A 72,089-nucleotide genomic window follows, 5' to 3' on the forward strand; every position below is an offset into this window, starting at 1 on the left:
CCACAGATCAATTTCAAATGTAAGTTTTCGTATTTTCCCTTTTTGAATGATGCCAATCCATGTGAATTCAAAATATTGAAAGAAATCACCGAGCAATTCATTCCTCGTCGATTGTGCTCATGTAATCATGTATCTCGTAAATGTGTTGTGTACCTCGCCAGGAGGAAGAAAAGCTAGGGCATGCAAATGCTTGATAATCAAATGAGTGTCTTCATTCTTATACCATTCCTGAAGACCAAAACTTTGAATTTTTTGTCATAAACAATGACCAAAATGGAAAACAACACCAAAAAGTTTTAGTTTCAGGGAAAAATCTTTTAATCTGGTTAATCACAGCTCTTTAAAAATTGACCGTTATTAAAAAAGGACTAAGGGGGGATTGGGAAGGGCCCTTACTGGTAGTTTATAAAGGAATTGTGCTGCTTGGTTATGTTTCAGGCGGGAAACGTCTGAATGGGATATATGGCAACACTATTTGGAGTAGCCCTTTATTTTACCTTCTGTCAGTCGACGTTTTGTCTCTATTAGACGTTTTGTCCTTTCCATGTTTTGTCGGTCGACGTTTTGCCCACGCACCAAAGTTCAGGATTATTTGATCTAATGTGGGCCGAACCAGTAAAATGATAGAAAATAGCCCTTTGTAAGTGGACCAAGTAGTTTTTTTTTATATTAGTAGTGATGGAGTTGAAATTAGATCAGAAGCCAAGGAGCGAGGAGGTTGGCTATAAATATCTAACAAAATTCCGTAATTTGAGCCAACCAGAAATTAATTGACTCCGGAGTACGGAGCACATTATTTTTTTAAATTTAAATTTATTAACAACTAATAATGATCGATAAATTTTTGTATTTTTTCCTATCCGTAATTAATAAAAAGTTGAACATTAAAAAGAGTAAAGAATTTTTCTATTTGTTTATATAATTCCTATATACATAATAAGGAATCGGTATCGTCTTTAAAGATAGTATTGGAACCAAAATCGGCTGAAAATTATGTATCGGTACATCCCCTATAGAAATGTAGAATTAATTTGTATAAAATTACACGCAATAAGTTAAAAAAAAAGAATGGCGTTTTCTCAAATTATTAAAATCGTGCAAACGATTTTTAATAAGGGATTTATGTGTCGTTAAGAGATGGGGAAAAGTGGCCGATATTTATATATATTAATATGAAATGTAATATATGTAGTTTAAAAATCAATCAAGTCCGTCTATATCACTCTTGTTTTGTTCGATCAACAACCTTTATTTGATTTTAGTGACTAATATCCCCTATATGACCCCATTAAAATAAAAACGATAAACTTCTTCTATTATGACAGTCAATTTTGGCTAAATTGAGTGCATTTTATGGTACTTCCAAGAGGTTAATAATAATATTTTGTTGATAGAAATTGACAACAATTGTAGAAGAATACAAATGTATCCCAAACTCCGTTTTGAGAAAAGGCATTGTGCTTTTGTATTGACAGACCACTGGCTATGAATAAGATAAGTGTCCTTGTGAGGTCAATATAAGTCATAGTAATCAATTCAAGGCTCTAAATTATAGCTGATATTCTTGAGAATTTCACAAATTTTAATATATATTCTATAGTTGAGCAAGGTATAGGTATGTATCTATAAGTAGTATGGCTGTTTATATTTATGAAATGAGAATTTCTCGACAATATGATTTTTTTAAATATTACATTTTAGTTGAAGCACTAGAACTTTATTTTCTAATAAAGAATAAGCTAATCAAGATTTAAAAAAAAAAAAAAAAAAAACTGTACCCAAATAAACTGGACTAAACTTAACTGCCCCTCGCCTCCTAAAAAGAGTACACCTATGGGTTTCAAATCGATGAAGAGGTTGGTAATTACGTGTGTCAAGTTTTTCTATCATTTCATTTATAGAGTTGGAAATAATATGATTAGGCAAAGTGCTAAAAAAAGAAATCGATAATGAATATGATCATCCTGCCAATTTGAAGAATGTTTGAGAGGAGAGGAGCCTAGCTGTCATTATGTTTTATTAGAAGCATCATTGAGAGGAAGGAAATAAACACAAATCCCACTCTTTATATTGCAAGGGCATATAGACTGGAATTTCTCGGATATCGATCTTGTACTTTAAGCCCAACAAAGACCCACACTTATAACTCCCAAGGAACAAACACTAATTGTTAGTCTACGTCATTCATGAACAGGAGCACTAGCAGGGGCGTCCGGAAGGGGTGGGCTGGAAGGACTATAGCTCCCCCCCCCCTAATGAAGGAATTTTTGATTTTAACAAGAAAACTTATATTTGAAATTTAATATAATTTTTAAAATGTTTTTCCAAGAAATTTAATTTTCTATGAATAGCTTTGGATTTTTGATTTTTTTTCCAATAAAATTAATATTGGAATTTTTTTTTTTAAACAAACTAATTTTTTGTGAAGAGTGTAGATTTTTGAAATTTTTTGTAAACAATTGTAGATTTTTGAACTTTTTTTCTCAATTTTTTTTTTGTGAACAACTGTGGGCTTTAGAAAAATAAATTTAAAAAATTAAATATTTGAAATTGAATTTTTCAAATTTTTTGTAAATAGCTGTGGATTTTTGAAACTTTTTGTGAATAGCTGTGAATTTTTGAAACTTTATGTGAAAAGCTGTGAATTTTTGAAACTTTTTGTCAAAAAGCTATGAATTTTTGAATTTTTTTTTAATAGTGTTAACTTTTTTTTTTTTGATTTTTGACATTTAATTTCCAAAAAAATTAATTTTTGAGAATAACTATGGAATTTAGATTTTTTTATGAAAAGCTATAGATTTTTGAACATTTTTCGAAAAAAATTAATGTTTTAATCTTCTTTTTTTTTTAAATTCAAAAAATTTAATGTTTTAATCTTTTTTTTTTTTAAATTCAAAAAATTTAATGTTTTAATCTTCTTTTTTTTTTTAATTCAAAAAGTTTAATGTTTTAATCTTCTTCTTTTTTTAAATTCAAAAAATATAATATTTGAAAGTGGATTTTCGATATTTTTATTGAACAATTGTAGATTTTTGAAAATTTTTATTAATGGTAGCAGATTTTAGAAATTTTTGAAAATAACTATGGATTTTGATTTTTTTTGTAAATGGCTATGAATTTTTGAAACTATTTTTGAAAAAAACGTAATATTTGATTTTTTTTTCCAAAAAAAAAACCTAATTTCTTGCGAAAAGTGTAGAATTTTGAAATTTTTTTATAAAAATGTTGATTTTTGATTTTTTTTTCAGAAAAAATTAATTTTTTGCAAACAGCTGTGGTTTTTTTTAAAAACAGGTTACAAAAATCCATGGTTTTAAAAAAAAAAATTCAAAATCCATAGTAATTCTCAAGGATTAAATTTTTTAATCTACTACTCTTAGTATACTGTGAATAGCTGTGTATTTTGAAATTTTTTGTGAATATCTTTCGATTTTTCAGATTTTTTTTTTTCAAGAAATTTAATTTTTGAGAATAATTATGGATTTTAGATTTTTTTTGTGAATATCAATGGATTTTCTAAGCTTTTTTCCAAAAAATTTAATATTTTAAATTTTTTTCCTACAAAACTAATTTTTTGTCAACAGCTATGGATTTTTGAAAAAAAAATTACATGTTTGAAAAACATTATTGATAGTACCAACTAGAAAGAATATCAGTCGCATTAAGGGGATATGTTCCCAACTCTATTCCCCAAACTTTCTTAGTCACTCAAAAATGAATTTATGTAAAAGTAAAAAAATGCCTAAAAAAACGTCATTCAGAAGAGGAACTAAAAAATACAATCAAAGTTTAAGAGGAAAATATATATTTGTATATATTTTTGTATAGCATATATATGACATTAAAAAACTTATGAGTATTTGTATATATTTAAATAGATATATGTATGTATAGAGTAGATATATTAGAAGTAGTTGTAGTTAGTTATATCAAACCTAAGGTAGCAATTTCACTTCAATTTGTGACTAGAATAATATTAAACATATTTATCTGCCAGACATCTGTTTCGTAGTTTGTTAGTGTGTTTTTTTTCTTTCTTTCTTTTCAAAAATATATCTTTTTGACTGACATAATTAGTGTATGTAATACAAAGTATTTTGGTGGAGAAAAAAAAATGATGGTTTTTCTTTTGTTTTTGTTTTGAAGAACAATCAACATAAAAATGTACTTGAAGGAAAAAAAGGAGATCTTAGAAATATAATGATAATAATAATTAATCTAAAAAGAACTAACTCAACCTCGACTCCTCCTCTCTTCACAAACCTTTCTCCCTCCATTTGTTTATTTTCTTTTTAAATGCAACAATAGTAATAACAACCACAACATTGTAAAAGGTACTCTGGAGAGTGAAAGGACTTGAAGAGACAAAGTCATTGGGCCTCAATAATGAAATATAATAATCATAATAATAATTAATGAAAAAGGTGTGGGAACCTATCAAAGAATTAATTCAAAAACATATATCAATTAATAATCATAATGCTGACTAGAGAAAAATGGAAAAATGGAAATAAATGTGTGTAAAAATGAATGGTAATTAATTAATTAATCATATTGATGATGTTGTAATGGTGAATATGAAGCCACAAGAGTGGGCAAAAAATGTATGTGAAGAAAAATAGGAAAAAAGTAAATTATAAAATGATGTAGCAAATAGCTGTTGCCGCTGCTTGGAGAGTGAGAGATCCATCGTTTACATTTTTCGACTATTTGTTTTGAATGATACTTGAAGAACCCGATTCCCTAGCGTATAGCCATTAAGGGATTGAATGGCAACCAAGCACTCGTCGTAGTTTGTCATGGTAACAAAACCAAAGCCCTTGCATTTGTTTGTCTGTAAATCCCGAATAACTTTGACGTTTTGTACTGCTCCAAAGGGTCCAAATAGCTGCCATAGAACATTTTCCTCTGTTTCAGGTGCTAGGTTGTAGACAAAAATACACCAGCCAGAGCCGTTCATTGTGTTGTTGTTGGGCATGATGGGGTTGCCGGTGAGGAGCTCTCCAGCCAGAGGGGAATATCTATGATTAATATAAAAGATTTACTTAGTTTTACAGAATATGTATTTTAATTCAAAGGATGACTTCATCTCTTGAATTGATGGCTTTACTTAATTAAATATATATGTATGTATTATTAAATATCATCGTAATTAGTTAGAAGTAACAAAAAATATAAGTTATTATTAATGTATATACAGATATAAATATTTTGTGCAAGTCCAAAATAAAAGGATGTCAATAATAGAAAAGAAATAAGAATGTGGGAGAAAGCAAATGAAAAAAAGAAATAAGAATGTTTATATAATTTGAGATGAAACATCACTATTACCAAAAATAAAAGGAATGAACAAAAATAAATGTGGGAATGTTTTGAATGCTTCATTTTGGCTCAAGTGTCCAATCTTATTTTTTTCTCCTAATTATTTAAAAATAAAGGATTTTTATAAAAACATGAAAAAAATAAGCAAGAGCGAACCAAATGAAATTTTTAATTTGTTATGCTTTGTTCATATTATGTACAAAAGGCAAAGTTGTTACGTTGGATTCTACAGAGATTTAGATGTGAAGTGAGTAAATGTTTTGAGCAGCTTTGTTAATATAACTAAATAATATAATAATTAAGAATAGATAAATAAAATTTTATATTTAAAAAAATATAATTAGAAATCGTACTATTTTAAATTTCCTATTGGCTTATGATGGTAAACATATAACTTTTTAAAGAACAAGAAGCCAAAAAGAGCTTTAAAATATGGCCTGAAAAATAACCACAACTTCTAGAAAAAAGCAACCTAAAAATAATTTAGTATGTACAAATAATAAAAAAATAATAACGTAAAAAATAAATTTTTTTAAAATGAGACACTGTCGTACACGGCTTCAAAAAAAAAAAATTAAAATACTTGCCTTGATGCCCCAACTCCCTTTGCTGAAGAAGCCAACACAGCTTTGCCAGTACTATAAATATATAAAGAAAATAACAAAAAAAAAAAAAATTCAGGTTACAAAAGGGAATTTGAGTATAAGCAGAAAAAAAATTTTAATGCAAAAAAAAGTTGAAAGGGCTTCTTCAGAGTTATCCATGTTTGCATATCTGTAGGTAAGACCTACTACCTACTTATGTTTCTGTGTCGTGGGGGAGTGAGAGGGAGGTTAAAAAATTGTTTGGTTTCTTTAAATCATGAATAGTAACGTATGATGATTTTTCATCTCAAAAAATAAATAAATGAAAGAGCTTTTAGATGTTTTTGTAAAATGAAATAAAACATTTTAGAAAATGAGTATAAAATATATAAAAAACTATGTATAAATAAGTATAATAAAAAAAGAGAAAAGTATAGAAAAAAATTGAAAAATGATCTATTAGGCTCTTTGGTGATCCAAATAGTTTTGAATATTGAACTATACACAAATTTATGATAATTATAGGAATAATTAGAAAATTAAATAACTAAAACATAAAAAAATTCAAACATAAATTATGTGTATAAATATATATGTATATAAATATGTGAGGGACAAACATAAAAGAAGATATTTATTGATTTTTTTCATCTCAAAATAGAATTCCTACAATAGATCCTTACTCTAGGTACAACGAATCCTATTTAATTTCCATTAAAGACATTATAGTCAATGAATAATGAGAGTAACTCTATAAATAAAATAATTAAAAATGTATTCCTTGTCGCATTTTAAGCCACCATTAAAGCAATATTATTTATTAGGATTTATATCCCAACATCTACGAGGATTTAACCCTTTGATAAATTCCGAGTAAATACAAATTTTATAGTATAAGCTTCTAATAAGTTACATATTCAACAAAAAGTTGATATGTATTGAAGATTCCCTCGAGATACATTTTTTAATTAATAATTAGCACCTATTAACAGACATCAGACCAAGTCACAAGTATTTGTTTTTTTTTTAGGAAGCATCCCATTTTGAGGACATTTATTTTATTTATAAAAAAGATATATTTTAATTATCAAGTCAAGTACGACTATAAAAATCCTAGGTCCCTAGATTTGTCTACATATTAGAAACAAACGAACAAATGAATATTTAATGATAACTACATCTTTTATAGTAGGAAGCATGAATACATTTTTGATCTCTGCTTTAAAATAATATGTGTATATAGTGTTTTAATGTGACGTCAGGATTTTTGATGTGGGCTATTTTGGGGTCTAAAAAACAAGTTTTCTAAGAATGAACGCCCTTTTTATCATTAATATTAAGGAAAGTGATCAACTATTGATGTCAAAATTTGACCAACTAATAGAAGGCCTTAAACTTTAGTATCTATAAAATTTTTTATTATATATATGTATATGACCCTCAAATGTATTGAAAATATCTTATTAAATCGTTATACAATCTTTCATGTTGTACCTAGATACAAAATTTACTATTATAATAGACAGAATAAGTTAATTTTCTCCACCTACTCTGCCTTTATTGTCCCTAATTGATCAAATCTTTCAAAAAAGTGTACAAATCTAACCATTTTGAGGGATTTTTAGCAAATATTATTTTGATCTAATTTTAATATCATTGTCATTAAATAGTATTCAATGATACTAGTGTCAAGTTTTTCTGTATCATAAAGCCAATTGTTGGAGTTTCATCAAGTTTTATTGGAAATTTATTCATTTTATTTTGTAAGAATGTCATCTTTGAGCCCCTAAAATGGCGTCTCCTTCAATGGCGATACAATGTATGACGTCAGTGAAATACTTCATTCTTAACCCTTTGTTAGTGAATTGGGATTTTCTGCATCTAAATTTGATACAATTACTTCAAATTTCTTTTAATTTTTTTTTGATGCTGGAGACAACATTAATATGCTCCGAAGACATCTTTCAGAATAAATGATACTTTTTATGTTGAAAAAGAGTATTTTCTTGGAACTTTGTAATTTTTAATCAATGTTGGGTGAATTTGATTAATTTGTGCATTATAAAGTCGTTCTTTTGCTTTGCCTATTTCCTCTTTTTCAATTAAAGGTATACGCATTGCCTCAAATGGAATGTCAGCTATTATCCCATATTGTCAAAGTTAATGAGGCCATATTCAGTACCAAATGTGGCCAAGTAAATAATATTTCTCCAAAATTTCTTAGAAAAATGAAATTATCATATTTTAACTATAATAATCACAAATAATAGCTTGTTCATACCAAATCTAAAGTTGTTATGATAAATTAGAGTAATTTCGAGTCTATGTCGACTGTGTGTCAAGAAAAAAAAATCTGAGTAATATTTGGGTTAACGTTTAACATCATTTTGATTAACTACGTCAAAAAAAGGATGATCACTAGATAGAGTTAAGAAATAATAAAATTAGCTAACAAAACGATAGGTATTTAATATTTACTATTTTATCTCGGAACTTCCCAGGAAATGAGAAAACAATTTATCGAGCTTTGAATATTTTTGGAAATTTGTATTTTATTTTATTGTTTTTGTGGATTTTTGTCTACATACACTAAAATAAAGGATTCTATGTTTCTCCCCAATAATTTAGTGTAAGATTGTTCCTCACATGTATTATATAATTATATATTTAGATATGTATATAAGTTAGGTATATGTATAGGCTGACTTACCCATCTTTGATGTTTAAATCCAATGGTAAGCCTGTAGGAAGACCATATGGGCTATTGATTTGAATTGTCGAAGTGGAATCGGTGAATGTAGTAGGTAGTAGTTAAAAAATTTAAAAAAATCGGGAAAAGAACATAAATAAAAAAATGAACAAATCAAAAAACGAATATATTGTTGTTGTTTGATATGATTCAAAATTTGAATGATCAAATTTTGATTTTTTTGAAAAGTTGTTGTTCATTTTAGTGCAGCAACAGAAATAAAAATGCTTAAATGAATCAGAAATGATAAAAGATACGTAAAATAACTCAAAAATACAAATTATATAATATAATAATTAATTAATTAATTTCAAAATGAGATAACTAATAAATAAGGCGAAAAAAAAAATTAATCAAGAAAAGTAAAATGAATGCCGTAAAAAACTACTCATCTTCTTCATTTATTTTTTGTATATGTAATATTGTATTTAACTTAGCCACAAATTTGAATTTTGAGTACAAAATACTACTAGTACATATGTGGCCTGTCAACACAAAAGCAAGCTAGAATGGTTTTTTTTTCTCAAAAATCAAAATTTGTTTTTGCATTCTTTCATCGAATATTCATCAATTTCTATGAACAAATTCTTCTTTTTAACCATTTGGGTGTGCCGCAAATTGCACTACTCAAATCTTTGATCGTCACAATAAAAGAATTATTAATTAATTCTATGGTTGAAAGGGGGCATATTGAGGCCAATATTTGTCACTTAAATCAAATAAAGATTAAAACTATAGCTAAAATTCTTGGTTATCTTAACTCATCCATCAAATTTGAATGATATGTCTGTAATTGAAGCAAATATGTCTCGTAAATATTGGGCTCTACGTATATATGAAGAAAATATAGAAATTGGAGTTTTTCTTGTTTTTTGTTCAAGTTGATTTTTTTATTGTTGACACACCACAGATATTAAAAAAGCAACAAAAAAATGGTTTACCTAAATCGTCCAGCAGGATGCAGGGCTCCACCAAAGGCTCTTCGTGCTGCTTGTGGAGCTAAGTAGGCAGCTAAAGGCGGTATAGCTTTTGAACTACTACTTGGATTATTAGCAAATTTGACTGTGATGGGTTCCGTGGCTCCCTCCGGAATGGTTCCGTTGAGTTTTTGTATGGCTCGCTCTGCCTCAATGCGTTGATCAAATCGAATAAATCCAACCCCTTTAGAGAGACCTAAACAAAGTAAGGATCAACGTAGGCGATGCATATGTGATTCATCACATAATGGGATTGCATAATAATATTATTAAACTCCATGTACATACATACTCGTACGTACGTACGTACGTACATAGACGACCAATAAAGTATCGAATTACCTGTGATATTATCACTCAGTATTCTGGATGTAATGATGGATCCTGAATTAGAGAATAGTCTCTCGAGATCGGGTTGAGCCATGTGCTTTGGAAGACCAGAGACGTAGAGATTTGCTCCCTTTATGGCTTCACTGCTTGGTCTTGCGTAAGAAACCTGGAGGGAAGGAAGAAAATAATCAGACATATACTTTAGTAAATAAGCCTATTTGAAATTATTGAAGTTATTTTGTCTGTTTTTTGTCAAAGAAAATTAAATAATAGAACTACATGAATAGGGTGAACTGTACCTTAATGGTTTTGTTCTGTAATCTCAACCCATTAAGGGTTTGAATAGCTTTTCTTGCGTCATCACTAGAATGGTAATTAACAAAACCGTAACCCAAACTTTGACCTAAAAAAAACGAAAAACGAAAAAGAAAAAAGAAACTCAAATAAATGAATAATAATAATAAACGTAAAGGCGTAAGCAATGAAACAAACGGAAACTAATAAACAAATAAAACAATAAATACCACGAATGTGTCATATAATAAGGAATAAGTGAGTGATTTGACTTTAACAAATGTAGGTATTTAGAATCGAAATATGTACTACTACCTGTGATTTTATCACGTATCAGCTTGCAGGACTCAACCTCACCAATGGATGAGAAAAGAGATCGTATCTCTTCCTGCGTCATGTTTTGAGGCAGATAATTTACAATCAGATTTGTTTTGGGATCCTCATCCTCTCCAGGACTAATGTTGTTATTTACAATATTTGCATTATTCGTATTGTTATTATTGACGCTATTGGAATTGGTAATATGGTTTACAACGCTGTTGGGTGGGGGGGGTTGCTGTTGTTGAGTCACTGCTTGTTGCTGTTGGGCTTGTGCGGCCTGCTGTTGAGAGCTCACAACAACCCCAACACCTCCACCTTGCAATATCGGCTGGGTCAGTACTTCCATACCGTTTTGCATCATCGTATAATAGATTAGAGGTTCAATCTTTGATTCTTATAGCGTCACAACCTCAAATCAAAAAATGTATGTAGGTATGTCTTCAATGCAGCCTGGATTCTTCCTCCGCCTTGCTTTCAAGTTTTGAGTCTTACTCGGGCCTTATTGCTATTACTAATTTGTAACACGGCTCTTTGCCTTTGTTTTTTCCTTTTGATTTTTTTGTTTTTGTGCAATCTGTAAAAAGAAGTCATAAAAACATATTTAGTATTTGTACATATCCTATGTCGATGGAATGAAATAATTTTTTTATATCATACGCATTATGATAGTAAAAAAGAACAATTTAAAACAAAAAGAGGATATAATATGTATTTTCTATAAAAGTGCTTTCTCCTCTGTTTTTATTATTCTTCCTTCCACTATAACAATACTGTACAAAAACCAGGAATAGAAAGTCCCTTCTATATTGACTCTACGAAAGAGCTCCTTTTGTAACCGGTCTAACTGGGTGTGCCTTCATTGATTACGAAGAAGGGGAAAAATAAAAGAATCTAAAAGGAAACCATGATAAATCATCTTGACCAGAGCCTTACCCCTTCAATTCTACATACGACAGCTATAAAAAAACTATTTAGAGGAACATGTATGAACAGAAACAGAGCTTTCTATTATAAATGTTATGAATGTATGTACATATTCAAAAACAGTTACTTACCAACTCGTTATATATATCCCAGAAACGTTTCCTTTGACTTTTTTGTTGATCGTTTTTTATTCTCTTTTTTTGAGTAAGTTTTTCTGTGGTTTTTTATGTGACTAAATAATATTCACTAGGTATAAAAATAATGGTATATGGTAAATATTATTAATAAAAATTTTCTTGAATATGAGGAGTATTATAATTGAAGGGGATTTTCTTCTTTTTTTTTTAAATCGCACTGACTAAAAAACTGAAAGGAATAACAACAACTTCACTGGTCTTGAGTACGTGTCTCTGTGCAAAAACTGTACTCAAATCGAAAACTTTTCTTGGTGAGACTCTGTAGAGATTGATTTTTCCATCAATTTTTTGTTTTTTCTTCTTCTTTTTAGTCAAACCAAATATAAAAACAATGACAACAACAAATCAGGATGAACGAATTGTGTAATGATCTTGTGACTCAGCCCAAATAATAATAACAAACCGAAAATAAACAGAAAAAATAAAAAAGTTTTCCGGTAAAAAAAGGAAACAAAAACTTTGTTATTATTTGCTAGGGAGATGTTCTCGTCATCGAGGATATAGTTGAAATAAATGCAAAGAGACAATTTATGTAAGGGAAGAAAAAAAAAGGAGAGGGGGGGGGGATTTCTCCTTTTTGTTTTTTTCTGATGCAGAAAGCCAGTGAGGGTATATAAAATAAAAAAGCGTTTATATAAAGAGCGCCTGTCTTGCCTCTCTTACCATGGAGAAGGAAGAAGAGAGGCGGAAAGAGAAGCAGGTGCTCTCCAATTATATATCAGAGATAGTATACAACATTTTATGATGAGGATGTTGATGATTCCTTAGGGCACTGAACGGATAATTCTCTTTCCCTTCCTTCATGGTCCTATGTACATACATTAAACATAACTGTAAACTATGTATGGAACCTTCATGGATCTCTTACTTGTATGATCTTAATTGTGCTATATAAGTTTTCACATTTCCATACATTGTCTTGACAAAAAATATAGGAATATATTCATACTTAGAATCCCAATAGAAGAAAAGGAACTTTTATTTTTTGGTAAAAGAGGGCACTACCATCTACGTATTGATTATTCGATTCTTCCTTTTCTTTTTTCTTCTTCTGTACATTGAAGGGGGCTCTTATGTATGGAAAACCTCTATTGATTTTTTCCCTTCCTTCTTTCCGGCCTTTGACAAAAGAGAAGAAAATCTTCTCTTTTTTTTTCCTTTTTTTTCCCCTTTTTGAGGCTCGTATTCGGCTGTTGGAGAAAGGGGATTGTTTTAGGTATTATTGATCAGTGAAATGAAGAGAAAAGAGAGAGGGAAGAAATGAAGTTATGTACATATAAAAAGACAGCTAAATAATGTCCCATTAAAAAGCTAGTTCCAACATACATATAATTTAGTTCTAAACATTCTATAGGTGTGCTTCATTCTTTTCTCCTGTCCTTTAATGGCATTTAAAACTCTTGCACGATAATAATTACATTAATTACAAATAGTAACATATTTATTCAAGGCTAGTCGCTTTTATTTTTGATCTTGCTTTAGGGTCATTGAATGAATGGTTTGGAGGTATATTTGAGATACTCCATTCTTTAGGGTTGTGGGGAAAGCTCTTGGGTCGTTTTCTATACGTACAAGTTAGGAGTTTTAAAGGGATGGAAGTGAAAGGCTATTATTGTATATATTGTAGACCCTCATAGCGTAGATGTTACTGCATAATAATCTATATTGTATAAAATAAGACCATATGGTGAATCAAATTCGTTCAATAGTAAAAGACATTCACATGTGGACTTGTATGATGCTATTATACCGCTTCTATTAAGATTACGTTCATCAGAAAATTATTCTGCGTTCAGGAAATGATGACAATTTACAAGTGTTTCTTCTCTTTAGAGCAATGAAAGTTTGATGAATCAGCTTTCTGTAGAGAAGTTAATCAATGCGCAATGTATTATCAAGTCTCTTATATTTTAGAATATACACCACAATACCTACGTCACCTTCTTTTTAGCTTCTGAAATTCAGGAAAAGGGCAAGGATACATTTTTTGAACCATTCAATTTGTCTTGATATTTTTATTTTTTTCCTTTTTACCTCCATCAACAAAGTTGAACGGACATTATGTTTTCGCCTCGGTTTCTTTGTCTCTCTGTAAGCAAGATTACGGAAAAAGAAAAAGATCCGTTTCGGAGAAACTTTGTAGGTAAGTTATAAATGTTAACAGCAAGCAGGATTATATATAATATATATGTTTGTTTTTTTTTTGGGGGGGATTTTTCTATTAACAAAAAATTCAAATATTAAAATACTTCAGAAATAAATTTCAAAAATTAACAGCTGTTGACCAAAGTTAATTTTTTTAGGAAAATAATTTAAAAAAATTATATTTCAATAATAAATTTTTTGGAAAAAAAATTTTTTTTTTTTAAATACCATTCCTTAATTTGGGGGAGGGACTACAGTCCCTCCAGCCCTACCCTTATCGACGTCCCTGGTAAGAGGCTATTAAATGTTTGAAAGGGCAAGGTCACACGAAACGTCATTTTTTATAAAAGCCAGATTACAGATTGCTGTTTACCATAGTACATGCACACATTATAAAATTAACTTGAGATACATAACTCTAATAAAAAATTTAGAGGTTAAGGTCCCAAAAAAACTTAGAAACGCATAATCGACCATAAAGAGAGGGAAAATATTTTAGGAAAGGTTTACGCTCAACCGAGTGCCCATTCTAGTTTAAGTTTCTTTCCATTTTATGAGATGTCCGTCATTATTTTATATCTCAAAATGCTTCCGGGTTATATTTATCAACGATAGTAAAATAACGTCATCATAAACTACATATACATATGTCTTATAATTGTAATAATAAGATTGTGAGGTTGGGTCAAGAAATATAAAGTCTAGCAAAACTTAGAAACTTCATACAGAGTAAAACAGATACGCAGATTGATGTAGACGATAAACAACATTAGCATCTGTCGTTGTTCGTTTTTAATAAGCTTAATGTCATGTGTTTTATATTAGTGAATGGTTGGGGCGTCCACAGGGTTGGCTGGAGGGGCTATCCCCCCCCCATAAACAGGAAAAATAATTTTTCCTGTGTACTAAAAAATTAAATTTTTGAAACTTTTTGTAAACAGCCTTGGATTTTCAAAAAAATCCCAAAATATTTGAAGTTTTATTTCGAAAAAAATTACTTTTTTGTGAATAGCTGTTGATTTTTGAATTTTTTTTCAAATTTAGTGTACTTTTTTTTTGTTTTGTTTTTTTGAGAAAGAAGTATTTTTATATAATAGGAAGAATATTCACAGCGTAGCATGATTTAATACAATTTCACAAACTCAGCGTTCATGACATTAATGACAGTAGATGAATTGACAGCTGACAAAAAAAAAAGGGATAATGGTACAACGCTGCGATATGAATAAATATACGTTGAAAAAATATCCATTCTATATAAATGAATTGAAATTATGAAAGAAAAAAGATGTATCAAAAAGTAAAAAAATAAATCCATTAGCGTAAAAGTACAACTATTTGTTGTTTGTTAATAAATATGTACATATATAATATATTCAAATCTGCTACCCCCTTTCAAATCAGATCAGCTGTTGTTGCTGTTTCGAGCAATGACCTCCCCTTGGATCCTTTTATTCAATAAATATATATATATATATATAGGACAGATGTTTTTTGTGTTATTTGTTTTTTATAAGAGAAGAAGAATCCATTCAGGATGGTTTAAATGGAAGTTGTATTGTTTGATCATTAAAGAGCTTTGCTTTTATGACAATTTACCATCTACTATGTATTGATATTGGATTAACTACATCATGGTGCATCTAACTTCATATTATGATCTTTTAAATTTTAATAAATGCACACATAGAAAGTTCTTTGAAAATCCTTCTCAGCATGTGTCATTTTGTTTAAACAAGCTAAAGACTATTACACCACCTAGCGTATAATATATTCCACTATCTTCAACAATTATTGAATAATCATTTCATAGTTGGGAATAATTGGCTAATTCCAAACTAATTTTGAGCCTTTCTTTGGTCTATTTTTTTAGACCAAATGTTACAAGCCATTACAAAGGTAACAACGTGATATAAGTATAATCAAAATCTTTTCGCTCTAATTTAGTGAATTCATTATTTTATGTACATATATCTCTTAATTTTTTTGTTTTAGAGTAAAAAGAGGCTACATAAAATTAAGTACGTTCCGTAGTCTACGACTTCTTTTGTGATCCCAAAATAATTAACCCCAACTTTTTTATTCCGGGGACACTGCAGGCCCAGGTCCTACTTTTAAATATAAAAATAAGGCTCCTCTACTTCAGATTTTTCTGAAGATTAATCATTGTAAAATGTATAAATAAAGATTACCTTTGCTTGACTGGGCCCAATGTATTCCGGAACCAACAATATTTACAACTTGCGACGAACAACAGAAAATTAGATCTAATTAGATTTGTTAGAAAAAAGAGATTTGTATGATAAGGCTGATAATTTGAAGGATGCTACAGAGGGAAGCAGTGGTTAGCTATCATAATTATTCATTCGATTAGCTACGGGTTGCTACGAGTTGAAGAAAATCAACACAAAATACTCTACGTATCTAACAAAGCCAAATAAAGGAATCATTTAGATTTAGATTCTAAATTATGCTCATAATCTTACACGGACTTACGCTCTAACTCCCCAAACAAATCATCGGTGATGTTCTCTTCATACAAATTAGGGAGTAAAATATATAAGAGCTTTGAAAAATACAAATAAAAACTGTTCAAATTGACAACTACACAAATTTCATACGCAGAAAAGGATATATTTTTTACAACTCTAACTATAATATTTAAAATACTGAGTCCATATAGAAAGATGGATGAAATACATTTCTTCTTACCATCAGCCCAACTCTATAAATCTTTCTAAAACAAAATCCTTTAGGTGTTTGAATATGACTGGAGAGGTATGGGTTTCAAGGAATTTAGTATATTTCTAAACAGGATATGCTGAAGAAAATTAATAAAGAATTGAAGGAGCTTAAAGGTGGCATTTATGCTCTAGAAAAATGACAAAATGGTCAATCGATCATTTTTTTTTTTTTTGATATGATGTTCTGAACAGAAACTACTTAATTTTACGATTTGTATGATTTTATTATGATAAAAACAATTATCAAATGACACCTAACCAAATTGGAAGAACTCTTTTTTTTTTGGGTGTTTGGGTAAGTGGGTTTAGTGAGGGATCTTTCTGTAATATATATCACATATATTACAAATGTATAAACAACTAGACATGATATGATGAAATAAACAAGTAAACAGAAGTTTAACGAATGAAATTCCCTTCAAGTTAAAAAACAAGACACAATACAACATTCCTTATTAATGGATTGAAACTAACGAACAGACAAACTTTGTTTTAATAATATGAAAGATAACTCCTCAAGAAATCAGCAGTGTTACTCTTTGTTTTTTTTATGAGCATACTCACTCAATACTTAGTTGTTCTTTCCTGAAGAATAAGAATATCAGCTAGAAAAAAAAAATAATATGACGTGATGAGTGAGGAAGTACTTTAGTCCCTAGAACGCTTTCTGGCTGAGCTTTAGCAAAACACACTTGTTCTGAAAAATGAGTCCTCAACTCATATGTAAAATACAATAAACAATTACTCTTCATAATCCAAATATACATACGTATACACAGACAAACTTTTCTTAATTAATATAAATGTATGAAAATTAGTTGTTTTTTTGAAATCTAAATATTCAAAGTTGTGTTTTGTCGATCCATAAATGGAAACTGTTCTGTCGAGTCGCACATTTTATCCTTGATAGCTTAATGAGAGGGGGTTTTCATCATTCTAGTAAATCTCCATTTACTCTACTTTCCTTTTGAGGGATTAGTTATTATCTTTAGTGTTAATTTGGAAACAAACAAAAAATGCTTCCTACTTCATCTTCTAACGTCAGTGGATTAACTTAGGAAATTAATTTATAATTGCTTATAAACTATACCTATCAGATGTATTATCAAACTCAGGGATTATAAGCCCGTGTGCCACAGAGTACATATAGTACGCCTTGGAGGCAGTGGTACTTAGATTATTTTTTAATCTAGTATAATTAATCAAATATTGATGTATCAAGAAGCCAGTCACTCCAAGACCAAAGCCTATTGAAGGAGGCTGAGACCAAGGCCAAAAAAAGGTTTACTTTTGTAATCTTTTATTAAACCACAGGGATTATTTTTGAGCTAATTCAACATAATAAAATTATAATATACTACATTTAAAAATATATTAATTATAATCTAAAATACAGTAATTATTATAGTATATTGATAATTACTCATGAATAAGAGAGTAGTTTGAAAGATCCTTACACAATTCTACGACAATTTGAATTTAATTACATATAGCATATTTTTGACTGATTGGTTAATGAATAAATAAAATGATGGATAACTATGTACAAAGGTATAATTGATAAATACATACAATTATATTACAGTTATTTTTAGATTAAATAATAATAACATTATGTATTATTATGTTCAACAGTCTCAGATTCTCAGGTAGAAACTTCATCAAATTTAAATCGAAGATGATTCAATAATTCACTTAATACAGTAATTTCCTTCTTCAGACTTTTTAAAATTTTTCTGACTCTTGGATAGCTTTTACTTTCAGTTTTTTATGCAATACTTTCGAGCTTCATGTTGAATTAATAATGTTTTGATCATTCTTGTTAAGGATGTTAGGGTGGGGTGCAGTCAAATGGGTGTATTTTGGTTTACGATTCATAACTCTTCAGTCTCAAAAATGATCAAATTTATAACTGGGCGGCCCATGGTCCTTTTGCCGACGTTGAACTCCCTGGAGAGGCTGCTGACGGTGACCTTGCCTCTCTTGTCCTCGACAGACTTTTTTACGGCAGCAACTATTTCGTCCGGCCTTCGAGGCCTTGACTTAGATCTTGTGGTCGCCTCAGGAGTCCCTTTCGCCACCACGCTGTAAATGGGGGTGCGGCTGCAGTTTAGAACCTTGCCAATTTCAGTGCGAGTTTTTCCCCGCGCGGAAAGTTCCAAAATAGTGACTTGAGGTTTCTCCATATTATCGGATGTTGTTCCACTGTTGCAATTTAGATTTTACTGGAGTTTTGTTTATGACTAGTCTAGACCCTTGCCTCGAAGTATAAACCGGTTTCAACTCAATAAAATCACAAATATGTAGATGGCGTAAAATTTAAAGGATTGTTTAGTTTTAGACGCGCACACAGGTACTAACATATAGCGGTAGGTATAAACAGTGCTGTAAAAAGTATGTCCTGCCGGTATGTAAAAATAATAGAAACCAAAAATGAAAGGGTAATGCCTTGTTTAGTAAAACACATTACATATTTTGATTTAAAAATTCAAAGTAAACATCAATTTATAGAAGAAAATAAACAATGACTACGTATAAATCTCATTTACTTATATATTAAGGCGATAATTCCTTGAGGCAAAATAGTTTTAAGGAAAAACGTCCTGAGGCCAAATAGTTTAAGGAAAAAGTACCTAGCGTAATTTTTTACACCTCTGGGGGTATACTTTTGATAGAGTTCAGAGCAAGCAAGCGTTTCATCTATCAGTATTATTTTTTTTTTTTTTTGGCTTTGTTGCATAATGAATACACAAAATTTACATTTATAGTATATAAATAAATATTTAGATTTTCTATCTCTAAACATATCTTGAAGTGAGATGAACTACTGATATTGATTATTTTTTAATTATATGTCGGTATACTAAAATGAAAGAACCCAAAAAATTAACGTGGTCACCCAGACAATTCAAAAAATATTTTTGAGGGGAGCAGCTTAGCTGTCATGACGTTTGATTAGATCAGGTGCTAGCAACATTGATAATAAGAAAATAATCACAAATAGTAATCCGTATCTTGCAATAATATAGGAGGTTTTACTCCCATAGTGATTCTCAACTCTCCTCAAAGTACAATAAGGACTTATAGCTCCCCGACAAATTGTCATTCACGACCTATTGATTACTTTATACTTATTGTTATTTCTTTAAGATTACAAGAATAATGATTAAAGCTTTGGTAAATTTAAAAAAGTAAATATTAAAAGAATTCTCAGGTTGCAACTTCAAAAATACGCTTCCTTTTCTATTATCCTATTTTTTCTTTCATTTCTGTTAAGGATTTACATTCTTGTAAAATGAATTATTTCAAAGATTTTGAAGCCTTTGGTTGAGGAATTACGATTTAAAATATGTGAAAATTTAATAAAAATATTTTTGTTTAGCTCTATACCATTTTCCTATGAAAACAAAGAAGTGTTACTTATAATGTTAAGTAGGAAAGATTAGTAATATATAATTCCACGAAACAATAAAGAAAATCATGGGCTTTCAAACACACCTTCATTTCTTTCAACCATGTATTGATTTGAATAACTTTCATTACTACAAGAGTACAACAAAACTAAAATTAACTGACTTAAAGTTATTCTCTGTTGCTACATAAATTATGTATTAAAAACAGTATTTAAGACAAAGTAATATAAAAAATCCTAATTATTTCAAACTTATTCAAGAGCAATCATAAAATTATTATAAATATTTTAAGGATTAATATTTTGATATATGCAACATTTGACGAAGCGTGCTTAAAAGTTATTAAAAAAAAACATTTTATATCATATGCTTGTATTTTGCTTTATTGAGAAGAGGTTTAGTGTATATTACAAATCAATCAATGATCCGATATTATTTGAGCAAACAGAAAAAGGCACGAAATCAGTGAGTAGTTAGCAGATAAGTCAATTATACGGACTGTTTTGATCTTTTAAGTACTCTCAGACTATCATTGTCATTTTTTTAAATGAATTACCCGCATAAATACATATTTCATAATATTACAATCCTACATAGAATTTTATTCGGTAGTGTATTATAAAATATTGCTCGATAATATTTTATTAAAAGCGTAGCTATACATTTATATTTGTATATGATAGTCAAAATTTATTCATAGAAATAATAAAACAGTCAATATAAATAAATACATTGGGGGATCCATTAGAAATCGTATTTCTGCCATTTTGGAAACAGAGCATAAGTTTTAATTATATAAAAGAATAAATTATGATCAAGTGAGACCAAGGAATCGACAGCTGATAAAAAGAATACATAGGATAATTTTGTTAAAGGGAGTAACACCGTGTAGTATGTTGGTTGAAATTTTAGCGTGTCTAGTAAACCAAATCGGTGTAATTGTGCCAAAAACAAAGTTTTGTAAACTTCCCCAGTCGCATTGATTATAAATATGTATCAAATTTTGCTCATGAGGATCCCATAAAATGTAAGCCCATATTTGAAATGAAAATGGTAATAATAGCATAACCAAAAATTAAAACTTTGATGGCACAAAGAAAAAGATTGATTTCTTAAAAAATAAAATATTTGGTTTTTGTCTTTGTCATAAGAATGAGATCAGGGCTTCTAATAGCCGACACCAAGATTAAACCAACAATTTCAAAATTTTGTCTTAAAAACCACTTTTACAACATAGTGTGATCAAAAATGTGCCATCATCTAATAAAAATATTTAAATTATTGGTAAACACTTAATCATAGAGAATCATTATCCATAAACTCAGTAAAATATAAAACTGTTTTACTTTGAACACAATTATTATATTGGTCAAAATTTGGAGTTCTATCAATGACTCACCTTTTCCAAGTATTGTAATTGAATAGTTTTTCATTGGTTAAACATAAGCTATCATTAATATCAAAGTTCTTAAATTTATAACACAATTGATTGAAAACAATGGATCATGAAGCCTTTGTCAACTTTAAATTTTAATAACAAATGCAAAAATAAAAAAACAATATCGGATTTGCTTGACGGCATAGCATAAATTGATTACATAATGATTTTAGTAATCTTTTTATTTAAAAATTAAAAGAATAGCCTTTTTGAAAAAACAACTTTATTCAGGGGTAAAATACTTTATTTAAACATTTTGTTTTACTTTATGTCTTTTCAATGATTATGGAAAAAAGTGGTTGCCAATCCATCCAGATACCAATATATACATGACTGAATGTATTGACATATATTGATTTATTGATAAATCCATTGACAACTAAATAATGTAAGAAATACAAGCAAATAAAATATTTATTTATGATTGTACAAAAATGTTTACATTTATTCGAGATCTAGTTCAAAACGAATAATAAATCACATGACTAATTTAAAAAATAAAAAAACCACAAAAATAGAATCAAAATAATTAAAATCATTTACAAAAGCTAAACTAATTGCAAATCAGGTTCAATACAAATCTTAAACTTAAGTACTATTTTTTAACTGACTAGTATAAAAACATGAATATGTGTATAATAGTCATTGTCTTTTTCTAAAACCAAAAATGGAAGCGCAATATTTAACAATGTTCACTAAACCTCTTATTTAAAAATTAAATAATATTTCTAATATCATAAAATAGCTCATAAACATATCATATAGTTCTATAAGTTTAGGTGTTCCTTTTTGACAATGTAAAAATGAAGAAGCCCTTTTACGTATCTACTTATAAAAATACAACTACAGTCAAACCTGACCTAACGACCACGTCCTGTATCACCGCATTAAGCGGTCATATACACTTTTCAAATTTAAAATTGTTAATAAATACGAAACTTGATTTAAGAGATCATCTGCACTAAGCAGTCGCTCTTTAAATTTCCATTTTCTAACTGTTTAATACAAGTTTGATCGTATATTTTTTTTAAGTAATACATACGAATAAAGACTCAAGGTAAAGATCGGCCAAAAAGTAGCAGCAGGGTTTTTTTCCTTTTCGTTGCCGATTGGCTTAAAATGGTCAGTTGCCTTAAAATCTATTTGAAAGGTCTTGAATGGGTTTTATTTACTATTTTGTTGACTTAATTTATTATTTGTTATATTTAGCCAATAATTGCAATATATTTTTCATAATGGTAATGTCAAATGTTTAGTGCAGTGTATTATAAAAATAGATCAGCTAGAGATAAAAAGTATATCTGCTTCTCTCTCATGAAAATCTTTACTTTTTCTGAGACATAAATAAAAGGAAGTTGTTGAGCAATACCATCAAACTTGCTAATAGTAATAAGATTTTGCCAAGTAATATAATCAAGATTTTTTTACTTTTTGAGGGATGTAAACATTAAATTAATGGGTTGTTTTAAAAGTATGTCATTAATTTTTTTAACCTAAATTATTTTCTTTAGGGTCATTTTAAGAATAATGTTTCTGAGGAGGTCTCCAGAAGGATGGGGGATTTTGATACATCATGCAATTATATCTTAGTATTTGAACATTATTATGAGAATCTATCTCGTGTATTCAAACGTTAATTTGCCAAGAGATATTCAGCTATTCATTTCCTTGTCAAAGTCTTCCTGTTTCTTCGGAAAGAGTTCCAAGATGAGTTTCGACTTACTCTCATCCTCATTTAAATTTTAATGTGTAAATAAGTTCAGTCCTCGGAATCTGCCTTTTTGTCACTAAGGACTGACTCACGAAGATAACAATGAAGTCACATCGTTTCGGATCAGGATTGTGAAAGAGAATTTAACTTAATTTAGTCTATTCATGAACTACTCCTTGACACGTAGTAACGGATGATTGACTTAAATAGAGGTATTTGCATAACAGTAATTTCGAGGAAGTTTGGGAAAGTGACAAATATGTCTTCTCATGAAATTCAAGATATTTTTATTAAGGAAGGATTACTTTTTAGCCCTTAAATAAAAGCAACAACCACAGACGAACATCTAGGAAGACTTTTTTTATACAGTTTATAGAAATCTATATACTATGTTTATCGGAGCCCTTTGATCCCTTGTACAATGGTAGGAAATGTCAATGTTTTAATAATTTATTGTTAATTTTAAAGTATTTTTGAGTTAGAGACTCTTAATTCATACTTTGTATCAATATGACTATTATTTTTATCTTTATTGAATGTGTATACTTAATACATATATGATGACATCCTAATGGTCTTTTAAAATGTATTACAAATATTATACAAATGTATCCTTTTTGTAGATGAACTTATTTATTTGGAGTCTGTGCAATTACACTACCTAAAGCCTTGTTCATTTCTATCTGACAGAATTTATGTGGTCAGTCGGGATGTAACTTCCTTCTCTCTGGAACTTCATCAACACTGAGGAACAACTTATGGCAAGGCTCAGACTGTTTTCTTACATTAAGCTGTTTTAATACATCATTTTTTGTCCCTAATCTATAATATATGTTCTCTGCTACATGGATCACAACAGCCAAGTCGTAGTAGGGATCTATTTTTCCATGGTCGATACTTGGAACTTGGCATACTAAACAAACCACTGCCCATAAGCCAACTTACTTGTCTTGTTGTCACGTTGACAATTCAAAAGAAGGTCTTAAATGTCTCCATTTGCTCTCTCATATGATGTCTGATATTGTGAATGATTGGGATTTCCATGCACAAGTTCACTTGAACAACCCATGGTCCTAGGGTTATAATAAACTATTAGAAGGGATTCTTAATGCTCAATGAAGCGGTTTACTTGCACAATTCATGGGTTGGGGGTATTATATGATATTGAAAGGTTTCCATGGTGCCCTTGGAAGCGGTGGTATGGCTAATGATCCAACTTTTGGACCAGTGGTTCACTTGTACAATCTTATAATATATTAAAAGGGATCCTTGATACTCATCATAGTGGTGGTGATATATTTTTATCACACTTGTGCACAAGCAGTTCACTAGCATAACCTGTGGACTGGCGTGTATTATAATATATTCAAAATGTGCCTTGATACTCGGGATAATAGTGGCGATAGGTTTTGATCCACTTTAGGGACCAGCCGTCCATCTGCACAACCTGTTTGGCCAAGGTATATTTTTAAAATAAAATTCTGTATCTTGTAATAATTTCTTATCATACTATAATTTGATTGTCTGAATACAATATAAATTTTAATGAAAATGCACTAGATCAGAGATGTCTAACATTTTAATATAAGGAGCACCATTGCCCCCAAAAATATTTTAATGGACCTCAGAACCTATTAATTTAAATTTCTTGAAAAATGTCTCAAAAAACGTACTAGTAATTACAAATTTATTTCAATTTGAGACCAAATCTAAAAAAACAAATCTAATTATTCAAGGCCAAACTGCTTAAAATAGCTAATCTGGCAACCCTGTTAGAATCCCAGAAAATATAAGATACCGGCAAATAATTTACAAATTTTGTACGTATTATGAGCATTCTATGCGTTTTGATGATATTGCGACAATTTTACTAATAAAAAATACTACTTGAAGTGAGAATGAGTACTGGGCTACAATTAAACATTAGGCAGACTGCAATCCACAGGTCGGGCATTCCTGCACTTGATTATTAAATTGCTTGCAATGAAATTGTACCTTAATAAAATACTTAATGATCAAATTGGTTACAATGAATTGTTTAATAATCATCTATGAATTTGTGAAAAAAAAATTTTTGTTTAAAGACATTCTCATTCTTTGGACACAGTGTTCCTTTTTCATTGTATTTGTAGTCGTAATAGCCGAATATTTACGTGTTTAATTCATTTAAATTAATTCATGAGACAGGTATATTGCAATATTGTTATTATACCCTCATAATTTATTTATTTATTTTAAATATTTGGTAATGAGTCTGCATTAGGTATCTTTCATTTAAGTAAGTAGGCACTAAATACCTCTTCAACATTCTTCTTATTTTGGAAGGGATGTGAAAAAAAGTAACGTATATGACAATTATCAATTAGAATGAAAAAATTTTCTTCGTATTTTTTTTTTTAAATTAGACATCTCATGGATTCGAACTTGAAGATGATGAACTAGGATAGTAAATTTATTTTATGTAATGATTTTTGTATAAACTACCTATCAATTCATAATTAGTAGGTGAAAAATTGAAATGAATATTTCTTATAGAGTTTTTCCAATCACTGGTACTGATATTTTTATTGTTTCTACACTTTTTTGTAAAATCATTACGTCTCAAGACATAGTGTACTCAATTTTAAATGACAATATCCAGCAAAATCACCCTTTTTTAAAATAGAATAGTATATGCTCACCTTAAAGTTTGATCCTTGATTCCAAATAATGCCTTATTTTTTATCTTATAGCATCGTGGCCTTCATAAAAAGGTCATACATGTTTTGTTATTTTGGCTATTTTTAAGGTTCAATGCTGTTTTAAGCCCTCGGTATGAAGATAGGGATAAATTATGTTAATAATATATTTTAAAGCTGAATGTTACAAAAATCTAAAAACATTTTAAAAATGTGTGCATGACACTTATAACTCAAGTTATCTTTGTTCAAAGTAGAAAATATGTGTCTTTTATTTAGAGATTCATAGCTTCAAGACTAATATATTCAAAAAGCTTAAAAGTATCTCATTTGATATTTGAAAGTCTGAACTTTATTTTTTTTTTTAAAAAGCCACCCAAAAACGCTCTATATCGTAGTCAATTTGAAATAAAGCCCCAGCTACAAGAGATAGAAATAAAGAGAGAAAGGAAGAAAAGAGAATACTAATGTTTTCAGAGAGAATTTTGATGCTATCTTCGAGGAAGCCAGGTTCACACTTAAAATCTTGTAAAAAGATTTCTTGAGTCTGGCGACGGGGCAATGGAATAAGTTTCCTGGAACTTAAATATTCAAAGGCTCGAGAATTAATGCTTCGTAAGATGAGAGCAGTGGTTACATCCTCTTTTGAGTATCCTTGATTGAAATTCTTTAAGGGATCTATAATTCTTCTTACTTGGATTTTGGAGTGGCTCTTTTCTACGGTGGTCCTTTTTAAATTTTATTTAAACTTCTTTGAGTTAAGTAACTTGCACTTGTTGTGTACCGACACAATTCCCTTTTCGTCAAAGAAAGCCCTTTTTTGTGCATTTGCGCTCCCAACACAAACACCCATTTGCTTCCTCACACTGGACTCCTTTTTCGAATTTGTAAACGTGAAGCTGAGTGCTTTGCGTCTTGGTCAAAGGATCTTGTTTGGACTCAGTGATCCTGCTACAAATTTCCATGAGCCTTTCATTATCAGCCTCTGTTTCCGAGACCATACTGGTTTCCTGGGCCTTCCAATAATTGTTTCACAAGCTCTTTCCTTTCTCAAGTTTCCTTACGAATATCTCTAGAGGGCTAGGGTTCATCTGAACTGGGAGAAGCAACGAGAATACTGAGTGAGGGGACTGCATAACTTTTTAATTTCTTCCTGGCATTTAAGTCAAGAAGCTCAAAATCATTAGATGTAAAATGCCTATCACAAATCTCAGCAATCTTAATATTAATCGGATCTTTCCTCCTGCAGACTGAGATCCAAAGACACTGGAACATCAAATTTTTCTGAGGAATTGCAAAATACTGGGCATCCCATCGATCGAGACAGCAGGGTATGGCACAAACACGCTTTGAACCTCGAGACTATACCATTTTTGATTAACATTTAATTAAGTTAACTGCTGTAACGGCGACGTCACTAAGTCAGCTTAGTCAGCTAACACCCACCAGACTGGGTTCGAAGATCTTTGTTGCCTCACCTTAATATATAGTAACCCTTGCACCAAGGACTCCCTTGAATGTACGTTTTTTGGAATTCCTCTGTAATGTATTTGTGTCTCCTTCCCCCTTATTCTCTTTTATTGTATTTTCCTGTATGTATATATATTTGTAAAGTACTGCTTTTACCTTTTTATAAGTATAAATAGTTTTGTAATCTATGTTTTTTTAACAGAGTAGGTTTTTGTATTAATAAGAATATAGATGGTCCTATAGACAATCCTTGTCTTATTCCTCCAGGCCTTTCCTTCTTCCCATTTCTCCCGTTCGTCATGGATCCCTCCTTTTAATAAATAGTTGGTACCTCGGCAACCTTCATCAAGACGCAACATCCTCACGCATTACGGTTATAAAACAAGTCATGTTGCGTCCATGGAGCTTGAAATAATTTATTTATACAGGTTGAGACTATGTTATTACAAATTGTATAATATACCTTTTCTTTTTCTCTCTCTTTGTTTCTATCTCTGTCTTTTTCTCTCTCTTTGTTTCTATCTCTGTCTTTTTCTCTCTCTTCTTTTCTATCTTTTCCAGCTGGTGTAGACCAAGAAATATGGACTTTTATTATGGGATCAATTCTCAAATGAGGTTTTTCCTTGAAATATTGTCGTGGCCCCATCTCAAATTGACAACGATATATAGCGTTTTTGGGGAGGCACTTTTTTTTTAAAATAAAGTTCATACTTTCAATTATCAAAGGAGAGACTTTTAAACTTTTTGAATATATTTGTCTTGAAGCTATGAGCCTCTAAATAAAAAGCATCTATTTTTCCACTTCAAACAAGGATAACTCGAGTTATAAGTAAGATGCAGACATTTAAAAAATGGTTTTAGAATTTTTTAACATTCGGTTTTAAAACATATTAACATAACTTATCCTTATCGAGTTGACTTCCTATCTGTATACTATCAACAAGTCACTCGTTTTGTCTTGGAGTTTAATTCGTTTTAGAGGGGTTTAAAGTTCATTTTCACATTTTTATTAAGTTAAAAAGTGTTATAAGTGCAACTCCTTCCTCTTCTGAACCGGCATTGGACCTCAGGCATCTTCCTTCCACCAATAAATGGATCAATCGAAAGCTAAGACAATGACATAATCTTCTTCTTAATACGGGTGTTTCCAAATCTCTAATTGAGAAGAACATTTTTGCCCAACTGTCACTCAACCTTTGACTATGGCTGAAAGTGAAGAGAAAAATATTGATAAAACATATCTAAATAGAAATAGTAATGACGTCGACCTGAAATTGGAGACCGTCTTATACAACAAGTGGGTTAACAGAGTAAGAGCCCATCCCACGATGGGAGAACAAGGTTCCAAAGAACCTCAAAACAAAAATAGCAAACTTGGAGTCAAAAAGCCTAACTCCATGAAAAATAATAATCAGAAAGTACAACTCTCTGCACATGAAAAAACTAAAAAAACCAAGCCCTCGAAGTAAGAAACGAGTCATTTTAACGAAACTCCTCCATCCAAAAGGACTCAAAACTCAAAGCAGGAGTCTGCTGTGCAACAAAAGTTTCAACAATCGAAGCCAAACGTAAAATTGTTTATGCAGAAATTGCCAAGGAGGCCACAGAAGTTCCCATTGTAAGGAAAAATGGTCATCACATCTCCCTTGTTGAGTGGAACATGGTAATAAAAATACTGGACATATACTATATACGTATCTTATCCACCACAGAGTCCTCTACAAAACCGTTACCTGACTATGAAGGACACCGCTACACTAAGAAAAGAGCGGTGATCTATGTTAGTAATTACACTACGGAACAATACGTCTGAAGGGTTATCTTGAACGATATACCTCTCTTGCCAGCCTCATGGGGAGAGGAATAAATGCCAAGAAAAGGCTAACCGGCTTCATCAGAGGGGTCACAGATTAACATTTGCGATGAGATACTTGCTCAAATCATTGCATAGTATTGTAACTCCCTTCGTGTTATTGGTATGGTCGATCTGACCAAATCTGAAATGACACAGTTAGGAAAAGTCCTACACCCTGACGTGGATCAAGCAGCATTTGAAGATCTGCAAGCTATTGACTTCACCCTAAAAGTGGCTTCCGCAGGATATATTGTCACTATTGGCCTATTACGACTACGAGTACAAATAAAAAGGAACACTTACCAAAAAGAATGAGAATCTCTGTAAAAAAAAAAAAAAATTCTCTCTCAGATTCATGAATGATTCACAACATGACAAAACTTTGACAAAGACAAAAATCCGACAAGAAACATGAAGATTCTTCGGAAGCTACGAAAATAAATGAGGTAAAAATTATTGAATCACAACAAAAGAAGTGTTATAATTTATAAGAGCATCCCTTTAACTCGATACAAAAAGGTAGAAAGCATGGGATATAAATATACTTCCTAGGATCTACCATTTATTAAGCTATACACCCTTTTCCAGTCAAATAAACCAAGAAATAACCAATATAAGAGATGGTCTAGTATGTTGTAACTCAAAACCATATATTTCACAAACCAGAGTAGAACCTGAGGATTGGGGCCTTGGGACCCCTTGTATTAAATCAGTATGGAAGTTCTTGAACTTCTCATGGATTAAATGGATATTTCCCAATAAAGATTTTTGGGCGATGAACATTAAAAACAGATTCTTGAAAGATACTTTTCTGAGCGGATTGCAATTGTTATAACTATTAAAAACAATAAAAAAATGTGGACATTATTGGAAAGAAATGGTATCATCTTGGAACTCGATATTAGATGTACTTCTTCCTCTACTGGGAAATAATGAACCCGACAACTTCAATGCCAGGATCAATAGTAGAGATAAGTTCCTCAATTAATATAATATTATTTCAGTTGGTCAGTTTCGGATACAGGGGGAAGTCAAAATTAAAAAATATATATATTGTGTTTGAGAGCCAGTAAGATATTCCTTGCAACAAAATGTGATGTAACTAAACAGGGACCTCCTGTACCTATGTACATAGCATTAGAGAGTCTACAAAATAAGGATATCCGTGAAGGCTTGAGGAAGGGCCAGGAACAAAAGGGCCCAACACGAATCGTGGAGAGAAGATTGATGAGACTTGTACTCAATATGAAGCTGGCACATCTGGACCCATTAGTAATTACAGACTCACACCAAAAATTGTTGCGGTATAGAATTGTCAGATCCTCTTTATATACAAACAAATCTAATGTTAGTGCCCAAAAGTGCAGGTGTCATTGGTGTAAATTGGAGCTGGTTTCGTCTTTCCATCTTCTCTTTTACAGCCCAAAAATACTCCTCCTTATCTGTATGGTGGAGTGTATGATTCTTGGAGCTTATAATGTGGTCCTGAGCCCTTCTGACTGGCTTATTGCAACATCCCCCAAACACCATAAGGTTTTTAAAATTGAGTTTATAATTGCAAAAGTCCAAGGAATTATATATGAGTGAAGGTTAGTGAAAGAAGAATTCCATCATGCCTAGAGGCTCTCGTGTCCCAGCAGATAGACATACTTAAAAACTTTTGAGGATTCGGGGTGTCCCTCGAAAAGCAAGTTTCGCCAGGACCTTGCACTAATAATTAGAAATTTATCTCATATCTTGTTTACGACCTGCTAGCCTTTTCTCCTTTTTATTTTTTTGCCTTCTTTCATCATTTCACATTATGCAGTAATACTGTGAGTATGTATGTTAGTGCAGTGTTGTGTTAGATGAGGAGTGAGGACAAATAGTCGTGGAGTACTTTTAGAACGCTTTTGAATAGTCGGCAGGAGCGAGTGAGAGATCGAATAGATAAAATATTTGATATCAAGGTTATGTTTCCTTCTCCCCTCCTGTTTCTCCTTTTTTTTCCCCCATCTTCTTCCTTTTACTTATATTAAATAAGAAGGTATAAAATATGTATTTAATTAGTACAATAAAAAAAACTTTTTACGACTTTAAATTAATAACTGGGAATTGTTTAAAAAAATTCTTAATTGTAAAACCGCTCCCTGTATATATATATATAACGACGAAGACGAGACCAAGACAAAACCAAGACAAAACTCTGACGAAGATGAAATAAAAGATAACTATGAGGAAACAATGACGATGTCTGACGTAGACAGTATTCGGACATAGACGAAACCATGATGAAGGCGAAAGCTGACGAAATTATGACAAAGACTATAGGCTGACGAAGACAAGACAAGACGAGAAAAATTAGGAGGAGGTCATTCTCTCCAACTCTTCCAGATCCATCCTGACTCCCCCGATAAAGGATCTGTCAACAATCTCAACATTTGACACCAAACATATCTAGCTAGCTGCCAAAACAATACCTGCGCATGCTCATCTGTCGCAGACCCTCAAAGTTTGTTGTTAAACATAGTATGATTAGTATGGAAAGAACCAATAATAAGGAATTGTTGAATGGATTGGACAAACTGAAAGAAGTTTTCCGGTCACTCATTAGTCTTTTTATCAGTGTTTATATCTAGTACAGAGTCTAATATTACTAAACTTTAAAATATTTTTTTAAATTCAAATTCTAAGTTATTTCAAAAATACACTGTATCACAAAAGTTGTTTTTTTTTCTTTTTTTTTTTTCCAATAATAGAGGTTGTCGGCTAGGTTTATATTCAGAACAAGCAAGTAAAAGAGATTTTGCGGTAGTAATTTCAAGGTAGAAGTCAACAACAAAAAGATTTGTTTTTTTGGCTGGTTTTGTTAATATTAGGAGGGGGAAGGGGTTAATTCATGAACATAATAAAATAAAATTCTAGGCCAACTTTCCGGATGCATAAGCATCTTTTAAGCACTTAGAAAAAAAATCTTCCTAACCCGAAAATTATTATTTCACCCATATATGCCTCTTTTGAATCTATTTTCAAAGTAATAAGAAGAAACTCATTACTGTCGTGGATCATTAAAGTATTTTTATTCTTAAAGCATTAATTATATAACATTTGATGTTTATAAAGTAAAGTAAATGTGCAGTCATATAAAAGGTTTAAGGTCATATAAAAGGTGTAAGGTTATATAAAAGGTTTAAGGTCATATAAAAGGTCAAAAAAAAAAAAGAAGGTCAACTTCTTCAAGTTTTTATTTTAAAGTGTGTACTAGGGTGTCCAATTTTTAGGATGACATGTTTATTTGATCCTATCTGATCGTTAGAGTATCTGAAGAATTTTGTTGAGCCATAATTTATTTTTCTCCAAAATGAAAAATAAATGTTATATTCTTATGTATCACTTAAGAAAAGGAACTTTAATGAAACTTTTGAAATTCAACAACATAACTTTAAAATTGATACTTCTGAATAGAGAATTTTGTTTAAAAAAACAGTTTTTTCAAGTTACTATAGATTTCATAAAACGCCTTGTGAAGACTGAAACTTTGGAAACATAACTTTTTCATTAAATTACAAGAAAAGACCGCATTAAAAGGTCACCCTAAAAATTGAACATCTTAGTACACGCGTTAAAATAAAAATTTAGTAGAAGTTGACCTTTTTGTGACCTTTTACCTTTTATATGAAGTAAAAATTGTACCTTTTAACATAAATGTTATATAAATATCACTTTAAGCATAAAAAGGCTTTGATGATATTTGCGAGTTTCTTCTTATTTCTTTGAAAATAGATTTAAAAAATACGCATTCATGAGTGAAAATGTAATTTTCGGGTTAGGGGAGGGGTTTTGTCCAGAAAATATTATTAAATAGATAGTAATGTACCTTTTGTTTTACTTGTTGATATATTTTAATAGTTATGTCTATGTACATCCTTTTTAAGTGTTAATCCCTTATAGAATATATATTTAGTGTATGATTGTACCCCCAATCAAAAGGTCTTCTTATTGGCTTTACTCCGGTCCGTTACGCCCATCTGCTGGTGGTGTTCGTAGAACACTACAAGTGGCGACGAAGATGGTGAAACTACTACAGAGGCTCACGCTCGCGGAGCTGGTATGCAAATTTTCCGGGTTGGAGCTTGGAAGTGAGGACGAGTTGAGAGGTAAAAAGAAAGTGGAACTCGTGGCATTGGTGAGAGAGTACATCGAGGGTTGTGGCTGTGATCCAACTATTTCAACGATGGCGCTCAAGCCTCTGGAGATGGTGCTTCAGGTTACGACGGGACAGCTGGGGGTACGGCAGCCCTCATCATTCGTGACGGATGGTGCATGAAGGGGACATAGATGGTCGTCATCGTGGGACGAATTCAAAATTTACGTGTCCTTGTTTTGGGAATTGTCCCCGGAACGTAGAAAGTATCTCCTGCTTCCCCTCCCCTTTTCCCCCTTTTGAAAATGAGACCTACACTAGGGGCGTCACGTGAGGTCCCTGTCGCCCCTTCCGGTATGTATCCAGCATACATCGTTAAAAATATTATGGACCATTTTATTACAATTAAATTTTCATTGGTATTTCCAAAAACTTTCTAAGGGAATGGAGATCAAATTTGTTATTAAATTATAAGGTAAAATATTATTTATCTAGTAACCTCACATTTATTTTGTTAATATGTACCTCAATATATAGACTTTTTGATAAAAATATATGTTATCTAGAGGAAAATAGTGTAGGACAAATTGTATGCATATTTTGAAGAATTCAATTTTATTCTTGACAAATAAGCATAATTCCGTTTGACCTTTAGTTTTCCCTTAAAACATTTCTTTTTTAGAATATTATTAAAGCATCCATACATCGGGGTTGTATTATAATTTTTGTTCTTGAATAACCTGATATTTAGGACATTCAAAGACCTCGTGTATTTTTATAGAAAATTTATATCATCACTCATGTGTTTTTCTTAATACAAGGTCAGATAGCAATAAATAAGAATGAATTGACAAAAGCAACGTTCGGTTTGAGTGAAAACTACAATAATAAGTTGAATCTCAGAAAAAAATGAGCTAGTACAAACAAGATGATAATTTATAACTCCTTAAGCCTATACAATTGTGGGTCATAAATAGGGATCGAAAATCAAGACTTGATACACCGTGGAGGAAAAAAGTATTGGATATCTTGCCAATTTTGTAAGTTTGTCCACTGATAAAGATTTTATTTGGGATTGAGACCCGAGAGACTGGATAGGCCTCTCCATGACTTAATATACTTGTTTTTGAGCCCCTCCTTTGTTGCATTGCCCAAATGTTTTGCGTCACTGTTGTGCTGGAAGACCCATTACACAACCCTTTTTTGTGCGATGTCCTGAGGGAAGGACGTTGTCGCCCAAGATTTTACAGATAATTTTCGAAGTCATCCTGTCCCTCTAGCACAGAAACACTCCCAAAACATAATGTTTCCACTTTGACGTTGGTGATGTTGTTTTTGGAGTTATACACAAAAATGTCTTCTTCCATACTCTATTTTTGTTTATATAATGTATTTCACTGTTAAATAAATCTACCATTAAAATTATAGACCATTCTTTTCTCTGTCAGTGGCAAACTAACAAAATCGGCAAGAGATCAAATACTTATTTTCAAAACTGTATAAACTTGTAAACTATATGCATTATGCATAACAGATATAATTATTCTTGAAAATAAGGGAGGTTTATATAGCGGGTAGTTATACGCAATAGCGCCGGTATATAAGCAGTGTTGAGAGTTGCAATAATACAGTCGGGCACATTAAGGAAAAGCTGTTGTTCTTATAATTTAAAGGAGATATTACAAACAAATATATCTTACTTCTAGACAAAGATGGGAACAAAAAGGTCGAAGATTGCAACTTTGATGAAGCCCTTGAATATCATCGAGCAACTCGGAATCACAACAGTATGAAATATGAGTCTGCCATCAAGGATGGTCCTGGAAGTAGTAGGTTAGAAGCTATCGCCCAAAGCTACCAAACGCTCTTTTGATATGGGTTATTAGTGGGTGTTTTAATTTGGTAATAGCTAATCTAATTGCTTATTGAACGGGATCTAAAAAATATCGTTGCTTTGTAAGACTTTGAGATTATTGGAAAGATTAAAAGATTTGGAGTAGAATTAGCTTTGAATGACTTAATTTTCAATGCTTTTTTTTTTGTTTTTTTTTTAAATATTCTAGCCAGCCCAGAGCCACTCCAGAGCCCGTACCTCAAATCACTGAATTAGAGTATCTAGTCTAAGTGGGGTCCAAAGTCTGCTGAGTTTGAGGTTAGTGTTGTTGCCAATGACGACTAAGTTCACAAATAATTTTTCTGTGTTTAAAAATATATACATATTAAATCTCTATTTGATGTTTGTCAGGTCCAAGTGTGTTTGACTTAATTCAAATTAAACGCTGACTGGAAGTTATACCCTATGCAGATTTCTATGTATATTATAGCATAAATCTTCAACATATAATGTAAGTTCTTACTTTACAGGGTATCCACGATAAATTGGAACTATCTTAAAATTCAACCTGTTTGATAAAAATGGAATTTGGAGGGTATTTGTTAATATGAAAAAGTTAGACATGATATTAAACAATAAAATTATTCAACATGTCCTCCCTCAGCAGCCACCATCTTCTCCATCCTGCTCCTAAAGGATTTGCATACCCTGATGACTTCCGCGGAATCGACAGCATTCCACTCCCTCGTAATGGAGCCCTTCAGGGCCGCGTTGCTCTTGTGGCTGACCTTGCATACCTCCCTCTCCAACTTCCCCTACCAGCAGTAATCACACGGATTGAGGTCGGGTGAGTTGGAGGGCCAGGTGTTGCGATCCCAGAAAGTGATGTCGTGGGAGTTGAAGAGGTTAGTGGTCCTCATGGTGATGTGTGCAGTCGCTGAGTCTTGTTGGAATATGAACTCCCTCCCAGCGGTCGTATCCTTCATCCAGGGGATGAAGAACTCCTCCATGACTTTGCAGTACCTTATCGTGTTAACCCTTTCCTCGGGATTGAAGAAAAAAGGAGGCATCACCTCAACGGTGCTGCAGATGACACCCAGGGTCATCACGGAGGCCGGGAACTTTGTGGTAAAGACCGCAGGGACCTCTTCTCTCTCCTTGGCAAGCCACCTGTCATTCTGGACGTTGTATGTTCTGTTGACAGTCAGTTCTTCTCGTCGGAGAAGAAGATGATTCTTCCTCCATGGCTCTTCAGGTCATTGAGGAGACGCTTACCGTTGGTGAGCCTGGTGGCCTTCATGGATGCCGTGAGGATGTGTTGTTTGGCCATTTGGTATGACCTGTACCCAAGGTCCTCATTCACAGTCTTGGAGACCAGCTACTTGCTCACTCCACGGTTCTTGGCCAACCTGGACAAGGAAGTCCCCGGCAAAGCCTTGATGGACCTCCAGAGGCCTTCAAGGAAGCGGGGAGTGCAGATTCGGTCACTTCTCATGTTGTGGGCCTTGCAGCAGACCTTCCCCTTGAGGGTGTTAAGAAGTTTGTAGATAGCAGAGGGCTTGTGTCCCGCGCGAGCCAATTCGAGGATGGCGTCTCTCCTTGCTTGTTCCATGATGACTATTGTTTGTAGTCAAAACAATTGTGGTGGAAATTATAGTGTATTGTTCACGCAACCTTTTACATTAGTATGATTTAACCCCGAATATCCACATTATGGATCTGGATGAAGTTTAAAGTAGTTCCAATTTATCGTGGACACTCTGTACTTGAAGTCGTTAGTAATTATTTATGAAATTATGGCATTTTGTAGTAATTCATATGAAATAAATGTTATTTCTCATTATAATGAATTCAAACCTTTTTTTTTAGGACTGTACTTTAGCTGAAGGAAAAGAGGAAGAAGGAGGACTTTAATTTTACATGTTCTTAGTCTTTTATTCAAGAAGTTGTTATACTTTTAACATATAGGTACTGTGAGTATTTGTAATAAATTATTGCTTGATAATAACTTTTTGGCTTGAAATGTTTAAATTAAATAGGATGAGACTTGCAACGATCATCACCAGAATCCCATTGACTTATCCCTGGTCAGAAATATAACATATTCCATTTCTAAAATTTTGCGGCTGAATCAAAGTACCATTTTTCAGCTTTCTTAGTCATCATATATCAAGACGGATTAAGATCCACAGAGATCTCCACATTTGTAAATACAGCACTACTGGAGAGGAACCACACCCATGGAGCAGCTATTTTTGACAGCATTCATTTTATAGCTTTAACCCAGCTGCCTTTTCATGGCTCAGATTATGCTTTGAATGAAAGAGGGGAGTTGGGTAGTAACATTTTTCTTGCATCGATGGACTAGACGTTTAAAAAAGGACAAGGACCTTGCTAGGATTTTTAGCACCATCCCTGCAAAATGACACATACACATCACATCACATACAAAATGAAATGATTGAATTCATTAGTAGAATCATCACAGATTATATAGGGAAATATATAGGAGAGACATTAAAGAATGATGGCACCAAAGATGCCATTGGCTGCAAAAATATATCCATACTGTTTTTTCAACGGGAACACGAGCAACACTGTAAGGGAGCGACTTGTCTGAATGGCCACTACCAAACAATTTTATGCTAATTCACTTACTCAGTTGGTTTTGACACAGTTGAGAGACATTGGGCTAAATACAGCGAAGGTGCTCAGTCACTGTTACGATGTGGGCAAGTGTCATGTCTGGAGTAGACGGATGGATGCAGAAAATCTCTAAACACATTTCAGATTTTATTCATCCATTATGTTTATTTTAACATGATTATGTATCATACACCGCTTTAGTTGAAGTGGTATTGTACAATTGTTTGTTATGTCAAATATCCTGCCCCAATTTATAAAAAATAAACGTTATTTTTAATGGCAGTCATATGTTGTTGTTTTTTACACATCACACATATCAAAAACCTATCTCATATTCAAAGCTATCTAAGATATCAATCAGCTGAAATGTTCTCCACAAGACATGATATGATACCATATTTTAAGCACAGTAATTATTTGTTGCCCCAACATGTAAGTAGAACTACGCAGAAGTATTTATCTATGGTAGAAAGGCCTGAGTGTAAAAAGCGAAGTCTGAACTGAAGCTTGGTATCCGGTTTTAGTATGGTACTGGTTCACCCCCTATAATTTCAGATACACCCCAAGGCATTGAGTTCTGGAACCGGACCTTCCCTTGCCCCCTCTTAGATGAAGACGAACAGGACGTGCACAGATACAAGTTACCTAGTTTTGTCTATGAGAAGCACGCCCTTGGGATCATCCACAAGCCACCTGTCGTTCATGTAACACCGTGGCTTCTACAGAGATCTTCTCGTCCTAAAAGAGGCGCAGCCTGTTTGATTGACAAGAGGAGCCCAAGGACTTACTGGATTAGTGCTTCTTAATAGCCTCAAGAAGCCCTCCTTCAGCTTTAACACGTAGAAGTTATACAACCGGATATGTTGTAGAGGCCCTGTGGACCAGCCCAAGTCATGGATCTGTTCACTGTTGGCGATCTGTTGGTTCACTAAGAAGTTCATGGTGCGATTCCTGGTTCCAGATCTGTTGTGCTCCTTATTGGTAGGGGTCCTTCCCGAAAGGCCCCCATCAGTGAGCATCTAGGTGATAGGATAAATTAAGACTTAATCTCATGATTATTTATTTGTTGATAGAGTTTCTTCTTCTTTTCTCTCATCAGAAGTACAATTATTTATAAAGAATTCGGTTCGAACTCATTATAAAAAGGTGGAACATTCATATTTGATATTTTCTAATTTAAAATATATTAAAATTAAATTAAATGCATTCATTTTACACTAATGAATGCAAAAATGCATTACAAATGACTTCAAGGTGGGAAGAGACTCATTCGAAACTTAAATTATATGTGGAAGATACATTTATGCTATAATATATATATATAAGGGTGAAACATCCCGGGACAAAACTTCCCAGGCCTGAATTGCCCAGGCGTAACATCCTAGAAGCAGATTAAACTACAGCATAACATGCAAGATTGTGCAAGATTTATTCACTACCGGGTAAATGAATATCTTTTTGATCTGGTTAGTTTAAGAATAATATATTTGATGACTGGAAGATTTGCCTCAAGAATTTTCGACCTGAGAACTGTCGCCCATGTATATATGTATTATAGTATAAATGTATCTTCACGCTTATTTTTTCGGACTTACAATTGGTATTCCTTCAATTGAAGTCCTTTTTAATTAATTTTTTACAAGTCATTACTTAATATGAGGCCACATTAATTCAATTTGGATGTATATCCTTCATATTATATTAATGTTCTTTCTTATTTTGATTAATTCGAACCGTTCTTTTACCGTGTTACTTTAGATGACAGAAAAGAGAGAATGATATTAAATATTTTAATTCTATTTAAAATGATATTATGATGAATAGATATTCTTCATGTGCTATACACGTATCTCATATATGTAAATTATTAAGTGTTCTTTTGAAGAAACATATGTTATATTCATTAATAAACATTATATAAGCACAACACACTAGTGGTTCACTCTAAAATGATGGCGATAAAAAGGTTGCAGACAAAATCGTTACGTAGTAAAATTGTCGTGAAGCAACATCACTGTAAGCAATATAATTGAGAATGATTTCATTACAAGACATTATTATTGTATAAAATTTTGTTGCAATTTATATTGTATTCGGAAGATAAAACTATTGAATGATAAAGAAACTAATATCCTCGCCCACAGGTGTAGAGGGGAAGCGCTGGGCCTCAAAGTAGTTTAACTCCAACACTGCTGCGTTTTTAAACATTTATGACGCTTTTATGATATGCTATAATACATCTCGAACCACAGGTTATGCAAGTGAACAGCTGGGCCCCAAGGTAGGTCAAATTTTATCGTCGCAGATTTTCTAAGTATCAAGCACACCGTTTAATATCCAAAAATACATTCGCACTTACAGCATGTACAGTTGAATCTAGGGCACTAAAGCCGTTTAAACTCTGCATTTATTGTTCAGCCAATATTTTCGTTCCGTTCAGCAATTCAATCATAGGGTAGTACCAGGATTGTACAATGTAAAGAATACATTCATACAACAGCGCGCTTGTTAAATAAAGCTGTACAGTTTTTATTGCATAAACAAATCGAATACTCGGAATGAGATGGCTAAATTAGAAAAACGAAAACGCTTTCATGTATGTCTGGGGCACCAAAGCTTTTTTTTTGTCTGAAATATCCATGGGATTATATTTTAAAAAAAATCAAACTTAAGTTCAAAACACCAATAACTGACTAAAAATAACAATGTTCTATTTTCGCAAGAACCATGAAGAAAAGTCTTCTGAAGCACACCCTCCATTCAGACAAAAAACTTATCCATACAACTTTGCTTAATCCCGGCTCAATTGTAACTTCTTAAAATTACATTATTCTTAATTGGGGATATGAGTAATGGATTTCATTTTTTTTAAATTCATTTCCTTTTCTACAAATTATAATTTTAATTTTTTTAACTTCTATAATACTTAAGTTCATTATATAGGAATGGATATTAAATTAGACATTTTGTAAGGGTATCAGATTTATATAAATATAGGATTTAGTATATACCAGTTGGCCATGGCATATATAGTTATTATTTATTTTGGGGATATTTTTTAATCAGTTCTGTATTATTTGCTGATTGGATGTTTACTTTAAATGACATGTTTATTTGGATAGTATATTTATTGATAAGCTTCTATGAAATCAACATATCATTTAAAACTGTATTAGGGGAGTGTTCTCATATAAAAGGCTTTGACTTATGTTGTACGATGGGAGTGGAGTGATTAATGGATGATGTACTATTAACAATACTTGAGCCCCTGTTAACAAGACCAGAATTCTGTCGTTGTCTTTGAGGGGGATTTGGATCCAGAATCATAATTCTGACCATTTACAAAAATAAAGAAACATTACTCGTTCTAGAAATGTTTGTGTATGTGCTATTTCTGAATCTGCACTCGGAGTGTCGGTGGTTGTCTTATCACGCTTCCTGTTATAGAAAAAAAAACCATCATTTTTGTATGAATTCAACTTAATGAAGGGGTATGAACTTTGTACAATTGTATGGCTTTACTATAGAAGGGTTTTCGATGGCAAATGTTCAAAAATAAAGTATCAACTTCAGTTTGTTTTGTACAAGTTTATTATATAATAAGTTTCATTCAAATAATTAATTAGTATGATTATTATTATTTGATTGATATTTCGATTCTAATGTGATTGATTCATAATGTTGGAAGGTGTATTTGCAAAATGAGTAAAATTGATTTTGAGCCCCAGAATAGAAATGGATGGATTCAGAGACAATATCACAAAATACTTTTGATTAAGAATAATTTATTTTTAGATGTGTGTAGTTATAATGAAATTGTTTATGTTTATTTATCATTTTAAGGACTCAGAAATTTAAATTTAATTACTAAAATATGATTTCATGATTTTCTTGAAGTTAAATTTCAAATATTTAGAGATCCTGTCTCCAAATGTGCAGTTATTTTAAAATTTGTAACTCTAAATCATATATAAATAAAATATGCATATTATCTGTGTTTCAAATCAAATCTGTGAGTAAATACATGTGACCCACGGCTCACTTATTGGCCATAAATATTACTTCATGGATTTTGATGTACCTCGTTACTCAAAATTAGATTATTTTGATCCTTTCAGGCCCATAAATGGAGATATAGAAAATTGATACAGTCTGACTGATGTTTCTTATTGGATCTCTTATAGCAACAAACATAAGAATTTTGTTCATTCCAATTAATTAAATTACATTATTAATACAACATTAATGGGGGAACATTTCATAATTATTGGAATAACAGATATTTTAATTCCAAATCCATTCAACCCCGTGCATAAATAAATAATACTTTGCTAAATCCCCGCAAATTCACAATTTTAAATAAGTTAAAGAATATTTTTAAAGTTTAAAGCACTACTGTTGCAGACAAAACTTTGAACAGTTCAGATTTAATTGATTTATTAGAAAATGTAATACTTAAAATTATATTTCTTGACTGATTTTACGAAGCCAAACCTCATATCTTAGACTTTTAAGGAGGAATCAAGATGCTCCAACACATTTTACTTTTATTTTTGTACAAGAATGAATGTCTTAATTCTAAAATAATCTTTTTAAAGATTTAATAAATGCATCTCATTATTTTGTTGATGTAATCATGCTGTATAAAAAAATATTCAAGAATTATTACCCATGTATATACTTTAGAATAGTTCATAATATGTAAATGCAAGAAAGTCAATTTTTGCTTTTAAATATTCATCATTGATCAAAATAAAAATGAAAGAACCAAAAAATTGGAGATTAGATAATAATTTCCTTAAATACATAATTCTGCTCTCGCTATACATTTATGACATAACCAAACTTTCTTCTCCTATATTCAACATTACATAATTTTGATAAATTAATTTAACAATATCATTGGAGTCAAGGCAGATTTGTATTCGAACCTATCTGTCGATGTTATGAAGCATTGTAAGAAGATCAAGCAAATATATTTTTATTTTCATAAAATATGAAACTTACTAATTTTAAAGTTTAGATTTTGGACCTTGTGATCATGTCAATAAAATGAATTTTTAGGACTACTTTAGAAACACAAATGACTGCATACCCTATCAACACTTAAAGCCATTTATAAATGTACAATGTATGCACATTTAAGGATTGAGACTTACTTGGATATTTTTGAATATGAGTGATGTAAAATTTTAAAATTTGCTATTAGAATTGAAAAGTTTTATTTGAAACCTTAAAGATTTCTTCCTCTCTTAATAGATTTAATATGAAACAAAAAAAAAAAAAAATAGGGGCAATGTGAATGACAACATATAGACTGTATTTAATAATATTTATGTTGTGTAGAAGTATGGACAAGTTGTAACATTTATAATCTTATAAATGAAGTATAACAAGCAAGGGGCTGCAGAACATATTCACTACTTGGTAGTAAGCATACCCAAACTCAAGGAAAATATAAATAGACTTTAAAGGATAAACAATCTATGCATAAATAAATAATATTTTAAATAGATTTTCTCATAAATTTGATACTTCTTTTGGTCAAGGAATATGGAATATGAAGACTTTTTTTGACCAGCAATTAACGATTTCTTAATTTCTTTCTACTAGTATCATATTATGAAATGAAAAAGAAAATTGAATTAGAAAGAATCGCTTCATGAATTTCTGAAAGAAATTAAAATTCCTATTTTATTAACAATATTCTGATGACATACAATATCAACCCCAAAATTTTTTTAACTCCTTTAGATATTAATTACATAATTATCTTCATTCCATTTTCTCATCCATTTCATAGCTAGGCCACTCTAGGGTTAGGGTGGACATTTATTTATAAGAATGAAGTCATGCTCAAATCCACATCAAAGAAAGTTCAACTTTAAAAATTTGTGAATCAATGCACGATGACAGTCAATTTACTATATGACATAATTACTTGTTTCCATATCCAGAAGTGTCCGCAGGATTATATTAGGGAGGTGGGTATTTTCAATAATAAATTTCAAATATTTAATTTTTTGGACTTTTTTTTTAAATCCAATGCTGTTTACAAAAAAATTAAATTTTTTGGGGAAAAAATCAAATATCGAAAGCATTTTAGAGATAATTCAATTTTTTGGAACTTCAAAAATTCAATTTCAAATATTAGATTTTTTGGAGAAAAATTTCAAAAAATCCATAGCTATTAACCAAAAAATTTAATTTATATCCTTAATGGATTATATTTGGGGGCTGGGGTGGTATTTTTTTCCAATTTTTAAAAATTAAATTTCAAAAATCCACATTTCGAAATTATATTTTTTTTTGGGGGGGGGGGAATCCTAAATCTATGGCTATTCACAAAAAATTAAATTAGCTTTTTACAGATATTTCATTTTTTCAGAATTTTAAAAATTCAATTTCAAATATTAATTTTCTTTTTTTTAAATTCAAATATTAAAATTTTGGAAGAAAAATTCAAAATCCATAGCTGTTGACATAGAGTTATAACGATTTAAATAATTTAAGAATATAAACAGATATTCCATTTTATGGGTAATTGCAATATTTCCTTACTTTGAGGAAGCTACATTGCCTCCAGCCAACACCTTAAAGATGCTCCTAATATTATCCATTATGTATCACAAGTAATTAATTTTAAAAGTATTAATCTATATTACTCTTGTCTACGTATAATAACATATACACTTATTTTCTTCCATCTAAAAGGATTTCCTATAAACGAAATTAGAAATTTCATTATGTGAAAATTAGAAATAATTTGAAAATTCAGTGACTTTATACAATTTCCCTGAATTGAGTGGAACATCTACCCTTTTGGAATAAATCTTGCAATTTGTCGTAAAAAAGTATTTAATAAGTAGTATTGGTTCGACTTAAGATCCATCTGGCGAGAAAAAATTAAGATATATGTCTGTAATCCGTACTGTTATTTTTTATCTAAGAAATAACCATGTAGGGATATTAATGAAATCTCGCAGACGTTTTGCATGATGCATCGAGCGTCCTATCATATAAAAAAAGTATATATGTATATAGTTTCATAAGAACAGTATGTAAAAATGAATGAAATCTTCCCAGTGTTTAGGTCATCAGATATTTTATATAACTCTATACTATGAAATATGAGTTGAGGACTCATTTTGAACAACGACCGTATAAAGCTAAAGTTTGTATTAAAAAAGAATAGAAAAGAAAAGTGTACTATATGAAATAAAAAATAATGAATGCGGCATTAAATGAGGTTTAACAGCAAGCGTGTGTTGCCAATGCTCATCCAGGTAGTGTTATAGAGATTATTATTTTGTTTTCTGAGGGTAGAACATTTAAATATTGAGTGACTATGTGTGAGTATGATCATGAAGAACAAAGAATAACACAGAGGAATTCTTGAAGAGTTATCTTTTATATTACTTTAAACAAATGTTATCTGTTCGTCATCGCCTGATAGCTCTGTTATTAATTTTAAGATATGCTTCCATATTTGCAAAAGATACAATTATTTTGAAAGACAAAATATTCCTTCGTTATTAAATTTTATAACCAATTTATACATAAATAAAAGAATAATGAGACAAATCAGAAAGTAAAAATACGGATCTTGGTTAAATTTTCATAAATACTAATACATAACGTACACAATGCGACTATCTGATATTGTGCTACATCATGGATAATTAAGTACATGCCAAGTTCAAGATCATCTATTTGCTCCACAATGAGTTTAATTTTAACTGAATGAATATTTGGACTCTGTCCATATCATCAATCTTAGAAATAGGCAACAAGAAAAGATTAAGTAATAGAGAATTAAAAAAAATACAATATTTAGTAGCTGTATAAACCAGGGATTAAATTCCTTTCAGGGGATAAATCCGTAACCTCAATGAATATATTGTGAACAAGACAAAAAAATCGTACCCGAGGAAAGGCTCAGGATTTACAATCAAATATATTTGTACTCCATTTTTCTTTTTTAATGGGAGACGCTGAGCTTTAGCGACACACACTCATTGCTAGACCTCACCTAAATTCATATTCATTTTTTTTTATATGTACTCCTTTTTTTTCTTTTAATATGAAGTGCTGAGTTTAAAGCACACGCTCGTTGCTACGTTGATATTTATTAGATCATGTACAAAGACATCTTTTAATACGTGACTAGAACGGTAATAACGAGCATGTGTACTTTACAAGAACTTTCTTATGTGTAGTTACTATTATAATTTATATGATGTTACTATTTGCATAGAATCAAGCAAACAATATTAAATAATTATTATGTTTACAATCATTCTATGAATGATTTTTATGGTTAAGTTTCCGTGGATTAATAATCATTAATAAATGGAAAGGAACAATTCTGGGAAATAAGGCAACAGATATTATACTTGTAGTATCAGTTACATCGAGACTCATTAATTAAATTACTATAGTTACGATTATTACTTAATAACATTTATTCTATCTATACACAGTTACACAGAATTAGTATAATTTTGTAATAGGCTGTTCAAGTTTTTTACTCCAACGACTAAGCTATTCATCTAGAACGAGTGTATTTGTCACTTGAGTTTGATCATTCCTTTACACACTTAGGGTTATCGATTGACTTCAAGACTAAAGACAGAACCCCCCGACGTCACCAATTTCCTGTGAAGAAATAATGGTAATTTCTCGAAATACAACCAGGACAGCCAGCTGAACAAGATGTGACATAAGGGGATTTTATGTCTTGAAGAATAATAACGTCTGTTCTTTCGTAGATTAGGCCCTTCATGGAAGAACATAATTTTTTTATACACAACTTGTCGAAATGTTCGATAAACATTGAATACAATTAACAATAGTGGTAAATTTTGGGGCTACAAGTGGGAAACTATCTCAAGAGAAAAGTTTTGAGATGAGTAGAACATTATTAGGAATTAATCTATTGGGGTAAGGGGGGGGGAGTTTGTGAGCAAGGTTGACAACTCTTGGCCTACAATTTTGCCTTTAAAAAAATCTACAAAAACAAATTTGATCGGGATTTTTATTATTTGCCTTGTCATGGGAATAGCCTGTGATCGTCCAATTCCATTTTATTATAGTGAAACCCCTGACACGTTAGATTTATGGTTATTATTAATTTGTATCCAAAATTTGAGTCTACTCCCCTGTCTATTTTTTTTTTTTCAGAACACTCAGAATGAGAAAAAGATAAATATCTTACAAGAAATTTCTGATTTTTTTTCATAGCTTAAAAATTTCAAATATACTTTAAAAAAATACTGAATGTTCATTATACAACACATACAACCTCCTCTACTCTATCTTCTACCATTTCCGCTACTACTGGTTGAACCAATCTATTTTTTTTTTTTTTTTTTTAAATAACACAAATATTATTCGTAAAAAACATATAATCCTGTGAGTGATTCATTAACTCAGCAATGGTTATTATATTTTCAACAACAATAAAAGAACAATATCCAGACATTATTGTAATAATGACAGTAATGTTGTTGGTCAAGATCCTTTGTTTGCCGACGGTTTCCTTATAATATTTACTTAATTCATAAAATGTACCAAGACTGGATCAAAAAGAAGTTACAGAGTAGTGTTTAATGATTACAGACATGTATGGGACTCTAAATCGTAAGTATCTTCGGTTTGTAAATATATATATATATTGGTTTTAGGATTATTTTTTTTTAGGAAAACATTTTCAAAAATTAAATTGTAAATATTAAATTTTTGTGACCTAAAATTTCCAAAATCCATAGGTATTCACAGAAAATTAATTGTTTTGGAAAGTAAATTGAAGAATTTAATTTTTGGAAATTTGGGTTAGGAGGGGTTAAAGCCACTTGAGTCTACCCCTGCGGATGCCTTCGAAAAAAGACCCCAAAATGATCAATCTTGATAATGGAGCATGAGCGTTATATAAACATATTAGTTTGTAAAAACAAAAGTGACAGATATATTACAATTTCCAAAAAATATAGCTTTGTCTTACTCACATAGAGGGAGTCTCGAAAAATTGTCTTTGGTTACGCCATTTTTATAAACAACAAGCTACAGACTCTAAATCCTACCTTACAGACAATAAATTATTTTTAATTTGTTCTTGCACTATTTGAAGAGTGTTTGAGAACAGAGCAGCTTCGCTGTTACGACGTTTAATTAGATTAGCTGCTAGCAGGTATGAGAATGAAGGAAATAAACAGAGCATTAGCCCACTCAAGAAATCCTGAGTGCGCTCCCACTCGCGCTCAGTTACTCATTTCCTAAGCGTGATCCCCTCGTTTTAAAAATCCATGAGTGGAATTCATTTTTTCCCTCGTATAGTTGTAGTTGAATTTAACAATTCTCTATGATTGCAATTCAATTAAATATATTGCAAGATCAAGTGTACCGTACGATTTGTTACAGACATACATTATTTGCAATAGCTTATAATAATCCAAATGTATTGGTTTAATTAAAATAAGTGTGTCATGAAATATATTTATTTGTCTTTTGGTGTGCCTTGGGCACAAAAAGTTTGGGAACCACTTTCTTAGGGTACATGTATTTACGAGGTTTCGTGCAATGTCATCCAGTTAAGCCTATTAATTAGCTGAACCTTGTATAAAGGTTTCTTAAGTTTTTGAACTTATGCTTGCTTGAGATTTTGAACTTATGCTTGCTTGAGATTTTGAAATCTTATGTCAATTTACTACATAGAAATATAAAGAATTCGTATTTCAATGTGGAAAATTTGTTTAGATATAATAAATATTTATCTTCCAATGGTATCTCCACAGAGGAAGGAACAGGCAGTGACTCTGAGGGAACCGATATCTGTGACGAAAACAGCAGAGAGTCACAGATACAGCTGGAAAAAATATTTTAGCTTATCTTAAGATATAACTTCAACCGTCTATTCTTGTAGTTTTTAAAATTATACTTTATTTCTCAAACTTTTTGATTTAATGTCATAGGAGGTAGAAAAAGAAAAAAAACATATATAAATGAGCGAAAATTCGAGCGATTTTATCGCTCTTCTAAAAAAATGGGTGCACTACCGCTCTTTATTTAAAATAATGAGCGCACTCCCCTCAATAATTTTGAGCGCCACTCTTTAATACTTTGGAACTAAACACAAGTCCTATTGTTAAGGTCGATAATTTTGGTAAGAATACAAAAGTGTGCGAGGAGAAGAGAAGAAATACTTATGGCATCATTGATTAAATAATATGCATCTTCTTCTATCAAGAACGTTATCATTCCCACCTTTATTATTCAATATTAATATAATATTACTTATTAGATGCTGATAGTCGATAGAGAACTGAATAAAATGCCTAAAATAACGTTGCCTTCTGTCTGGATTTATGAAAATGGAGGCCCATGAATTTGGAAAATACTTACCGGATGAGAAACAGATGGCTTGTCGAATTTTTCGATATAAATGTGCCTTTAGTCCCCTGTCTAGAATTCCACGCCACTCATTATCCTCATCTCATATCAAGAGCATGGATATTCATCTATAAAATCGAGTTAATAATGAATACATCAAGTCAAACTTTAACTCTGATCTCACAAAGATGCTTATTGCATGTATATACCCTTATCCATTGCTAATCATCTACGTTCAAAAAATTTATGGAGAAATACACGGGTAAACCTATCCCTCCTTCCCAAGGAACCATCATTAAATTAAAGGAGGATGTTGGTACTGATGTCATTTATAGAAATACATATAAAAATGTTTTGAGTCATCCACACCAAATGACGATCAAGTTATCAGTAAAAAGTATATAATATTTACTAATTTCGAAATGGAACTCTGAATTTTGTACTAACTAACAGTAAATATTCAGTTTTTTTTAAATCTAACCATAAAATATGATTCTATTTTAGCTAAACATATCAAGAATTATGATACACCACTCATTAAATGGCAAAAACAACTGCTTAAACGGTCACAACAACAGGGGTAGTAGCTTTGGATGGTTCGCAACTAGTTAGTCTGAGACTAGTTTCCTCACTTAAAGACTTGGGTATGATCATTAGGTTTTCCAATATTAGATAGTCAATAAATATTACCTTTTTATCACTTAAGGATGAGCTATGGTTGATAAGCTCCAAGAAATGGTGTTCAGAAAACTCATAAAAGGCAAAAACAACTGCTTAAATGGTCACACCAACGGGGGTAGTTACATTGGGTGTAGCATTATAATTAGCAATTATGCGTATCCTTCATGATAATAGGAGGTGTTATACAAGCATAAATAACAGGGGGAAATCTTTTTTGATGCCCTTAATATTGAGTAATATCGCCAGACATTATTACATAATTAGCTTTCGCACTAAATCTTTACGATGGATTTAATTCTGACTTTTTTTTTATTAGTATATTTATTGTCTAATTTTATGATTTTGACATTTACTTTATTATTAATAATTATTTAGATCTCATCCGTTGAGATATATCTATCATGTGCACAATTGTATATAGCAACTTCCACATTAGGAAAAAAGGGTGATGATCTTTTTTATTAAGCTCCACGTCTGACTGGTGTTTAGCAACTTAAAGTTATGACATATTTAACTGAATTCATGTCAGAACAAAAAATATTAGTTGGATCAATCTATTATTTCAATATTCTGTATTTATAATTTATTGTTATTATTAGTTATATAATTACAATTGTTTAATTTTGTATATTAAACATAAATGTATTATGGTTTATTTTTTAGTATGTAGATTTTATTTAATTTAAGCCTTCTTTTTAAACTTGGAACTTCAAATATATTTCGAAATACTCTACTTTGTCGTTTCATTATTTATTATTCTGAGAATATGGTTCATAATGAATTACAATTTCATGGAGTGTGACGTTTTCTAATCTACTGTAACGGATAAAAAGCGTCCAAGTCAATTATACGTAAAATTAAACATTTTGCTAATAAATACTTTCGTTATACTCTCAAAAATCATAACAAAGCAGGCAGATGATAATCACATCAGTATTTTAAACAATGATACCATAAGTCTTTCTCCCCCCCCCTTCCCCTTGCACGCGTTTTTCTCTACAATATTATCAACTTTACCTATTGCATATCAAGCAAGGACAATGATAGAAATTACTGGGTTTCCGATTCTCAATTGTAAATTATGTTACACCAAGACTTACACTTAAAATTTGTTAGCGCTGATCTTCGTCATTTATGGGCCACAATTCTTTATATTTAGATGTTCTCTCCTTAAGAATGAAAGAATAATAATTACAGCTGTAGAATATATATTCTACAAAAAAAATCACATGCTAAAAATGCCTGGATTTACAGGCCTACACATGTACTTACTTGCATATTTGTTAAGCAAAGGTGTTTATATACCTACCTTAACACTTATAAACATACTGGAAAAACAATCCATATAACAAGAGTGGTTTTTTTTTTTTTTTTGTTTTTTTGCCTTAGGCCTACGAGGATACAATTTTATTCATTGTGAATAGTACATACTATCTTATGGAGATTCACTACGCCCTTTTAATTGCTGGAGTAAATCAATTATATTTGGATGGATGAAAACATGGTTGAATAACATTTTCATCTGATATATAATATTATGACAAAAGGATGTTTGTTTCTGATAAAAAAAACGTATAGTTAATCTAATTATTTCATTTAGACATAAAAATGACTTAATCGATTATGATTATCCGCACAATATGTTTTACATATATTCGAATACCACTAAAGGGATATGTTTCATATTATGTAGGCATATAATTAAAATCAGTTTATTATCTCTCATAGTACATGCAAGAATTATTTCATTACTTTTGGTATAGTATGCAAGTATATTTTGAGAAACATAGAATAATTGAATTTGATTATAGAAACGGATCTACGTGATTAAACAGGCTATTTGAAATTAGAGCCACCATATGTAAGCACTTGTAATATTTGATTGGAATATTGAATTTTTTTGAAATACAGTATTATTTTTGAGAGAGAATAATCATGTTACAACTTACAATTTGGATTGGTTGGGAGTTTATTTGGTTTAGTGACTCTTTAAAGAGAATCAATCAGAGTAACTTCAGAGAAAACTGATTTGAGAGTCATTCAGCTAATTGTACTTAACACGTCTAGACTATAGATATAAAATAATAGAGTGCATACGCTGAGCAAGGGAAAAATCCTAGATACAGCTATTTGTACATCAATCACTCCATATCTTGTATGGGATCATCCTATACTTTTATAAAAATGAAAGAGTTCTGTAAAGAAAAAAATATGTCAAATAAAAATACAGTGAAGATCAAGCTTAATAATATTTGAAGCCCCTTCTATGTTTTTGACATAATTTCTATTTATAGATGACATCATGACTTTATTTTTTTTTATTTCTATTGTCTAAACACATTGATCTCTAGAGTTGTAAATTCTAAGCATTTTCAGTTAATAAATAAACCGAAAATGGACAATTTGAAGAATGTTTAGGAGAACAGCTTAGCTGTTGTTATTTTTATTAGGTTTAGCTATGGGGGAAAAAAATAATCTCAAATCAGTACACATAAAGAAAAATTACTTTGATATCGATCCTCAAATCTACTCTGAGTCCAATAAGGACTTACCCTTATAATTCCCTGATAAAACCTCATTTTTACTAGGCGTCATTCAACGAGGACCCACTTTATATTTAGATGTTCTCTCTTCAAGAATTAAATAATAATTGGAAAATAAAAAACACTCTATGGAATACCAAATACAAAAAGGACTCGTACGCTAGAAAAGGATTAGAATTCGATCAAAGGAATATCCATAGCTATAAAATTTCAGCTAATTAAAATGCAATATCAGTTCTGTCAATACTGCTCGTAATTCAAAGCATGATTGTGGTACATATAATTTATTATATCATCTTTTTGAATAAATTCCTGATGAATAGTGGAATGTAATATATTTTGTTAATCTACTCGTTGCAATGGCATACAATTTTATTGATTACGACTTTAATGGATAAAATACAATTCATGAATCATCGTTGGAAACAACTGTATATACCTATGTATATACACTTATTCTCAAAGATCCCAAAGTTTGTGATTTCTTTACTTTTGTGATTAAACTTGCACATTTGAGTCATATTTGTATAAGTGACCAACAAATGAAAGAATGTCAACAATGCTCAATTCCAAGGCCTCTTAAATCCATGAGTATTTTATGTAAGGATAACGACAAATGATATGCTCAAAATTATTCATAGCCTGCAATATCTCAACAAAAATACCCCAAATTTCTTCTTCTTTGTCCTAAAATTACTGTGTCAGTGTCTTGTGGGTGCCCACAGTGAGGGAAAGAGTTACAAGGCCATTTTAAAGCAGTATGATGCCCTTGCAGCAACCGTTCAGAGCAAAATAAACAATCACAAGATGTTCAACACTGTAGAAAACCTCAACAGGCGTGGCAGGAAGTGTAAGACGTCCCTTAAATTTTTTAAGAAACTTAGAGGTAAACAACAACCCCAGACCAAAAGTAAGCCTGTAATCGATATGCTTGACTAGGCAGGAACGGCGGTGTCACGGTCCAAAATCGAGCGAGTTGGAGGGTCTGTAGCTCTCCCCCAAAAAAAAAAAAATATTTAAAAACAAACCATTTCACGAAAAAACAGGGGATAATAAATCCCCCCCTCAAAAAAAAAATCTTTACACTTTCAATCTAGAACTTTATCAAGATGTATTTCAGCAACAAGTTGTAATAGGGTATGTCGATAAAATAAAAATAACTAATATGATGTCTTGGCAACCCACATCATCGATGTAGGCCCCCTTGGTAACAATAATGGATTCCAGGCGGGCACAGAAGTTTTTGCATTGCAGATAAAGTCCTCATACATGGGCATCCCAGTGCTGGTTGATGGTTTCCTTGAAATTGTTGATATTTTGGTGACGGATGGTGCAGGCTTTGGACTCAATATGCACCTAAAAAGTGTTGTCCAATTGGTTGTAATCTGGTGACTAGGGGAGGGGGCACATTTTCTTTGGTGAGAAAGGAAAGTTGTCATCCAACCACTTCTAGGGCTTCTTCGACAGGTGTGCAGATACACCATCCTTCTGGAACACCACGTTCATGTCTGAGTAGTTTGTCTGGGCACATGGTAACAAACTTCTCCTCCCAGGCCTGCACATAGTCAGCATCTGTAAGCCTGTACCCGATCGGGAACAATTGAGGGGAATGGCCTTGCCATTTGAGGGCACAAAGCCAAGGGAAATGTCGGATGCAGGATGTTTTGTGGTAGTGACAGTCCGAAGAGACTCATCCACCTCCCCAAAGGACAAATACCTGTCATATTGGTGGTTTCGTACGGGGTCCACTGTCTATATCTTCTCATCAGTGAAGATCACAACCCAACTGACCTTAGCCTTCTTCATCTCCAACGTTGCAAGGCTCTGTTGAATGACTTGCAACGTTGGAGATGAGTCTCTTCCATGGCTGATGTTATGAGGGGCCTCTCTGCACTCGCAAGGTTCTTGCCCCCAGCCTTTTTGATGCTACAGTGGAAAATTCAGTACAAAATGTCAAAGTCCTTGGGGAGCTCCTGCATCGACTTCAAAGGGTTGGCCTTGGGACCCTTCTTGCCTTCCTTCAGATTCAATTTCATTTTCTTACCCGACCCAAGCTTCCCGTCCACTGTCTCTGACTTCATAACGCCATAGACAATTGGCCTGGAGATCCCTTACCTATTTGCAATCTCCGTTGGTTTTGTGCCAGCGTCCGAAATTGCGCAAACTGAAATTTGTTGGTTACGTTTAGATTGAATTTTCTAGACTTCTAAGACACTTAGAATGATTTAGTTTTTTTTTTGTTCATTTCACTTTTTGTCTTGTTTTTTTAGTAGTTGACCGGACCAATTTTACTACATTAACAAAAACCTTGATATATGTAAGAAAAAAAAAGTATAAACATTTTTCGCCGCACCCGATAAATAGTCATGCGCCCTATATATTTTTTTGTTTTTCCTATGATATTTTAATATTCCAAATTATATATTGGTTCAAAATAATTACAAATACTTATTAAAAAATACTAAAAGATGTTTTTTTTTTAAATAACTTTTTGTGAAGATTTATTAGCTTAATTAGAAACTAGCATAAGTATAGGTACCCTCAAAAGTTTTGGCTATTTTCATGGTCAGTTATTGATATTTATTGTATTTTTTTATCCGATTCTAAAATATCACTTTTAATATGCTTTTTACAAAAAAATCGGAAGAGTTGATAGCTTCTTTAATCTGAGTACTTTAAATCCTAACTTTTGTATCTTTTTAGATGTGATGATTGATGGACTATACTGATGTAGTTCATCAGACCAAATAACATTTTGCTCAAGTCAGAGAGGAGATTGTTCATTTTTTTAAACAAGGCAGTGAATACAAATCGATTTCCAAAAAATTTGATGTTCCTAAATCAACTGTTTGCAATAAAATCAAGTAATATGGGGAATATGGAGAAGTTTTTGATCGTAAAAGAACCCGTCGGCCAGCAAAACTATCTCCTCACTTAGAAAGAAAAGTGGTAAAGGAAGTCAAAATTAACTCCAGAACAAATACCAATGTAATTTTAGATGGTTTAGAGAAGTATGAAATTGCTGTTTCACGAAGAACGATATCTAGAATGCTTCACAATGAAGGCTATCAGGGTATATTTCCAAGAAAGAAACCATTACCTAACCCTCAACACCTTAGATAAAGATTAAAGTTTGCCAAAGAAAACTTGGAGAAGGATTTGACCTTCGGGTCAACAGTTATATAGTCAGATTAAATAAAAATGGAGCTTTTTGATCACAGCTCTAACCAGTTCGTTTGGAAGAAATCTGGAGAGGCCTTTTCTCCTCGTAACACGATATCTACAGTTAAGCATGGTGGTAGATCAATCATGCTTTGGGGCTTTTTTTTCTTCCAAAAGTACTGGAAGGCTTGTCAGAATAATGGAAAAAGGAAAAAAGGGGATTATGTCAATATTTTAGACGAAAATTTTAAATCCTCCTCAATAAGTTTAGGTTGGTCGATAGATGTTATTCCAACTGGACAATGACCCAAAGCATTCCAGCAGCTTTGCATCTTCGTGGCTTCAAAGAAGTAAGATTAAGGTTTTGGACGTGTCTTTGTTCAATCCAGACCTCAATTCTTTTGGGTTTTGGGGTGAGTTATAAAAAACGGGGCCATGCGAGAAAACCCAAAAATGTCCAAGATTCTTTCTACAACTTGTTTGAACATAAAGTAAATTATAATGAAAGATTAGAATGACTATCAATTAAAGGGGTGCAAAAAAAAATACTTTTGCTTTGTATTTTTTAAAATTCCCTCTATAATAAAATTTATAAATTTTTCTGTTTTATTGCGAGGCTTGTTGATCGAAGTTTTTTTCTGATCGGCGATCAATTCCGAATATTATCTTGCTAATCGCAGTATCGCAATTGGTCCTGATCTGTATATCCCTATATTGCAACAGAAATAGCAAAAAAAAAATTGCAATCCGGTCAATTTCTATAAAATATCATATCATGTAATAGTGCTGTGGTACTCGAGAATCTGTGACCAGAAGTTGCACCCTTTGCAGTTTTGCCCTGGGAAGTTTCATCCTTTATATATATATAATAGATCCATAATGTGGATATTCGGGGTTAAATCATACTAATATAAATGGTTTCGTGAACAATACACCATAACTTCCACCACAATTGTTTTGACAACAAACAATAGGCATCATGAAACAAGCAAGGAGTGACGCCATCCTCGAATTGGCTCGCGCGGGACACAAGCCCTCTGCTATCTACAAGCTTCTTAACTACCCCAAGACCACGGTGTACCGGGTCTTCAATGCCTGGGAGGTTGAGGGGAAGGTCTGTTGCAAGGCTCACAACATGAGAAGTGACCGAATTCCCACTACCCGATTGATACGATTGAAGGCCTCCGGAAGCCCATTAAGGCTTCGCCGGGGACTTCCTTGTCCATTTTGGCCAAGAACCGTGGAGTGAGCAAGTAGCTGGTCTCCAAGGCTGTGAATGAGGACCTCGGGTACAGGTCATACCAAATGGTCAAACAACACATCCTCTTGGTATTCATGAAGGTCACTAGGCTCACCAAGTGGCTCCTCAATGACCTGAAGAGCCATGGAGGAAGAATCATCTTCTTCTCCGACGAGAAGAACTGGACTGTCAACAGAAGCTACAACGTCCAGAATGACAGGTGGCTTGCCAAGGAGAGAGAAGAGGGCCCTGCAGTCTTCACGTGATGACCCTGGGTGTCATCTGCAGCATCTCCTTTCTTCTTCAATCCAATCCCAAGGAAAGGGTTGGCGCGATAAGGTACTGCAAAGTCATGGAGGAGTTCATCATCCCCTGGATGAAGGATACGGCCGCTGGGAGGGAGTTCATATTCCAACAAGACTCAGCGCCCGCACACATCACCATGAGGACCACTAACCTCTTCAACTCCCACGACATCACTTTCTGGGATCGCAACACCTGGCCCTCCAACTCACCCGACCTCAATCCGTGTGATTATTACTGGTAGGGGAAGTTGGAGAGGGAGGTGTGTAAGGTAAGCCACAAGAGCATCGCGGCCCTGAAGGACTCCATTACGAGGGAGTGGAATGCTTTCGATTCCGAAGAAGTCATCAGGGCATGCAAATCGTTTAGGGACAGGATGGAGAAGATGGTGACTGCTGAAGGAGGACATGTTGAATAAATTTATTGTTTAATAACATGTCTAACTTTTTCATATTAACAAATACACTCGAAATTCTTTTTATCAAGCAGGTTGAATTTTAAGATAATTCCAATTTATCGCGGACACCCTGTATATATTATAGAATAAATGTATCGTCTGCATATAATTTAAGGTTTTACTTTATTTCACCTTGAAATCCTTTGTAATTAATTATGAAATTATGGCATTTGAGTAATTAATATGAAATAATTGTTGTTTGTTAATGAATTCGAACCGTTTGATATGTTCTACTTTAAAATATATTAAAATTCAATTAAATGTACTCATTTTACAATAATGTATTTATTACATATGACTTTAATTGGCTGAGACTAATTTTAAATTTTAAATCTTAAATGATATGTAGAAGATACAATTATGCTATAATATATGTATGAGGGCGAAACTTCTGCAGAGCGAAACTGCCCGGGGTGCAACATCCTAGGGCCTCGAGAATCAGATGATGAGACACCCCCCCATCGTTCTTGGTGACATCTTGAAAAACGTGGCCCACAGTATTCTGGATCTCCTCGAGCACTTCAGGTGAAAAATAATAATAGTAATATTTTTAAAAAATAGGTGCTAATACAATATGTAATATACTTTTTTTTTATTATTAATTTTAATGTTTCCTTTTTTTTTTGAATGTGTGCACCTATCTTCTGCCCTTGATGTAGGGCTCTGGAGTCAGTACATAAAATGCCCTACTCCGACTCCAGTATTTTGAATGTCACCGACTCCGTCTCTAACTCACACTATTATGTTTTAGTCATATGTTTTATAGCCAGTTTGAGTCTATATAGTTTAAATATAGATTTAATTTATAGCTATACGTGGTTATTAGTTACATTTAGTGAATCATTGTGCTACGTATAAAGAAAATATTGGAATACAAGATATTTAACTAGATGAACAAGAAATGAAATGGATCAAAATCCATCTATTGCTAATACATTCATAAGTTTCAGAAAATAATTTATGCACTCTTAGCCAAGGAACGACAATACACACAACATATCACTTCAATGTTAACCTTTACACTTGAAATTGACTATTCACAAGTCTAATTAATGAACTAGCACGGCTAGTGGCTATACTCTAACCTATACAATAATGTAGACTTTAGAAGGTTTTGGGAACTGTGATTGCATGGACTATAGAGAACGTTTAAAAATTGTGAATTAAACTTATAAATTAGTTAACTTAATAAGTTTCATAACTCAAACTTAATTCCTATTATTTATCAACAATTAGAAAATAACTATACGAATACTCAATACAAGACTTAGATCGTAAATAAGTTATGTTTACATAACTTATAATAATTTTTGAAGCCGGAGTCACTACAAATTTTCTGACTCCACCAAAAATGGCACCAACTCCGGCTCCGAAGCTCTGATTTAAATACAAAAAACCTCTTTAAAGCAATAATTCATATAAAATCCGTTTTTTTCCTATCATACTTTACATTCCATGTAGAATCCTCATTTTCCATCATCTAAGCAATTTGTATACACAAGAAAAGAAAAAGTAAATCATTATGTTCAGTATTTAAACCGACTTATACTTACTTATCTTAAATAAATTGTAATTCAATATGTTGGAATCCATGGAGCATTAATGTTACGGTTTTGGAGATTTTTCTTAACCAGAAGAAATTGATTTTAGACAAACTATTTGAAGCTAAGAACCCTTTTGAGACCATTCATGCGGTTGTTCTTGACCATATTACTGCAGTTCTCTAACACCTTATCTCGGAGATTATGAACATTTAGCTATATGCTAATCCTAAATTTAAAGAAGTATTTGCTTAATTAATTTTTGAATATTAAAATACATCAATAATAACTTACGCAAGTCTTTACATGTGAGCTGTAAGCTATAAGAAGATGTGAGCACAACAGTCATTCGGGAAAAAGGAAATCTACTCAGTGTTTTCCTTTTCTAATCTCAAACAGTAACTTATTTGACCAAGCCCATCTTTATGTATATTAAACTACAGTGTTTGATTGAATAGGAAGTGAATACTTAATGGTTAATCTTTTTTTATTATTATTATTAATATATTTTTTACCATTATAAAAAATGTATTACAAATTAAAATTATGTTTATTAAAGTCTGAAACTTGAGTTGAAACAAACCAATTAGACAAATATCCTACATAGTATTAAAATAATTTATGTGGGTGTCTGATGTACGTCCCGCTTAGAAAAACAATGATAAAAATATATTTATTTCAAAAACAGACTTTAGACAAAAAAAAAGTTGTTCAAAATTCTTAGTTACGTACGTAAAATTTTGTTTTATTCTGATAAAACCAGATTCCTGGGCTCTGAGGGATAAGTTTATTTTTTTCCCTAATAATTTGATTTTTTTAGTAAAGCAAGATCGATTCCCCGTGTCTCCAAGTTTTTTTTTAAGGTATGGGTTGTTGATTCAAAAATGCAGCAAAAGAATTAAAAATTTAAAAAAACCGAATTATGGTACTTGCAGAAAAGGGAGAACGTATATTAAATAAGAATTAAAAAAGGGAGAAGAGCATTAGCGAGTTAGTCTTAGTATGTCTCTTCTTTATGCTTGAAGAAGGAACATTTTATAGAATAATTCTATTCATTCTAAGAATCACCTTAATATACGAATAAAAAAAGGGAATTATGACGTACGTTGAGTACAGCGCATGAAGGAACAGATTAGGAATCTTCATCATGGTTGACGAAGAACATTGCAAGCTAGCAATGGCAATGACAATAAATAAATCACAAGCTCAAACATTTATTATGTTCATACAATTTTTATTATTTATATATTTGTTTAACAATTTTTGATTACCTTTTGAAAACATTGGGGGCTAAACTACTCGAAACTATATTCCTTTTGGAAACCTACGTTCCATTATTACTACGACACGATATTTTTAAGAAATAGGCATATTTTACTTAACTTCTTCTGATTTGAGAAGTGTATTGTGTTGATTATAACTACACTCTTTTAGGAAATGAATTTTATGATTTGAGTAAATAAGTATTTGATATCTCACCGATTTTGTAAGTTACCACAAATAAAGATTTTCTATCGGATTGAGGTCCGGAAACTGGCTGAGACACTTCACAACCTTCATTTGATTCTTCTTTAATCACTCTTTTTTTTTCTTCTTTTTTTGACAATGTCCATGTGTTTTAGGTCATTTTCAGTGCCCTTCCCTTGGTATATTGTCACCCAAGATTTCCTGGAGGATGGATCCATCCTCCCTTCGATGTGGTGAAATTTGTCATTTCTCCTTAGTAGAGAAACGTCCCCAAAACATTATGTTTCTTCACCTATGTTTGACGTTAGTATTGTCATTCTTAGGGTAACGCTCAGCATTTTTCTTGCTCCGACCATTTTTTTTTGTTTGTTCATATCATTTATATCACTGTTAAAATAAACCTACCATTAAAATTATTGACTGTTCTTTTATTTATCAGTGGACACACTTACAAGCAAAGGATCACATACATATTTTCTATTTCTTTTAATATTTAAAATGTAATAAATGAAAAAATGGGGCATTTTTCGATTTAAAAGTAACTAGAAAATATACTCAATATAGGGCAAAAGCTCGGCTTAAAATATATTTGATTTATGTATTTCAATTTGTTCCAAAGGTCGATTAATCATTTTGTACCTTTAGTATTACTATGACCTTGGCTTTAGACCTCTCAAAGTTGAATGACCTCTTACTATCACAATATATAATCTTCAGCACAAGTTTGATGAAAGACGATCCGTAACTTTTGCCGTAATCCTGGTAAATAACAAACAAACAAACAGATCTCAAAATATAACCTCTGTTCAACTTTGTTGGTTAGGGGATTATCAATTTGACTCTAATAACAAAATCTTAAAATATACAAAAAAAAAAAATGTACTTTTGTAGGCAAGTTTTTTCCGTAAAGTAACCCAATGTTTAATAATGATTAATCAAATTTAATTCTCCAATCTTTAAGTTGTTTAAAATTTGAATAATATCACAAGTGACTTCCTTTTTTAAATAAAGATCAAAGTTCTTCCTATAAAAAAATCAATTGAAAAAAAAAAAATGTCAAGGGCTGTAATAGTTACACATGGCCCGTGGGAACGTTGAGCCAGGTTACTACTGAATGTAATACCGGATTCATTATCACTAATGATGGGACGATTCCAAAAAAAATCCTGATTCCCATACAATTCTAGTAAAAAATCCCGATTCCAATTCTTTAATATCTTAAATAATAGTTAAAATAGCATTTTGCTATCAGGGGCTACGAATGTAGGATTATATTTTCGGAGGTAAAGTTTGTGGAATGTATTTTTTTTTTTAAAAATCCATAAATTAAATTTTTGTTCTGAGAAATTTTTTTAAATATTACATTTTTTGAAAAAAATACAAATATACAATCCATAAGTTTTCACAAAAAGTATATTTGTAGGAGAAAAGTTTACAAACTCGACAACTGCTACCAAAAATTAAATTTTTTGGAAAAAATTCCAAAAATCAACAGCTATTCACAAATAAATAAATTTTCGGGATAAAAATTTCCAAACTCCATAGCTGTTTACAAAAAATCAAAATCCCCAGCTATTCACAAAATTAAAAATTTACTGGAGAAAAAATTCAAAGATCCACTGGTGTATACAAAAAATAAAATTTTTGAAAAAAAATTTCAAATATTAAATTTTTGAAAAAAAAATTCAAAAGTACATAGTCATTCACAGAAAGTCAATTTTTTTTGAAAAAAATTGAAAAATTGAATTTCAAATATATAATTTTCTATTAAAAAGCAAAAAAATTTTAATTTGGGATGGGGCTCTATTTTTTTCATAACTTGGAAAAGTAATAATTAGTTAAAAACCAGTAAAAAAGAATAAGAATCGCTAATTCAACATTATTTTCCCGATGACCATTCTGATTCCAGAAGAAACAACCGATATTCTGATCCCCTTTACCAATTAATCGTTCTATCACTAATTATCACAAAGCAAAATATAAAATCATTAATAATAATTATATGTGTTATTTTATTAAATAAGTCTTGAACTATTTTGGGTGTGGTTGAATCAAATACGTATGTTCATACTATATTTCAAGTTTTGATATTTAGATTGACATCCTTGGCTTGTGGTCACCATATGCCTATGTATATTATATGAATAGTAATTTGAACATACAAATGTGCTGTTAATGTTTTTTGTTAATGAAAGAGAAACAGATTCAAAATTTGACACAGTCAATTATAATCCATAATATGAGGTTTTCATGAATAACAATTCTATGCATAATAAATTTATGTTAGCTTCAATGATTCATAACCATATATTTGCACTAATACAAAATATTATTTTTATATGCTATTAAAGGATCACGATTGTTCTTATAAAGGGCGTCGGCAGGGTTTTATGGATATATATATTTTTGGGGCGGTATGAAAAGTAAAATTTTTGGAAAATAAATTTCTTGGAAAAAAATTACAAAAATCTACACTTATCCACAAAAAATTAAAAAAAAGAAGATTCCCAAAAATCCATAGCTATTTACAAAAAAATTCAAAAATCTATAGTTGTTAGCAAAAAATTTCAAAAATTCAATTTCAATTTAATTTAATTTTTTTTTTTTAATTTCAAATATTAAATTTTTCTCCAAAAAATTAAAAAATCCATAGCTATTCACAGAAAGTTTACAGTGGACACCCAGGTTATTTGAGAGTTAAAGAAGACTCATGACATTCTCCGTTCTTTGAACCTCATAAATCATACAATGTAATCAACATTGTATTGCAATTGACTAAGGATCTGTTTTTATTCAATTCAATCAAATTTATTATCATATCATGTTACAATAGATTCTTAAAAGTACGTTAAGATATGTTCATTTTTCTGAGAAAGACTTAATCACTTTATCTAGGATTTATATTTACATACAGGTTTATGTATTTTTAAAATGAAAGAATATATTTATTAAGTTCTAACTCTGATTCTCTCACACTGGGCTCTTAATCCTTTCAGTATGCTTACATTTTGACAAACAAATTCGGGGGTCTCTAAAAATTTTATCAAAAAAGCATTGTATCTCCTCTGGTTTTTTTCTATATATGTTTACAAATAGTAAAGTATTTATCATCCTTCTGTAAATGAAGCAATGGATGGAAAAGTCCAGTTTTTTACAATTTATGGGATACAATATTCCTCTAAAAAAGTATTTTTGCTCATAGATTCCTTTTGTTGTTTCTTGATCTCATATGTTGTGTTTTTTTGTAGATTCAAATACCTGCAATAGTTTGACTGGCCTATTGTTTTAAAGGCAATCCTGGAGGATGTAGCTATCTTACAGGCACTTGATAATGCGGTAAATGGTGTGACTGTTGACACCAAACTGTTTGACGATATCTTAGGTTATATAGAAGGTGCATATAAAAGTTGCAATCTCCAACCTTTTGTTTCAATATTTTTTTAGAAGTGAGATACATTTGTTGGCAATATCTAGGTATTTTTTGAAAGATAACAAGAATAAATTTCCATTAATGTGTCCAACTTTATGAAAAAACACTCTACATCTCCCAAAACTACATTTAAAGGGGATATGCAAAGATTATTCACGACCCGGTATTATCCTACAGCTATTAAATCACAACATATTTTAAGTAGAATGGGATAATGAGGTTTTGTAGTTTGCTCAAATTAGTGAGTGAGTTGATACATTTGACACTTTTATTTCACTTTTGTACCTTTGATGCAGATTGCTATGAAATAATACATATATAGATCGATTGTGCCCAAGATAATGACTCTCCATTTGGAAGAATTTACGGGTGAAACTCATGGATATTTTTGTATTTGGGCAAGAAAAAACAGAAAACTGTATTAGATTATTCCCACCCTTCCTCTACTCTTTATGTTCTTCAAAAAGAAGATGAGTTAGTAAGAGGAATACTGTAAATAAGGAGCTTGCCACACCTATAAAAGTATTGCAATAACTGTAATATCCTCCCATATTGAGCATATAACCAATGTAAGAACTTTTAATGCATGTTTTTTTTTTTTTTTATAAATGAGATTAGACATGGGTATATAGACTCATGACATTGATGTTTTAATAAGGGGATGAATCAAAGCGTAGTACACGGATTTATTTAGCCATTTCAAATGAAATATTGACCTTGTTGAATTAGTTTGTCCCCTATGCAAGGAATCAATGGATTGAAAAATCGAACTCCCAGATGGTGTTTCTTTATGATGACGGATCTAAGTTATGTAATGATTGTATAATGGACTCTTTGAGTCTACAATAAATGAATAATTATATTGAAGAAAAGTAACTTGTTGGATTTACTCTAAAGGAAAAACCTTACTTGATATTTTACATATCATGTTATATCATGTACATATGTTGGTAGAGATAAATAAGAAGACAAAAAGAAGTGAAATACTCTACGAGTACAATCCTATTCTTCATATGATAAAATCCAACGCAAACAGGCAACACCCTTGTTTCCATATTACCGCGTCCAGCAGGGCATGATGGCATCATGAAGAAGAAAAAGAAGAGAAGCGTTGAATGGTTCTATTATAAAAGGGAGTCATCCCCACTCATTCCCTACAGTTCCAGACACACCGTCAAAACACACACATTACCAAGATGTATAAGCTTGTAAGTACACAATAATCCTTTTTCCTTCAACCAAAAATAATCAATGTTTTTATTTATTTCATTTCCAGTTTGTTTTCGCCGCCGTTCTCGTCGCAGCTCAAGCCGCCATCCTCCCAGGAGTTTACGGACCAGCTTATGCTGCTCCTTATGCTCCCTATGGTTATGCCGCTGGTCTTCATGCATACCCTTATCACGCAGCTGCTCCTTATGCTCATGCCCCAGCCGTTTATGCTCCAGCACCTTATGCTCATGCCCCAGCTGCTTATGCCCACCCCGTCCCACCCACCAAGGTTATTGCTGAGGCTCCTGTCGTTGAGGAGACTCTTGAGGGCGTCGAAGAACACGGCTACAAAATTGCTTTCTAAACATCTTCTTTTTAATTATATAAAAAAACACCAAGACCTATAATGTGATATACGAGAGAGAGTTCATAAGACATCTGGAACTTCCATGACAGAAAAACCAAGCAGACACAACCAAGATAAAGACTTTTTTATGGCTCTGTGTGGCCGATTTATTTGTCTGGCTATCTTTAACATCATAAAAAACAATTTAACCACGTCAATTCCCTCAATCTGGATTGAAAAATGAAGATTTAATCAAAATTGTCACTGCTCTCGTATAAAAAAAATTGACGTTGTGATTTTTAAAACAAAAAACAAGACAAATCTTCCACACACTTAAAATACATGTTATTGTACCTGCTATAAACCATTTATTATAAAAAAATATTACTTTGATACGCAAATCTATTTTAAAAACTCCCTATATAAATACAAAACTATACACAATTTTGAATTTCTTTGATTTACCTAAAATGTCTGTATCGTTGTTGTTTTGTTTTTTTCCCTCGAAATTACCATTTTAAAATAGTTAACTGAAATTAACAACGCTCAGGGACGTGCAAGTCAAGTGCCACACCCATTACATAATACATAAACGAGTTATGTAGATCCTTTAAGCATACTCCATCCTCGTAAAGCAACAAAGGGTTTGATAAATGTTTTGTCCAGTGAAATTTTGATTTTTATATTGGTCAGTTATTTATGCATACATACAGTTCTTGATTATCCGGTATGATCATGATGAAGACTTGTAGGGTCTCAATGTGACAATTAAGTCACATATTTCTTTCTTTCAAAATTGGTATTAAACTCATGTTTAACTCAGAGGTCAGCAACCTTTTGGAATGGAAGTCCAAATTATCAACATATTTAGTGTATCCATTAAATATATTTTCTTGAACTGAAATCATCCCTTTTTTTAAAACACCTAGCTTATTTTGAAGGTTTTTTATAGAAAATAGGAAACATTATTGGTTTTATTATTTAAGGAATCACATATAATTTTTTTTTTTTTAAACACTCAATTGACAAAATATTAAACTAAGATACATCCATAGACATAGGGACATAGGAGATGTGGGACAGAGAGAGGCAATTGCCCTTTTATACATATAAAGAAAAACGTAAGTATTTTACAAAATAATCACATCGTCAATTTAAAAAAATTATATTAGTTAATATCGGGCAAAATTAAAGTTGTCTCCCTAATGATTCTAGTCCAATACCGAATTTTTTTTTTTTTTTTTGTTTGGTCTTAGGTGATTTTTTTAAAACAAAATTGGACTGATTTATCGGTAAAGAACGTGGACCGATTTATTCGGTCTCAGTTTGTAGACAGATTTTTTTTTCAGTTATACACTATGGACCGTTTTTTTTTCAGTGTCACTGTATGGACCGAATTTTTTTCGGTTATACCCTATGGATCGATTTTTTTTTCGTGTTTACCCTATGGAAAAAATATGGAAAAATATTAGGATATTGTGAAAAACTATTCACAAAAAATTTGGAATTTTTTTTTTTTTAAATTGAAATTTTTAGGAAAAAAATTCAAAAATCCACAAATATTGACAAAATAGAAGTTTTTGAAGATTTTTTTTTTAATTTGGATATTCGGGATGGGGCTGCAGCTCCCCCAGCCAACATCCTGTGGACGTCCCTACCATGTAATATCAATGTAAAATGCAAGAATTGACAAAACAAAAAAAAAAAAAAAAGTTTTGAGATTAAAAAGGAAGTCTTTTTTCTTTATTTTGTTATAGATTGTCGCGGTGTTTACATGTAACTCTGAATGATGAATTCCTTTATTATGTTTTTTTTTAAATTCATAATAAATAATAATATATAGGTTTAAATATTATTTAAGAATATTTTCTCTACACTAATGATACTATATATTATGCTGAAGGTTCTCTTCTCTATAGCAGTTTAACCCCCCCCCCCATCCCGGAAGCCAATAAATATTAACAACATAGAGTTATGATTTGAAGAAAAAGTTAACGTCATCGTAGTTGACCAAAAAATTCAAATTGTAGTAGTAATAAATATCAAATTATCAAATATTCAAAATATTTTTATGTTCCTCACTGTATTTTAGATTTGATTATCTTTTTCTTTGTGAAAATCTCCATTTTTTTATAAAAGTATAGGATGATTCCATACAAAATTTGAAGTAATTGATGTATAAATAATTATATTTTCCATTGTTTTGGTCAACTAACTTTTGGCTTCAAAAAATTAATCTTGCTTTTGCTCAGTGTAAGCAGTGTATATATTTTTATTACATCTATGCAAAAAGCATATAACAGACAGTTGATGTTAACATAGGTGTTAATTTATTAGTACCATATGTCTCGGTCCCGCCTTCTCCTCGAACTCTCCGAAATGTCTAATTATACATATATTTTCAATTTAATATTCAATGTACAGCTTTCATCCACATTTTCAATAAAGTAAAACTCACCTTTTAAGAGACTGCTGTTTATTTCAATGCTAAGCCTATTGGATTGTTAAAGACCGACCATATAATATTTAGTTGAAGAACTAGATGTAAACGGATTTTGTCTGATCATATTGTTCATGCGGGGTAAGATATTTCTGATTTTATAAAGTTATAATCCTTGCCTATTCACTAAGAAAAAAGTTTGCTCAAAATTGCAGATATTTTGACGGTTTGTAATCGAGATTTTTGAGTTTTGGTTAAAATTGATGATTTTTCTAAATCAAAGAGACTGACTATCTGTGTTTTCTTATTATTATATAAAAAGTGTTCATCATATAAAGTCTCTAATTAGATTGAATATTTTTCAAAAAACATGTACTTGTAACACTTTTTAAATGAGACAATACGTTTGCTATACTGGAAGGTTATAAGTACAGAAATTTGCAGGTTTTTTAATGATCTATTGATTCTATGAATTTGCAATTGCATTCATGAAATTTTTGAGAAAAAAAATGGTCAAACTGAGATTCCAAAACTCATGTATCAAATATGATACGTATGGCGTTCAGGGATGGGATCAAGTAAAGGACTCGAGGGCAAAAGCGGACAGACAAAAAATCTACAACAAAAATATAAGAGAAAGAAATAAGGTCTAAACTCTAAAGCTATTGTACTGACTGATGTATAGTTGTTATTCACCCATGATTCATGATTTAAAATGGTTATTGTTTCCTTATCTTTTATACTAAACTCAATTAAAAATTTAATTTTTTTAAATAAATATAAAATATTTGTGTTTTGGTTATAGAATAAGGCCCCCTTATATGACCCCCCCTAAAAAATGGAACCCCATCTTAGCCTGATCAGGCTTAAAAGAGGCAACTAGGGAAAGTTTCAGCCTCTTAGGTCCAATGGTGTGGCACCCATAAAGGAAATACACAAACAAACTCTATTTAAATTTACCTTGTTAGTGCATTATGGAAAATATGGCATTTTGAAATTGCCCGTTAGAGAGAGCAATGTGCAAAATGTCCGTCATAGCATTGTCATTTTGACTTCATTTGCATTATCAGGTAAAATGATTTTGGGTAATTTGATTATTAAACAATTAATTGCTAAGCAATTTGATCAGTAAGAATTTGATTATGATACAATTTCATCGCAAGCAATTTGATGCTCTAGTTTATTTTGACTCAAATTTATATCGTATTCACAGAATCAAATGATAAGAGATTGTCACGAGAGACTCAATTATATTTTGCAAAATATCCCACTACCAAAAGGTTGTACAGGCGGGAAGCTGGTCCCTAAGGGGCATCAAAACCAATCAAAATCCAGTATCGCCAATATCCTATAATACAACTCGGCCCCTGAACCGTTTGTATCAAAAATCGGATCCTGAGTATCAAGGACCCTTCTAATATCCTAAGATAAACCCCAGCCCAGGGGATGTGCAAGTGAACGACTGGTTCAAAAGGCGAATCAAAACCTATCGTCACCACCATCCTGAGTATCAAGGACCCCTTCGAATATATTATAATACACCCTGGCCTATTTCAATTTTAGACCAAATATAAATACAGGCCAAATTTATTTTTTCAAGGCGGCCAAACTGCTTAAAAAAGATAATCTGGCAATCCTGTTAGAGTCTAAGAAAATACCGAATACAGTCAAATATTCTTGAACTTTTGTATGTAGATTGAGCGTTCTACGCGTTTTGATGATGTTGCACACAATCCACGGGTTGGACATCCTTATACTAAATTATCAAATTGCTTGCAATGAAATTGTATTTTTATCAAATTCTTAATGATCAAAATGCCTGCTCTAACGGACATTTTGCATATTGGCCACTATAACAGGTATTTTGCACATTAGTCGGGTATTTTTGAAAAATAAATTAAAATACTATAATTTTTGGAGAAAAATTTCAAAAATTAATAGCTTTTCACAGAAAATCAATTGTTTTAGTAAAATTACAAAAAACTCCTTTATTTAGGGTGAACTATAGCCCATCCAGCCCACACCCTGCGGACGCTCCTGATAAGTACTATTTTTTAAACCAAGTATCTGTACTAGTGTTTCATGAATACTTAAGTATAAGTACTAAATTATAGGACTCAAGGAAACTTACGTACAATAACCTAATTTGTACCTGGCACAATCCGTTTATAGCCTTATAGGTTCAACAACATTTACCGCCAGTTGTAAAATAATTATTATAGTCTGAATGATTATGTAGATCAATATATTTATTCTATCAATTTCTAAAAATGTGATATGTAAATACTTTTAATTTATGTCTCAATAATATTGTAGATATGAAAAAATATTTACCTATAAAAAAATGGATACTCCCTATAATGAAACAAAATGTCATTCTAAAGATAATCCAAACAAGAGGCGAATAAGTTTTTTTTACGCTATGTGTGGAGTATGAACATCATAAAATGAAAATGGATGGGTAATAATAATCATGTTATACCTGAAAAAGATGCTTCATATGAAGAAAAAGCAATGCCTTGGAGTACAAGCATACATTTCATGTACAAAGGTTTTTTGTTTAAAAAAAAAAAACATCATAATGAAAGGATCATAAGGTAAGGTATAGGTAAATAAGAGATGTGGACCATCACACGGCGGCTTGAACTCGAATCACATTTCAAAGGGGCGAGGGGATAATTTATAGTAAATTTTGTTTAATAAATATTGTCAAGGGTGAGCTTTTTTAGTCCATTGAATTGACGTTTTGGTCATTATGATGGCGAAAGACCCAGTGCATGAGCCATTTTAATTGCCCTACCCTGAAGAAAGGAGGTTGTTGCCCAAAATTTCTCGTCCATCCTCCCTTTGATGCGGTGACTTCTTCCTTTCCCCTAGTGCATAAACACCCCAAAACACAATGTTTCTAATCCCTTGATTGAATTTTTATGTTGGAGATAAAGATTTGGGGATTATTCTCAGCATTTTTCTTTCTACAAGCACTTTTTTTGTTTGTTCTTATAATGTGTCTCAAAATAAACCTACGATTAAAATTATAGAATAATATTTTCTCCACTATAGACAAGTTTATTCTAGTGTTTCTTTATCTACAAGTTTTTGTCTACTGTTAATTTCAGATTTTGTACAAGATATTTTACTTTCAATACTCCTTCTGGAACCACCATTATTTGAAGGGATTTTTTAAAAGACGGGTGGACTGCTCCACGGGATTTCCGTCCCTATTTGAACCATTTAACTTAAGACATCTTGCAAATATAATATTTCAAGCAATAATATAATATTTACATAATAATTATATTCTTTCTTGAGTTGAGATTGTGTGAGATTTAAAAAATTTAAAGGTCGTACACAATTTTTTTTTTTTTTTTTTTTTTTTTCTAAAAAGCGTATTTTTTCTGAAATTTCGCATCTAAAAGAAAAGCCTGATCTAAACCTCATTTGTTTGTATATCAAATTTTACTATCGTTGGACTGAATTGTTTAAAATTATAACAGCCTTCAGAACTTTCAAACATGAGTGTAGCCAATATTCAGAGGAAAATTATCTCTGGGATTTTTCAGAAGTTGAAAGTCTATGAATTATTTTTAAGTAGCATAGAATGTTCAATTCATTTATTATACTCTACATTAGTACTTAATCTCTTAAATATACATATTATCATCGAATGCAATTTTGACAAGCTTTACATATAATTAGTTTAGCACAAACCTTTAGCCAAAATTTCAAGAATATGTATATTTTATTAATAGTAATATTATTTCTTACTCAATTCTACATAGATTGTCATCTGAGTTAGCATAGCAGACAATCGTGCAGAAAGTAACATTTGTAACGCAACTTATTTAAAAATATTTTTCATACTACTTTGACTTCACGATTTTTATGAAAAAAGACGTGGCAATCTTATAAAACTTCCTATATTTCATTTGGTTAATAGATAAATCCCTCTAGATTGTATTTTCTGATGTCACTACTTACTCAATACCGAGTGAAAACTAAAAGTTTACACAGTTTGCATATTATTCTTCAATGTTTTTCATATATCACATAATGTATTTGTTATCTACAATACTCTGTTCAATACAGTTACCATCAGTAATCTTCTTACGAAAAGAGACGCAGGACTA

At 31.4% G+C, this 72,089-nt stretch overlaps 2 protein-coding genes and 1 long non-coding RNA gene across 8 annotated transcripts; 2 read left to right on the forward strand and 1 right to left on the reverse strand.

The window, feature by feature from the left end:
* Positions 1–3,788: 3,788 nt before the first annotated feature.
* Positions 3,789–12,506, reverse strand: LOC121127757 (ELAV-like protein 3). Of its 6 annotated transcripts, none has more exons than XM_040723239.2 (8): positions 11,633–12,506; positions 10,569–11,151; positions 10,262–10,365; positions 9,975–10,128; positions 9,597–9,816; positions 8,617–8,667; positions 5,910–5,960; positions 3,789–5,021 (listed from the first exon to the last, which is right to left on the reverse strand). In XM_040723239.2, the coding sequence occupies exons 2-8, from the start codon at positions 10,936–10,938 to the stop codon at positions 4,694–4,696; spliced, it is 1,278 nt and encodes a 425-aa protein (XP_040579173.1). In that variant the 5' UTR covers positions 10,939–11,151; positions 11,633–12,506; the 3' UTR covers positions 3,789–4,693. The 6 variants fall into 6 exon arrangements, with proteins under 6 accessions (XP_040579173.1, XP_040579172.1, XP_071748788.1 ...); XM_040723238.2 differs by having other exon boundaries at positions 9,597–9,828; positions 11,633–12,213; XM_071892687.1 differs by lacking the exon at positions 5,910–5,960 and having other exon boundaries at positions 11,633–12,223.
* Positions 12,507–13,064: 558 nt separating this feature from the next.
* On the forward strand, positions 13,065–23,720 carry LOC139906951 (uncharacterized). Its single transcript, XR_011783211.1, has 2 exons — positions 13,065–13,841; positions 22,950–23,720. It is a non-coding gene; the product is annotated as an uncharacterized lncRNA (long non-coding RNA).
* A 41,296-nt stretch (positions 23,721–65,016) lies between these two features.
* LOC121128094 (uncharacterized) lies at positions 65,017–65,966 on the forward strand. The gene is made up of 2 exons (XM_040723662.1): positions 65,017–65,175; positions 65,244–65,966. The coding sequence occupies exons 1-2, from the start codon at positions 65,164–65,166 to the stop codon at positions 65,538–65,540; spliced, it is 309 nt and encodes a 102-aa protein (XP_040579596.1). The 5' UTR covers positions 65,017–65,163; the 3' UTR covers positions 65,541–65,966.
* The last annotated feature ends 6,123 nt before the right edge of the window (positions 65,967–72,089 follow it).

This window comes from Lepeophtheirus salmonis, chromosome 13 (assembly GCF_016086655.4).
Source record: "Lepeophtheirus salmonis chromosome 13, UVic_Lsal_1.4, whole genome shotgun sequence".
Classification (NCBI taxonomy): Eukaryota; Metazoa; Arthropoda; class Copepoda; order Siphonostomatoida; family Caligidae; genus Lepeophtheirus; species Lepeophtheirus salmonis.

Coding starts and splice junctions, on each gene's coding strand:
- LOC121127757 (XM_040723238.2), bottom strand. CDS start 10,938: ATGATGCAAAACGGTATGGAAGTACTGACCCAGCCGATATTGCAAGGT. Junction 10,366..10,568: donor ACGTGATAAAATCACAGGTA/GTAGTACATATT, acceptor CGTTTTTTTTAG/GTCAAAGTTTGGGTTACGGT. Junction 10,129..10,261: donor TACAGAACAAAACCATTAAG/GTACAGTTCACC, acceptor CCTTCCCTCCAG/GTTTCTTACGCAAGACCAAG.